The sequence below is a fragment of the Acomys russatus genome, chromosome 5 (assembly GCF_903995435.1).
Source record: "Acomys russatus chromosome 5, mAcoRus1.1, whole genome shotgun sequence".
In the NCBI taxonomy this organism is placed as follows: Eukaryota; Metazoa; Chordata; class Mammalia; order Rodentia; family Muridae; genus Acomys; species Acomys russatus.
Window position 1 is genome coordinate 20,598,125 of NC_067141.1, and position 68,124 is coordinate 20,666,248.

At 49.3% G+C, this 68,124-nt stretch overlaps 6 protein-coding genes across 7 annotated transcripts in view; 3 read left to right on the plus strand and 3 right to left on the minus strand.

The window, feature by feature from the left end:
* Window positions 1-1,386: 1,386 nt before the first annotated feature.
* On the minus strand, window positions 1,387-10,895 carry Caly (calcyon neuron specific vesicular protein). The gene is made up of 5 exons (XM_051145558.1): window positions 10,716-10,895; window positions 5,278-5,437; window positions 4,654-4,767; window positions 3,517-3,630; window positions 1,387-1,731 (listed from the first exon to the last, which is right to left on the minus strand). The coding sequence occupies exons 1-5, from the start codon at window positions 10,847-10,849 to the stop codon at window positions 1,417-1,419; spliced, it is 837 nt and encodes a 278-aa protein (XP_051001515.1). The 5' UTR covers window positions 10,850-10,895; the 3' UTR covers window positions 1,387-1,416.
* A 6,444-nt stretch (window positions 10,896-17,339) lies between these two features.
* Prap1 (proline rich acidic protein 1) lies at window positions 17,340-23,127 on the plus strand. Its single transcript, XM_051145100.1, has 5 exons — window positions 17,340-17,353; window positions 20,897-20,963; window positions 22,074-22,126; window positions 22,608-22,714; window positions 22,823-23,127. The coding sequence occupies exons 1-5, from the start codon at window positions 17,340-17,342 to the stop codon at window positions 23,044-23,046; spliced, it is 465 nt and encodes a 154-aa protein (XP_051001057.1). The 3' UTR covers window positions 23,047-23,127.
* A 1,388-nt stretch (window positions 23,128-24,515) lies between these two features.
* Fuom (fucose mutarotase) lies at window positions 24,516-27,390 on the minus strand. The gene is made up of 6 exons (XM_051145562.1): window positions 27,256-27,390; window positions 26,604-26,672; window positions 26,374-26,444; window positions 26,130-26,228; window positions 25,118-25,191; window positions 24,516-24,936 (listed from the first exon to the last, which is right to left on the minus strand). The coding sequence occupies exons 1-6, from the start codon at window positions 27,338-27,340 to the stop codon at window positions 24,873-24,875; spliced, it is 462 nt and encodes a 153-aa protein (XP_051001519.1). The 5' UTR covers window positions 27,341-27,390; the 3' UTR covers window positions 24,516-24,872.
* Window positions 27,391-31,987: 4,597 nt separating this feature from the next.
* Window positions 31,988-41,473, minus strand: Echs1 (enoyl-CoA hydratase, short chain 1). Its single transcript, XM_051145567.1, has 8 exons — window positions 41,306-41,473; window positions 39,022-39,219; window positions 38,312-38,439; window positions 37,397-37,496; window positions 36,229-36,333; window positions 35,676-35,795; window positions 33,758-33,825; window positions 31,988-32,127 (listed from the first exon to the last, which is right to left on the minus strand). Exons 1-8 carry the CDS (start codon window positions 41,391-41,393, stop codon window positions 32,062-32,064), a joined length of 873 nt encoding a protein of 290 aa, XP_051001524.1. The 5' UTR covers window positions 41,394-41,473; the 3' UTR covers window positions 31,988-32,061.
* Window positions 41,474-49,447: 7,974 nt separating this feature from the next.
* Paox (polyamine oxidase) lies at window positions 49,448-57,766 on the plus strand. Its single transcript, XM_051145563.1, has 7 exons — window positions 49,448-49,662; window positions 50,101-50,587; window positions 51,112-51,311; window positions 52,685-52,937; window positions 55,649-55,761; window positions 56,165-56,322; window positions 57,447-57,766. The coding sequence occupies exons 1-7, from the start codon at window positions 49,506-49,508 to the stop codon at window positions 57,588-57,590; spliced, it is 1,512 nt and encodes a 503-aa protein (XP_051001520.1). The 5' UTR covers window positions 49,448-49,505; the 3' UTR covers window positions 57,591-57,766.
* Window positions 57,767-61,609: 3,843 nt separating this feature from the next.
* Window positions 61,610-68,124, plus strand: part of Mtg1 (mitochondrial ribosome associated GTPase 1) — a 13,627-nt gene continuing 7,112 nt past the window's right edge. Inside the window, exons 1-4 of one of the 2 annotated variants that reach the window (XM_051145565.1) lie at window positions 61,611-61,792; window positions 62,340-62,404; window positions 64,609-64,713; window positions 68,110-68,124. The exon at window positions 68,110-68,124 is cut by the window's right edge and continues 66 nt beyond it. In XM_051145565.1, coding sequence (XP_051001522.1) covers window positions 61,684-61,792; window positions 62,340-62,404; window positions 64,609-64,713; window positions 68,110-68,124 — 294 coding nt within the window. In that variant the 5' untranslated portion in view covers window positions 61,611-61,683. Of the gene's footprint in view, window positions 61,793-62,339; window positions 62,405-64,608; window positions 64,714-68,109 lie in introns of both variants that reach the window. The other variant, XM_051145566.1, reaches the window with a different exon arrangement.

A 68,124-nucleotide genomic window follows, 5' to 3' on the forward strand; every position in this document is an offset into this window, starting at 1 on the left:
GGTGGCTAATAGCCCAAGTGGCCTCTTTACTATCTGTATGACCAGAGCAGTACATACCCTTCCTTAGGCCCTTAAACTAGCCAGTCTCCACAACCCATCACATGTACCCTGAGTTGAATTTTGATGAAATGACAAAGCCAATCTGAATGAAGTTTTCCTTCTCCCTCTTCACAGATCACTGCTTGCCTTGACTCCTGCAGGGACCCCACCCCTACTCCCCACCCCACCCCCCACCTCAAACAAGGGATCCCATCCAAATGCCGTGGGCAACTGAAAGTTCACAGCGTAGCTGCTAAAATCACTGAGGCCTTGTGTTGTGACCTGGAAGGGTCACCCTCACATCACATTCTTTCTAAAATATCCCATCTGGAAGAAGCTGCGGTGCTTCCACTGTAATAGGGTATCCAAATTGTGAGGGTACTGAGCTTCCAGGTGCTACCTATGTGTGAGAGACCTTGAATTGTATGTGGCTAGAGGCCAGTGTTGGGGGGTGTCCTGACTCACACAAAGGGGTGGCCAGCTGCAGGGGTTGCTTACAGGCTGATGTTCTGCCTGCCCTGAACGGGATGGCTTACATAGGTGCTGCCTGTGCCAAGGTTAAGCATGAAGGCCTCATGGTGGGTACTGCTAAACCAGGAGCCCCTCCCAGAGGAGCAGGGCAATTCTACTGCATGGAGAAGGATCCAGAACCAGGTAGGTGATAGCTAGATACAGCAGAGTATAGATCTGGGGCAGCCAGGGGCCACCCCCATTCACCTGAGTGCCTTATTCCATTGTGGCCAGTGGGCCCTAGGCTGGGCTGAAGTGGGGAGGGACGGGACCTGTTCCTCTTCTTTAGAAGCAGGCATCCTCGGGGTGTCCTAGGTTCACCAGCTAATGATAGTCCTCACAAAAGAGAACTCAAGACCCAGGTAGGCGTCAATCTTTACTTAAAGAAAAGCAACAGAGTCAGAGGCCCACCAGGGGAGGGGGGGCTTCAGCGGAGTGCTTTGGGGCAGGAGCACAATCACTGGGTGGAGAAGCATCAGGCGGTCTGCAGGTCAAAGTAGCTGCTGGGAGGATGCTGCGAAGACAGAAGGGTCACAGTGAAAGGAATAGAGAGGACTGGTGCTCTGGGCAGGAAGACAAGCCGTGAGCACGGATCCGGAGGTAGCCTCGAGAGAGGGTGCACATCTGGCTAGGTTTCTGGGCCTGGCAGGAAGTGAGGGAGGTGGGGAAAGGAGGGAAGTCGTGGGGGGGGGGCGTGGGGGGCAGGGACGGGGGACAGGCGGAAAAGGGCAAGAGAAAAAGGCAGGACAGAGCAGGGCAGGGCAGAGCAGAGCAGAGCAAGCCTGTGAGCCTGAGAGCCAGCCATCCTCTGTTTAGGCGGGACACACTTACCCCAGTCACTGGTGGAGTGGGGGTGGGGTACGACAGTCACTGGGGGGCCTGGGATGGCATGCCTTCTGCCTTCTGAGGGTCTTCTTTCTCTCTCATGGCCAAAGGCTTCCCTGACGGATCTGTGGCCGCTGCGGCTGCCGCTGCAGTAGACACAGCCACCGCCGCCGCTGGGGTGGGGCCCTTATGCTCCTCCTTGGAGGCCCGGTAGCTGTTCCCCCAAACGGCGGGCAGCTCAGTGCCATGCTTGCGGCTCAGTGGGTAGGCCCCAATGGCTGCCAGGATGCTGCGGTGGCGCTCGGGGTCCATCTCGGTGTAGTACATCTCCAGGGTCAGCGGGGTGCATATCTTGTGCTGCCGCAGAGGCATATTCGGGACCAGCAGGGGCACCAGGGATCCCAGTGAAAGAAGAAGGGGAGGAAGGGTCCCAATTAAAGGCAGCTTTGGCTTCGGGTCAGAGGGTCAGAGCCCGAGGCTCCTTGGAGAAGGGGGCTGAGGGGGAAGGCCTGCCAGTGAAGAGTTTATTAGAACCATGCTGTGTGGGAAAGGCAGAAAGCACACAGACTGGTGTGGTGGAGCATGGAGGCTAGTAGGGGCTATATAGTGAACTCCAGAACAGCCGAAACTAAAGATGTCTCCTCTCCCCGGGGGTGGGAGTGGGGAAGGCACTCAGGCTTAAGTGACTCTGTGAACTCTATCCCAGAGACCAGAGAATTGAGGGAAAAGAAGATATTACTTCTAAAATATGAAGCACTTTAAAAAGTATTAAATATTATAACCATAGCTGGGCATGGCGGCATACGCCTTTAATTGCAGCATTTGGGAGGCAGAGGCAGGCAGATCCCTGAGTTCGAGGCCAGTCTGGTCTACATAGAGAGTTCCAGGACTGCCAGGGCTACACAGAGAAACCTCGTCTCGCAAAACAACAGCAACAACAAAACAAAAAGCCTCTCACATGGGCCAGTGGTGGTGATACACGCCTTTAATCCCAGTACTTGGGAGGCAAAAGAACTATCTCTGTGACCCTGTTTCAGGGAACAAACAAACAAATCTCTCAAAGTCTAAGGAAAATACAGGAAAGTTCAGTGAAGAAGCTGGAAGGCACCATGGGTCCTTCAATTGTACTAGCACCTCCTATCTTCAGTTTGGATAAAACACCTTCTCTTCTCTCTGTCTCTGTCTCTGTTTATTATGTATACAATGTTTTGCCTGCATATACACCTTCATACCAGAAGAGGGCACCAGCTCTCATTATAGATGGTTGTGAGCCACCATGTGGTTGCTGGGAATTGAACTCAAGACCTTTGAAAGAGCAGCTAGTGCTCTTAACCTCTGAGCCATCTCTCCAGCCCTCTTTTCTGTTTTTTAAGTTTTACTTTGTGTGTCTGTAACTGTGCTTGAGTTGGCCAGAGGAGGGCTTCTTGAGACAGGGTTTCTCACTGATCCTGGAGCAAGCTTCAACAACTGTTCTGTCCCTGTCCTCCCACAGTGCTGGGGTTACAAGCAGTGACATCTGACTTCTTCTTCTTCTTCTTCTTCTTCTTCTTCTTCTTCTTCTTCTTCTTCTTCTTCTTCTTCTTCTTCTTCTTCTTCTTCTTCTTCTTCTTCTTCTCCTTCTCCTTCTCCTTCTCCTTCTCCTCTTCCCCCTCTTCTTCCTCCTCCTCTTCTTCCTCCTCCTCTTCCTCTTCTTCCTCTTCCTCCTCCTCCTCCTCCTTCAAAGGCAGGGTTTCTCTGTGTAGCCTCAGCTATCCTGGAACTCACTCTGTAGACCAGGCTGGCCTCAAACTCACAGAAATCTGCCTAGTACTGTGATTAAAGGGGGTGTGCCACCAATACCTGGCTACAAATGGCTTTTTACCTGTGCTTTTCCCCACTGAGTCATTTCTCTAGCTCTAAAACAATATTTTCTGAGAAATTTTCAAAAGATCAGGATCTTGCTATGTTCTGGGAAGTCAGGGGATCGATCATACATAACAGCCGTGTCATTTAGAAGGAGACCCAGAGGTGGGAGATGGGAAGCGCCCTGGCTTGATGCTGTCACACAGAGAGCCCTCCACATCCTGGCATTGCCTGGAGCTCGTAGGAGGACCATGGTGATCTCTACTGTCCCTGCCCAAGTCCTTGGCCCCTCGGGCTTACCCGAAGCAGGAAGCCATCTGGGCAGGTGAACTGGTCATACCAAATGGCCTTGTACATGATCAGCACACAGCCCAGGAGTGCCATGGCAAAGGCGATCATCCTTGCAGTGGGCAGCTAGCAGAGGAAATGGAACAAAACAGTGAAGATGAAGTAGGCTGGGGTCAGCCTCCCTGAGAGGGTGGCCGGCCCCTCCACACTGGCTCTAAGCATATAACCACTGCCCCTACATCTTGTCTCGTTCCTTGAGGTCAGCTCCAGGGTCAAAGGTCTAGGAACCCTTCCTTGCAGGCCCAGCTTTGCTGGGTTTCTGGAAACATCCATGACCAGGTAAACTGCATTTGACCAGTTAAGTTGCGTGCAGCCAATGGACCCACAAGGTGATATGGGAACTGGTTTGACCTGCCCATGTGGTCCCTACAGATGTTGGTGGGCATCACAGCAGGAGTACTGGGTGCAGGAAGCATTATATGTGTAGTGTGTATGTGTGTGTGCGCGCGCGCATGTGTATGTGGCGTGTGTGTGTGCATGTGTGTATGTGCGTATGTGTGTATGTGTGCATGTGTATGTGCGTGTGCATGTGTTTCTGTGTACGCATGTGTCTGTGTGTGTGTACCTGTGTGTGTGTGTGTGTGTGTGTGTGTGGTCTTCTAATGAGGTAGGTGAATTAGCACCACCCTGGGTGGAACCAAACAAAGAGTAGTAAGGCCTCCGCACCTTTAATGGCCACACCCACTGAAGAAACTATGGGAAAAGGGCAGGGGTTGCTTCTCAAAATGGAAAAGCATTAGAAATAGTCAGCTAAAAACAATTAGTGAAGCCATTACTGACACGGTTAAGGGAGACAAAGAGGGGACATTTGCCGGACAGAAGGTAAAGCTCATCTCCGTTTCACAGAAAGCCTGCAAGGAGATACACAAGGATGAACTGGGAAACAGATGCTTCCCATGGGAAGCATCTCTCAGCTCAGGCTGGGCAAGGACGGATGGCTAGGGGGTCAGCCAGCACTACAGGTGACATCTGAATAGAATCGGTCCCTCTCGTCCTTAGGAGACCTAAGTGGGAGCCAGTCAGGCAAACAAGGCCCGAATTGCTTGTCAATTCTCTCTGCTGCCCCAATTTTTCCATAGTGAGACTTACCCTACGTCCTTCCTCAGTGTGGCTGCAAGCCAGCCTCTGCCCCTCCAAGTCTGCAAACTTCTTTGGCTGGTCTGAGGAGGTAAGTTGATATTCTGTCTGTGTTTTGATGACCACCTAAAGGGAGAGATGGCCGTGACGGTGACATTACCAGACAGCTGGCAGGGACCAGGAGAGCCTTGAGCTCCTCTTTGCTTCTCACTGACTTCTTCTGCATGCCCCATCTCCCCTGGCTACTTGCTCAAGAAGCCCTGTTTTGCGCCCTAGCCTAGAGCCCTGCTCAGGAAAGAAAGGATAGTGTGCTATTGCTGTAATGAAACACCATGATCAAAAGCAAGATGGGGTGGAAAGAGTTTCTTCAGTTTACACTTCCACATTGATGTCTCTCACCGAAGGAAGTCAGGGCAGGAGCTCAAGCACGGCTGGAAGTCGGATGCAGGAGCTGATGCAGATGCCATGGAGGGATGCTGCTTACCGGCTTGCTCAGCCTGCTTTCTTATAGAACCCAGGACCACCATCTACATAAACCTCACCCATACCTCTTTGTCCCTAGGCAAGCCAGAGAAAGCCTCCCCCCCCCCCCAGGCCCCACTCCTCACCGCCCCCACCCCGGCTCAGGCTACTCACCTGCTCAGGGAATGATGGCTGAAGCTGGCTGACATCCAGTGGGCTGATCAGAGGGACACTGTTCATGGCGGCTCCGTCCTGGTCTCCCGTCTCCTTGCCTGGCTTCCCTGAGAAGCTACAGCCTAGCTTCACCATGGTGGATGGTGGGCCTCGTCCCAGCCTAGTAACAGAGATAGTGTCACCACTTACAAGCAAGTCATCCTGTGCACAGCCATAAAGGTTGTTCTGGAGTAAAGACCCAGAATGGTCCCAACACTTCTCATGTAAGATTCAGGGATGGGCTATGGGAGGTCAGCTCAAGGCTTCTCATCCCTTTCTGACCTCTCAGAAGTGTAGGGTGGTGCCTGTGGCCAGAGAATATTTCACAATAGAACTGAGACATCTTCCTCTGGCCAGCCTGCTCTGCTGTGTGCTTTATAGGTACATATTCCACTGGGAGGAAAAGACGCAGGAAGCAGGTGGGGGAGTTGGGCTGCCGGACTCAGGAAGGGAAAAACCAGAGGGCCCAAATCAAAGTGAATGTGTAAACTGTTGATACTTTAAGAAACAAAGCAAGTAGCCAGGCCTGGTAATGCATGCCTTTAACCCCAGCACTTGGGAGTCAGAGGCAGGCAGATCTCTGAGTTCAAGGCCAGCCTGGTCTACATAGTGAGTCCAGGACAGCCAGCCAAAGCTACACAGAGAAACCCTGTCTCGAAAAACAAAAAACAAAAAACCAAACAAAAACAAAAAAGAGAAAGAAACAAAGCAAAACCAAACCAAAACAAACAACAACAACAAACAAAAAGTGTATCCTATGTAATATGGGACATGTCCATATTAATGACCATTATTTATCTATGTGAAATTCAAATGAAAGTGACAAAAACACACAATCCTCATGGTACAGGAAGAGCAGGGTTTTTGGAGAGCTGAGATCCCAGCCTGCCAGTAAAGCAGTCATATCAGCTTAGAGGAAGGTGATTCTGGGTAAATCATGAACAAGCACTTTCAAGGCTGGAGAGATGGTTCCACAGATAAGAGTGTTGCCTGCTCTTGAGGAAGACTTAGGTTTGGTTTCCAGCATCCATGAATGATGGTCCCATGACCTCCTATAACTCTAGTTCCAGGCCATCTGCTGCCTCTTCTGGCCTCCACAGGGTTCTGCATGCACGTAGTGTGCACACACACAGAGACACATAAATGTAAACACAGTAAATAATTTAAATAAATTTTTTTTGAGACAGGGTTTCTCTGCATAGTCTTAGCTGTCCTGGACTCACTTTGTAGACCAGGCTGGCCTTGAACTCATAGAGATCCACCTCCCTCTGCCTCCCAAGTGCTGGGATTAAAGGCGTGTGCCAAAACACCCGGCTTAATAAATAAATATTTTTAAAGGAGTATACACTCTCATCTTGAGGTTGATGTTAGAGGGGGAAAGGACCCTTAAGCTGACAGCTAGAAAACAAAGCATACCATCACTAAAACTCTCTTGAAGCTGTGTGTGGTGGCTCATGCTTTTAATCCTGGCACATAGGAGGCAGAGACTAGCAGATAGTAAACTCCAGGCCAGTTAGTACCGCACAGTGAGACTCTGTCTCAAAAGTAGAATAAAATACCACAAAACAAAATAACCCCCCTCACATAGAACTCCAGTCCCAGGCAACTTCATGCCACTCTAACTCTTTTAAATTTCTTTTGAAAGGAATTATTGTTAATGTGTTGTGAAACTTTCAGAGAAAGGAGAAAGGAGTCCTCATCAGCTCCTGAGGCCAACCCCGCCCTCCCCCCCTCACAGTTCCCAAGCACAGTGGGAGGGAAGACTTACTGGGCAGTCCCACCTATAGACACTAGAGACCCTAAGTGAAACCTGAGCAAAATATAAAAAAATCACCACAGAGACCGTGTATGTTCTGGGTGTGGAGTTTGGAAAGCAATCCCATGGGTGACTCAAAATGGTCTATAAAACCAGTTCTGGGGATCAGACACCAGCCACACAAGTGGTATACATACATACATGCAGGCAAAACATTCATTCTGACACATAAAATAAATATAAATAAAACAAATAAGAAGGGATGGGAGAGATAGCTCAGCAGTTAAAATCACTTGCTGATTTTACAGTGGTTTTACAGTGGGTTTAGTTCCTAGTAGTACCCACACGGTGACTCACAACAATCCCTAACTCCAGTTAGACAGGATCTGATGACTTCTTCTGACTTTCACAAGCATCGGGCATGCATGTGGTATTCAGCCATACATTCAGGCAAAACACCTACACCAATACAATAAAAAATAAAAGTTTTAAAAACTAAGAAAAGCTAGCCAGTGCATGACTATAATCCCAGCACTCAGCAGAAGCAGAGGCAGGCAGATCTCTCTGAGTTTAAGGTCAGCCTGGCCTACAAAGTGAGTTCCAGGACAGCCAGGACTATACAGAGAAACCCTGTCTTGGAAAAAAAAAACTAACTAAAAATAAAAATAAGAAAAGCTAAAAAAGAAAAAAAAAAAAGAAAGAAAGAAAGAAAGAAAAGCTATCTCTAGGCTGGGTGTGGTGGTGCACGCCTTTAATTCCAGCACTCGGGAGGCAGAGGCAGGTGGATCTCTGTGAGTTTGAGGCCAGCCTGGTCTACAAAATGAGTGCAGGACAGTTAAGGCTACACAGAGAAACCCTGTCTAGAAAAACAGAACAAAAACAAAAAAGAAAGAACGAACGAACGAAAGAAAGAAAGAGCTATCTGTGGGCAATTTTAGCTGGAGTTAAAAAGGTATTTGATAAGACTTTATTTGAAACAGTCCTTACAGTTGAAATGGAGTTAGGATGACGTCACACTAGAACAGGGAGGGGCGATTACTCCACCGTGGACATTCTTACAAGAGACTTGGAATAAGAAGAATGCAGACAGTGGCAGGCAGGAGCGATGTAGCCGTTATCCAAAGACTGCTCAGCACAGCGGAGACTGGAAGGCACAAAGGAAGACCCTCTCCTTGCAGTTTTAACAGAAACATGGCCCTGTTGAAATCTGGTTTTGAACTTCTTGCCTCCAGGATGGTAAAAGGCGTGGTTATTTTGAACAGCCACCATCAGAAGGCCAGCGGCCCTCCAGACCTGCAAGTGACCACTGCTTCTCCCTCTCTACTGGCCAGCCACATGGATGTGACAGGCCCCGAGGAACGCAGAGGAGATGGTTTTTCAAAGCTGTCCTGTGTTTAGGGACAGCTGGGTGCAGAACTTCCCAGGACAAGAAAGTAGAGGAGAGGCTGGACGTGGTGGCCTTTAATCCCAGCACTCGAGAGGCAGAGATCGCTGTGAGTTGGAGGCCAGCCTGGTCTACAAAGCAAGTACAGGACAGCCAAGGCTACACAGAGAAACCCTGTCTCAAAACCCGCCCCCCCGCCACCCACCCCACCCCAAAAAAGAAAGAAAGCAGAGGAAGAAGGCTGGAGAGGGAATGAGGGAGGGATGGCTACTAGGAAGAGGGAAGGAAGATCATTTATACACACTTTCTGCCCCATCTCAGGCAGGCCGTCTCGGACCAGGGATCTTTTGCCCTGTTTTATGCAGGTGACCTTGTGCCTGGCCCAGCCTTTAGGCAGATCAAGCAGTGTCAACAAAGGGCTTCTTTACGGGGTGGATTCTGTCCTAGGGAGGGAGGTGGCTCTAGGTTGAGACTGAGCACGTGGGCAATCAAATGATCTGGAGGCAACCTGCTGGGCATTGTGATAGACATGAACCGGAAATTGTAAAGAATATAAACAGCTGGCCACGTAATACAGGGAGGCAAAAGAGCCAGGGAAGAAAGCGGAACCGACAGAAGATGGCGTCCTTCTCAAGCATTCAAGCCTTTACCACCGCTCTGCAAGAGGCCCCTGCCTCCCCACGAGCTCCGCCTCCGGTTGCCTCGGTGACGCAGCTGCTAGGGCTAGTTTACGTCACCTCGGGTTCCCATGGCAACAGAGGCGGGCCTCTAGTTCCCTGTCAAGTTTCTGCTCTTCTGTAGCCAGGCAGAACATCGCAAACCAAGGGCTCCGTATGGACAGCTCGCCCCTCCTTTCAGCACACCAGAAGATTACATTCTGGATTTTGGGGCTCCCGTTGGGAAGATCTCAAGGGTCCTAAAGCTTTAGAATTGGGAAGGCGTCCCAACACCACCCACGGGTCCTTCCCTCTATCCCACTCTATCGTTATGCCTCCTGAGTATTCGCTCCTCCTTCGCAATGCTCTCCGGGACGGGGGGCGGGGGGAGGGCGGGGGTTAATCTCTGGTCATCATCTGGGGATTGTGCACCGACAAGATGTTGACGGACAAATGATGCAGATTCTTTTTTGAAAGGCCATAAAAGCTAGGCTAGAGGTCCAGACTCGCTTTCACAGGCACCCTTTCGTGCTGCGTCACACAGAAGCGCACACTGGTGCCGACTCGTGATTCCTCCCACGGCCCTGCCGCAGCGCCCACCCTGGTTTGCTTGTACCCGTGTCCTTTAAGTAGTGGTTTGCCTCCAGTTTTGAGGGCTGTTGTGCTGTGGGGCCCAAGCGAAGGGGAACGGAGAGGAGGGGTACTGGCTGCTCGTGGCTCCCCACACTCACCAGCCACCTGTGGCCCAGCACCCTGAGCCAAGCCGCGGCAGGTGGTTTGAGACAAGTGGCTGTCCTACCTCCTACCTTCTTTGAACCTTCACCCAGCGACCCCACATCATGTCCTCCCATGCACAAACAGCTAAAGACTCAATGCTCTGGTCAATAGCCCTTCTGCCGACCCCTCTCTCTCCGTCTAGCTGTTTCCTCTTTTTATTCCCCCACCCCCCACAGCAGACAGACCCAAACAGGAGATGTCATTTTTTTGCCCCCCCCACCCCGGGCCACCTTGGGGACGCACAGCTCCCACTGGCTCTCCAAGACCCGCAAAAGTGGAGCCAGCCCACAGGGAGGGGGTCTTCAGTCACCATGGACTGGGCAGACTGAAGTCCAGTTGTCCAGCTGCCCCTGCTACCCTACTATGCCCCAAAACAAGGCATTCCAGCTTCATATGGGGTTTGTGTAGGCTGAGCAGCCATACTTCTTCCTAATGTCCGGGCTGCAACTGGGCTATACCGGTTTCTCGACATATCTCCAGGTCTAGGGACCACTCCATCTCAGGTCGGTAGAGCTGCCTCTAAGTGTCCTGAGAGGACTAATGACCACCCTCCACCGGAGCCAGCAGGGCCAGCCTGTGGAGACCACAGGAAGGAGACGGCTGTGCTCCACCGCTCTGGCAGCCATCGGCTCAGCCAAATTTCTCCCACATAGACTCTCAACCCCTACACCCATATCCTTGCACATACAGCCCACACGCACACACACTCTTGCACCCGCCGCCCCCCTTCCTCGCACATCTCGCATCCCTGCACCCTTACACACCCACGCACACATTCTGGCCCCCTCGTCCCCATTCCAAAAGGAGAAATGTGGAAATGGCTCACAGGCAGTTGCTGCAGGAGGCAGTCGCGGGAGGACAGGGATGCGGTGTGGATGCGGAGGATGCAGTTCCAGACGCTTCACCAGCAGGCGGGGCGGGCGAGGGGCTGGAGCCTGAGAGCAAGGCTGTGGTTGCCATGGAGATGCAGGCTGGAGGAGGGACCACTGTGGCTCAGGTGGCCTCACACCCCCTCCCATGCAGACCTCTGCACTGCCTCTAATCACAGTCACACGCCACACACACACACACACACACACACACACACACACACACACACACACACCCCACACACACACCCCAGGCATGCATTTCACACCCCGGGCATGCATTTCACATAGCTGATACACCCTTCGCTCCTCCCCATCTCACACACTGTTAAGACACACTTCACACACATTTTGCACCCCTGACACACACAGCATGCAAAGCTCTCATATTTCACATAACACTTCACTGCAGGGGGGGAGTCACAAGACCAGAGGAGCCCTGGCTGTTCCTCCAGCCGCACCCTTCCCCTGAGGTCTCACAGTAGAAGCCGGGGTCAAGACAGCTGAGATTGGCCTCTCACCTAGAGGGTATCCCACTAGATGTCAGTTTCTGCATTTCTGGGCTGGAAGCTCTCCGAGGACCAGCCTTGCGTTTCTGGGTCACTACTGTCTGTGTCGTGGCAATGCAGAAGGTACTGGTCAAATGTTTGGTGGAGATTTTTGCCATGCTTCACACAAGCCATCCCTAGTGGGTGTGCTTCTCTGGGTCTTACTTACACTCACCACACTCACCAGTAGTGGTGAACTGTGGCAGCGCTCTGTGCCCATAGCTCTGTCTGTCTTGCTGTTAACCGGAACCTTGCCGCAGTCATGAACCCCGGTTTGTCCACAGACAGGTGTCTGGATTGTTCTTCCTTTGAGTCTGTTGTTTGAAATGCAACAACATTCCCGACTGAGTCTTTGCTAGACACAGGCTTTTATTACTCTTGGGCAGATGCTGGAAAGTGTAACTGTTGGTGAGCCACCGATGTGGGTGCTGGAAACTGAACTCTGGCCCTCTCCAAGAGCATCAAATGCTCTTAATAACTGTGCTATTGCTCCAGGCCCAGCATTTAACTTTTAAAAAACATGCTAAACTGTTTTACCCAAAGTGGCTGCACTTGTCTACATGAGGGGGGTGGGGGTGGGGGCAGGGTGCTAGTTCTCCATGTCCAGTAGCATTTGCTATTATCTTATAGGATTTGTCATTAGCCTGCCAGACTGCCAGACAGTTTGCCACAGACAGTCTTACTATTCTGGAGGCCAAAGCTCTGAGGTCAAGGTGCTGGTCCCGCTGATGCCCTGCTCCTTCATTTCTGTAGACAGTGTCTGTCAGTGTCTTAATTTCTTCTTTTCCCTCCCCCTCCCCCAGACAGGGTTTCTCTGTGTAGCCTTGGCTGTCCTAGACTCGCTTTGTAGACCAGGCTGGCCTCGAACTCACAGCGATCCGCCTGCCTCTGCCTCCCGAGTGCTGGGATCACAGGTGTGCACCACCACGCCTGGCTCCTAATTTATTCTTCTTTTTTTTTTTTTAAATTTATTGGGTCTACGGTGTTTTGCCTGGATGTACACCTGCATGCCAAAAGAGGGCACCAGATCTCATTATAGATGGTTGTGAGCCACCATGTGGTTGCTGGGTATTGAACTCAGGACCTTTGGAAGAGCAAGCAATGCTCTTAACCTCTGAGCCATCTCTCCAGCCCTCCTAATTTATTCTTAAAGGACACTGATCATACTAGATGAAGGCCTACCCCAATGATCCCATCTTAACTGCTCCTTTTCTTCTCCTCCTCCTCCCTCTCCCTCTGCTCCTCCTCCTCCCTCCCCCTTCTGCTCCTCCTCCTCCCTCCCCCTTCTCCTCCTCCTCCCTCCCCCTTCTGCTCCTCCTCCTCCTCCTTGTTTCTCTTCCCCTTCTCTTTCTCCTCTTCCTGCTTGAGACAGCACTAGCCTTGAATTCTCTGTGTAGCCTAGAATATCGATGAATTCCTGGTCCTCTTGACTCCACCTCCTGAGTGCTGGGATTACAGGTGTGTACCGCCATACCCACTTATGTTGTCCTCAGAATGGGACTGGAGGCTCTGTGCATGTTTGGCAAGTTTTCTACCAGGGACAGAACTGATATGTGCACATAAAGGATTTATTAAACTGGCTTAGAGGATGCGATCTGGTTGGTCCAGCAACGAGTGTTGGAGGCTGCAAATCCAGCAATCTTTTTGTCCACGAGGCTGGATGGCTCAGCAATCCCAAGCTGGTTCTGGAGGTCTGAAGGATTCCTGGAGAGCTGCGGATAGCCAGCTATGCTGGAATCCAGACCCGATGCCAAAGCAACAAGATAGATGAACTTGCCAGCGAGAGGGAGGCCAAAGAAGCAAAAGGCAGTTTGATTCCTCCATGTCCTTTCTTCTGGACTGCCACCAAAATTTAGGGTTTTTCTTCTTCTCAGCAGCTTGGGTTTTAATTGCTCCTGGATGAAGTCAAATGGACAACCAAGATTACCCATCACTAGGCTGGAGAGATAGCTCAGTGGTTAAGAGCGCTGTTTGCTCTTCCAGAGGTCCTGAGTTCAAGTCCCACCAATCACAGGGTGGCCCTCAACTGTCTGTAATGTGATCTGATTCCCTCTTCTGGCCTGCAGGTGTACGTGCAGGCAGAGCACTCATTTTTTTTTTTTCAGAGCACTCATATGTTTAAAAAAGGATATTTAAGCTGGATGTGGTGGCACATGTCTGTAATCCCAGCACTCAGGAGGCAGAGGCAGCCGGATCGCTTTGAGTTCGAGGCCAACCTGGTCTACAAAGTGAGTCTAGGACAGCCAAGGCTACACAGAGAAATCCTGTCTCAAAAACAAAAACAACAAAAAAAGTTAAAAAAAAAAAAAAAGATTATTCATCATAATCCTTAACGTTTACCAGCCTCTTAAAAAGATCCTGTCTACAAATATAGTCACATTCTAAATGATCAGAACCTCAATGTAGGACTTTAGGGCAGACGTTCAGCCAGTAGCACCATCCCAGCAGCCATACACGCTGCGCTGCGCAGTTTGCATACACTCTAAGGACCAAAGCCCAGCATCTTTTCACAGGACCATAGTCCTTTGCATGTCTTCTTTAGTGAAAGATCAGCTCTGATGTTCTAAATGTGTTTCAATCAGGCTTTTTATCAGCTTTGTTTGTTTGTTTGTTTTTATAAAACAGTTTTATTGACCACCGTTGGGCTCTGCAAAAATCTAGAAATAATAAATTTTGTACACACACACACACACACACACACACACACACACAATCCCTCCAAGTAAGTAGCAAGTGGGATCATGACAGCAATATTTAAATTTGTTACTTTTTCCATGGTATGAGGTCAGGACCATTTCAAAAGTCCTATCTATTGTCAGGGTAGGTTTTGCTGGCTGCCAAAAATCTTCTGAGCCTTCAGAGTGCCTGGAAGCCTCATGGACACTGGCCACTTTCCAGGTTGTCAAGGAGGGTGTTCTGGCACTCCAGGACTGTGGTCAGCCGCATCCACTCAGCAGTGAAAGCGCTGCCCAGCTCTACGAGTTAGACAGACAACCTGGTAGACAGACAGACAGGGAAAGGGGCATGGCTGGCTCCTTCATTCTTTTGACCTGACACAAAAGCCTGTCAGCTTTCTCTTCCTCCACTAGGCTCCCTGCTGATGGACTGGCTCAACAAGTTCAAGACCCCAGGGCGGGTTAAGTAATAGGTGTGGGCCAATTCACCGCCCTTTCTTTCTTCAAACTAACCAACTCAAAGTTCGGGGAGGGAGATTCTTCAGAGACTCTACAGTTTAAAAATCCCAGCCCTGGACTGGGCAGTGGTGGCTCATGCCTTTAATCCCAGTACTTGGGAGGCAGAGGCAGGCAGATCACTGTGAGTTTGAGGCCAGCCTGGGTCTACAGAGTGAGTTCCAGGACACCCAGAAAGAAAGAAAGAAAAAGCAGGGGGAGGGGGGGCTCAGAGGTTAAGAGCACTGTCTGTTCTTACAAAGGTCCTGAGTTCAATTCCTAGCAACCACATGGTGGCTCGCAACCATCCATAATGAGATCTGGCACACATGTGGGTAGAAATAATATAATACAAATAATTATAAATACAAATAAATAAATCTTAAAAAACAAAAACAAAAATCCCAGCCCTAGAGAAGACACTGGATTTTGTGGCTTCCGGAATCCCCTTGAGTTTGCAGAGGACCTTGTTTTCTGTGTGTCTGCTGCCTGTATGTGTCTCCTTGCCCCCAGTAAACTTTCTTCAACTGCAGGTTCTGTCTGCTAGCATCTGAGATATTTCAGATTTCCCAGATGCTACCTGTTGTGCTCCAAATCTTTCCTAACTTTTAATTCTTTAATTGTCAGATAGTGAACCCAGTGGTCAAAACCTGCGGACTTATCAGTGGTGACAGTCCAGTACAAGGGTCTTCCTGCTTTACTGCCACAGCCATGAAATTAGGAGGTGACTTTTTTTTTCCCCTGAGACACTGGCTGTCTTGTAGACCAGGCTGGCTTCGAACTCATAGAGATCCACCTGCCTCTGCCTCCTCGAAAGCCTTTCTCTCTCTTCAATTTGCAGATAGATATGCTTTGCTTGCAGCAATTTTAACCCCTCCCAGGGCTACAGTATTAAGAAACTAAAGATAAAGATATATTGGGGTGTAATCTTTTTTTTTTTTTTTTTTTTTTAGATTGTTTATTTTGTATGTATTTTGCCTGCCATGTCACCTATACACCAAGAAGAGGGCCCAGATTTTACATAGTGGTGGTTTGTAAGCCACCATGTGGTTTCTGGGAATTGAACTCATGACCTTTGGAAGAACAGGCAGTGCTCTTAACCTCTAAGCCATTTCCCCAGCCCCTGGGGTGTAATCTTATCTCCTTCTGCCTGTGTAGCCCAGGCTAGCCTTGAACTTGTTATTCTCCTTGGCCTAATCTCTTCAGTGCTGATGGTGTTACAAGTATTCTCCACTATGCTCAGCTCTTTTCTTTCTTTTTCTTTTTTCTTTTTTTCTAGACAGGCTTTCTTCGGTGCAACTTTGGCTGGGTTCTGCTTGGCTCTTACTTTGTAGACGGCAATTGCTTTTGCCTCTGCCTCCTGAGCGCTGGTCTTTTTTCTTTCCTTTCCTCCCTTCCTTCCTCCCTTCTTTCTCCCCTTCCTCTTTCCCTTCTTTCCTTCCTTCCTTCTCCTCCTCATCCCTTTCTTACTTCCTTTCCTCTTCTTCCTCCTTCTTTGCTTTCTTTCTTTTTTCTGTACACAGCTGTCCTAGAACTTGCTATGCAGACCAGGCTGGTCTCAAACTCAGATCCACCTGACTCTTCCCAGTGCTGGGATTAAAGGGCATGTCCCACCACAGTTGGCTTTTTTCTCTATTTTAAAATAACTGGTTGGAAGAGGTGAAAATGTAGCTCAGAGGTAGAAAGCTTCTCTAGAAAGCCTCTAACACAATAATAAACAGCTGGCTGATGGCGATTGTATATATTCAAGATATATAGCATTACATGTCACATATGCACATTGTGCAATGACCCCCACAGTCGTGCTAGCTGATGCCTGCATCACTATCCACACTGTTCCTTGACTTCCCCCACCGTGAATTGTTCATCTTTCCACTTGTAGTTAGTGCCCTGTGACAACGCCTTCTACTTTCTGAGTTCAACCTTTTCCATTCCAAATCCAAGCTGAGCTCACGCAGTGTGTGTCCCCCTGCGTCTCTGCTGTCTGAGTTGGCACAGCGTTCCTGAGCTTCGTCGCTGAAGCTCCTGCACATACAGAATGAAGAGAAGGCAGGCGCTCTCCGCTCACTCCCAGTCTAAGAAGAGACCTGTCCGCCTTTCACCACTAAATCTGAGGCTTTCAGCATAGGACATGCGCACCTGTAAGGCCGGTACCCAGGAAGTTAATCAAGGAAGGTCATGAGTCTAAGGCCTGCCTGGGTTACATAGCAAGACACTGTCTCAGCAAGACAAAGCAAAAACAAGTAAGTATATAAGAAAGATGCCTACTGTATGTTTCGTGGGGAAGCCTTTTTTTAAAATCAGGTTTTGAATGTTCTATTCCTAGTCTCTTCACCTTCAGTCCTAAGAAGAATTGAACCTAGCCCTAGTTATTTTTTTCTTTAAAAAATATTTTATATACACACATATATATACACATATACATGTGTGTGTGCATGCATGTTCTCACACACATGTGTAGGTGGCCACGGAGGATAAAAGAGTATCTTAGATCCCCTAAAGCTGCAGTTACTAGGAGTTACAGGGATAGATATAGGAAACTGAATTCTGGTCCTCTGCAACAGCTGTATACCCTCTTAACCACTGAGTCATGCAACAGCCAGATATCTTTTTTTTTTTTTTTTTAACAAAAACATCACTTTATTCAGGCAGTCTCAAACCAAGAAACAGAACGTTTAAGTTTCAGTCTCATTAAACATCCCGGCTTTGGTCGTGTTGACGTCAAGGACAGGAGGTCACGCGGGTGCACGTGACCCAACACCAGCACACAGAGTTTTCATGCTCAGCCAGCGGGCAGCTAATTCACGTGTCATCGTCGATGTCATGGTCTGACTGAAGAGTTTTGCAGATGAAATAAATACCAATGGCCAGCTTCAGGTGAGTCTGAGGACAACGAATTATTACAAAAATAACGACAGAGAAGGACTCCTTCAATTGACCAATAGCATGTGCCAGATATCCTCTTAACCACTGAGTCATGCAACAGCCAGATACCCTCTTAACTGCTGAGTCATGCGACAGCCAGATACCCTCTTAACCTCTGAGTCATGCAACAGCCAGATACCCTCTTAACCGCTGAGTCATGCAACAGCCAGATACCTACCCTCTTAACTGCTGAGCCATAGTTCCACCTCCACCCGTTTTAAGCATAAATAGGTGCTTTTTTTTGGGGGGGGGGTCTATTAAAATATGCATGTGCTCTTTATCCTTCATCTATAGTGGTGGGGAGCATGGCAGCAGGCAGGTATGGTGTGGAGCAGTTGCTGAGAGCTTACATTTTGATCCACACGCATACACACACGCGCGCACACACACACACACACACACATGGGTGGGGGGGAATGAAGGGATGTAGCTAACTGGGAATGGCACGGGCACTGGAAACATCAAAGCCTGCCTGCCCCCAATGACATAGATCCTCTAACAAAGCCATATCTCCTAATTCTTCCCAAACAGTTCTACCAGCCAGGACCAAAGTGTTAAACTATATCAGCCAATGCAGGGGGCAGTCTCATTCAATGGACCACACAAGGCAACCTTGGACTCAGAGAGAGCGTTGGACCATAGTGGGATGGCCTTTGCCTTCCTCCAATGCTGCTGCCTGTCCCCATCACTCTGAGGAGGATTGTTACACTTGTATTTTTGGTACTATGTATTTGAGTAGCTTCTCGGTGTTGTCTCACGTTTTCTCTTTGAATTTCAACAGTCTGAGGCACAGCCAGGCCAGGTAGCTTCCTTATTCTTGGGTTTCCCTGAAGCTCTGGCTATCTGCAGTTACTACCTATCTCCACCAGGGGACACCCAGTCCCTGAGCCTTGACCATAGTTGCCTCTGTGAGGATGATGAGCCCACTTCTCTAGGTTTGGTGGGAGCAGTTCAAGCTGGAGCTATTTCTTGGAATGACAACTGCTCTATCCTAAAGTTCCAAAAAGAAAGAGGTGGGGCTAAGAAGCATTGCAGAGTCTTGTGGGCTTTGTTTGTTTGTTTGTTTGTTTGTTTGGGTTTTTCGAAACAGGGTTTCTTTCTGTAGCCTTGGCTGTCCTGGACTTGCTTTGTAGATCAGGCTAGCCTCAAACTCATAGAGATCCACCTGCTGCTGCCTCCCCGAGTGCTGGTTTGCAGGCGTGCAGCCACCACACCCAGTTTTTATTTGTTTGTTTGTTCGTTTGTTTGTTTTTTCAAGACAGGTCCTCTCTGTGTAGCCTTGGCTGTCCTGGACTTGCTTTGTAGACCAGGCTGGCCTCGAACTCAGAGACCCACCTGCCTCTGCCTCCTGAGTGCTGGGATTAAATGCATGCACCACCACCGCCCAGCTAATCCTCACGTTTTTATGATCTTCACTCTATCTTAGAGAACCTCATCCTGGGCCAGCTCTGGGGACACTCAGCTACAGGGGTACTGTGGCTGGCACTCTGAAGCTTAGCCCCCTTAGGAGGCTGAGGAGCAACATTTGAAAGCACAGAGCTAAGTGCCTACCTATGAGGAGACTTCAGCTGTGGTGGCCAAAGGGAACACAGGAGCTAGTGGTACCATGGTGGGAGGTCTGGTGGCAAAGCGGGCAGGTTAGATCAACAGTTTCCTGGGGGCTCAGTCCGTACTCACTGCTCAAGTTCAATGGTGGGGCAGGGTGGCTTTTGGCCCAGTGATTGCTGGCCCCTGACCTCTGGTCAGACACACCCACATAGGGGAGATAAAGCCCCAAGCAGCCAGTGTTGGGAGGAAGAGGACCAGGCACCTGGACGCTGGGATCTGCAGCTTCTCCACTCTCCTAGAGCTCCTCAGCACCGAGAGGGAGTCCCAGTCATGAAGAGGTGATACCATGGCCTCTGGGCCCTAATTTTTCTACCCATAAAAGCTAGTAGCGGGGCATTGATCAGGGTGGGCCTGGCTGTGGGGTTAGGGACACAGGCTTAGAGGGAGGCCCTGGGAGTTGCTCCATCCCCACTGGAAGCTGAATTCCAGGGGAGAGTCTTAGGTCAGGAGAAGGTGGGAGGGAAAGAAAGACCCCTTTTCTGCAAAACATCCACCCTTGGGGATCTGAGGTTCAGGGCTTACCCCCACGAGCAGCCTGAGTGGCCTTCAGATACACATGGAGGGTGAGTTGTCCCTCAGGGTCTCTGAGCCAGTGAAGCTTTAACTCCTAAGTATACCCTGGGAAGAGGCCACCTTCCAGGCTGTGGTGGCCCCAAAAGCAAGGGGCCTGTGGCAGGGAAGGGGAGGCAGGGGACTATGTAGCCGGACTTTGAAGCTGGCAGGGTAGAGGTAGGGCAGGAATCAGGCAACCTGAGAGATGGTCATTGAGGAGCTGGGGTTTGATTCTGAAAGAGGGCTGGGGTCCCTGCAGGACCTGAATCATCATGGAGGTAGAGGAGAGAGACAGAGAGACAGAGAGACAGAGAGAGAGAGGGAGAGAGAGAGAGAGAGAGAGAGAGAGAGAGAGAGAGAGAGAGAGAGAGGAGAACCAAGGCTAGGATGAGGGTTTCCATGTTCATTTCTCCACCCAGCATAAGAATATGCCTTTAGTCAGGTGTGGTGGCACACGCCTTTAATCCCAGCACTCGGGGAGGCAGAGGCAGGCAGATCTCTGTGAGTTTAAGGCCAGCCTGGTTCAGGGCAGCCAAGCAAGGCTACACAAAGAAACCCTGTTTTGAACCCCCCTTGCCCGAGAAAAAGAATAGGCCTCTGTTTAGTGGTCCTGAGGTGAGTCAGGGTTATGCAACTCTATATGGTTAGGTCCCCACCTGCTGTCCTTTGACCCTATTACAAAGTGCTGAATCATACAGAGGAGAAGTTTCTTTGAGGCTTCAGCATGAGCATGCATGTGCGCGCACACACATGCACACACACACACACACACCATGCACACACATGTACATACATGCATACCATATACCACAAGCACATGCATACCTCACCCACATGCACACCTCTCTGCAACCACATGTTCAAAACCACCTGGAATTCCTTCCATTGGCATGTTGAGGCTGGGACTACTGGCTCTGAAAGCCTGCCAGAGCTTAAGTCCCTATACCATGGGTCATGGCCTCAGGGATACTGTGGCAGGGCATTGGGCGAAGGCCTCCATGTATATCCTTGTGTAGTCTCTGCAGTCCTCAGCACTCAATGCCAGTGCCTTGTTTTAGTAGAGCCTGCCTAGGGCACGAGGATGGAGTTCTCCACAGATGGAGAACTTGGCATTGGGACACAGAGCAGGAGTGTTGTGAGCATCTTACTTACCTATCCTGCCTGTGGGCCCTTTCCTGTGAGATCAGAGTCATGTTGTGCCAATAGATCAGCAGGGACATACCTTGGTCTCTCTGTCTAAGACTCATGCCACCAGCCCCAGTAGGTCTTGGCTGGAGCATCATCAGGAGCTGGGGTGACCCCTCACCACCTCACATTCCCTCTCTGGTTCCCTAGGTTTCTCCTGGCCACCTGTCTGCTGGCTGTGCTGTTGCGGGAGGCATGCGCAATTCCAGCACTCCAGGTATGCAGGGGCCCCTCTAGCTGGCCTCACCGCTGGCTGCCAATCTGTCCTGGTTAGCAGGGAATACTGGATAGGACCTCTTTCTCTCTGCCCCAAGGAGAGGGGAGGCAAGGCAGAGGCTGTGTAGTGAATGTGGTAAGCCCTGAGGAGGGACCTCAGGAAGAGAAGGGTCTGAGTCCTTCTAAGGTGTAGTGGGCAAATCTCCATGGCACTTAGGTTACCAGGTAAGGAAGGATATGGACTTCTATAACACTCAGGTGACCTAAAGGACATGGGTCGCCATCCTACCCATGTTACAACATGGGGGGGGGGGGTGAGCCTCCATGACACCCAGGTGACCCCAGGATGGAGAAACATGGTCATGACAATCAGGTAACTAAGGATGGGAGGATATGGGCTTCATGACAGGTGATTATAGGTGGGGACATGGGTGTCCAAACCACCCAGGAAGACCCTGTGTGAGATGGGCCCTCTCCATCCTTACCTGGGCATGCTTACTTAGGGCATGGACTATAGCCTGATAACAGTAGCCCTGGCTGGAAATGTACTGAGCTTGCCCTGGGCCAAGTCCATTCAGTCTGCACATGTGGCAGCAAAAGAGGATGAGGGAGGCCCACCCTCCACAGCCACCCACAGCCTCTCCTCAGAGCAGGGCACTCCCTCCAGGGCCATCGTGTGCCTCACTTCCTTCTTAGTACACCATCTCATTAAGATATTGAGTTCAGAGGAGCCGACTACCCTCTGGGTCACTAGCCAGGATGGGGCAGGGCAAGCACACCCTTAATTAGTGGAATTAAAAAAAAAAAACCAAACTGGGGTATAGTGAAGGTGCAGAGTTCAAAGTGAGCCGCAGGTAGCTGCGGAAGGGCTCTACTTTCTCCTGAGCTGGCCACCATGTGTTCAGGAAGGCTGCCATTTGGAGACAGGCTGGTGTCCTAAATCCCCTATCTGTATTTCTGCTACCAAGGGGGCCCTTTATCCCCTAGCGTTAAACACAGGTTGAGCCCAAGTCCTACCTGTAGGTGGGCCTGAGAGAGGCCTCTCCCTGGGTGTCCTCCAACCTTGGCCCATTAACTAGCAAAAATCCCCACCTGTGACTCACTTTCCCAGGGCCCTGTCAAGACCAAAGGCAAACATGTGATCCCTGAACAGGAAACAGAGAAGTAAGTGTCCCCAGAAGGCAAGTGTGGGCTGGTGCATTGGGAGGATGGAGAACATGGATGTTAAGAAGCTTCTAGAAGGTGATATTCAAACCCCACAGGGATCCCTCCTTGGGAGTTCTGTCCCAGGAGCAGGCACCAGAGATCCCTGGCCATCCCCCACTCCCCACTCGGTTCTCCCTGCAGCCTCCAATGGACTAGTTTTAGAACAGCATATTACTTCCCTTGCTCTTAAGGACCCTGCCCAGGGAAGGCTCTGACCTTCCTGGACCACATCCCTGCACCTACTGCTTTAGAGATGCTAGGTGCACAAAGCCATGTACTTGTCCCAGGCCTTACAAGGCAATGGATAAAGTGGGTGGGTGTGGAGCAGCTTCCCAGGGCCAGCAGCTGCCTGGAGCAGAGAATGCCTTCTGAAGTGGGGTTGGCCATGTCTAACTCTCTCTACCTTGTGTGTGAGCCTTACTCCTATTCATGCTGGTAGGGCCTTGGGTACCAGAGCCATGGAGCCCCTGGAGAAGGACAACCAGCTGGGGGCACTGTTCCCAGTACCCAAGCAGAAGCTTGCAGCCGATGAGGAAAAGCACCCAGGTCAGAGTGGGACCAAGGCCTCCTCATGGGTTTTTCATTTGGACAGAAGGCTAGATGGGAGGCTCTTGTGAGGGAGATGAGGCCACACCTACTTCTGCCTCTCCCCAGATGCCATGACCTGGGTGGAGACTGATGACATCCTGAGCCGTTTTCGGAACCCCCTTGAGGGTCCAGAACCGGATCTTGACAGCTTGGACCATCCCACGTTTGAGGAGGTCCAGGATGAGGAAGTGCTTCAGATGAGGCCCATGCTGCATCGTCAGGTGCTCCAGGGACCAGAGGAGGACCTTGACCACCTCGCCCACTCTCTGGAGGACTCTGAAGAGGCCTAACCACTCTCCCACCCCTGCCCTGAGGTCCAGGTTGTTGGGACCACTGACTCTCCCCAGCTAGAAAAAATAAACACCTGCAAACTGGTGGAAGCCATGAGTGCCTGTAAGAGCAACAGCTATGGGGCACAGCAGCTGTGTCCAGGAAGGAGAAGGCTCATCAAAACCTTCCCATGGGGCATAAGGGCTAGCTGACCCTCAGCTCATGAACAGTTCCCCTTGGGCCCATCTCTCTACATCAGGTAGCGTTCGGTGTGTTGGTGTGTCAGTCAGTGTGGGGACCACTTCGCAGCCTCAGCCTCAGCAGGCAAATGAAACCTATCCTGGACTTCCCACGGAAAAGTCTGAGAAAGGAAATGAAGGGATGGGAGGTTGCGTGGGAGTCAGGTTGATGGGTGTGTAGGTACCCAGGTACCAGGTACCCAGGTACGGTTTCACATGTACACAGGCACACACATGCACAGATGCATAGCTAAATGTGCAGACACCCGTGAAAAGGTACAGTTACAATGATATACATAGGTGGTGCACATATGTATATTACAAGGCACCTAGGTACAGTGGTGGGCAGGAGCACAGCTTCACATGAACACAGGGATAGAGGCGTGTGGCTGTACATGTGCATGGGGACACAGGCGGATAGATACCTAGTTGGGCAGGTGCTCAGCAGAGTGAGTCAGGACACACACTTTCTGTCCTAGTTTTCTGGGCAGCATCTGGATCTTTCTGGGATGTCTGTCCTTCCACATGGCCTGTCTCAGAGGGCCTAAGCACAACTCATGTGAATTACCTCACACGTGAAATAGGTACTGGGGTGACTACCAATCTCACCCTTGCAGTGGGAGGCACTAGGGGTCACAGAGCCACATACTGTCCAGCTCTAGTAGCTCAGGTAGAACAGACAGTTTAAGAGAGGCCACCAGCTCTCCATGCCAACGCACCTAGACCCCATGTAGCCGTGTGGGCTAGTACAAAGCTGCTGTGAACATTGACCAAGAGTCTGCAGACAAGTGCAGGAGACCCAGTCTAAGTATTCTGTAGGGAAACTGTTTCTGACCCTCCTGATGTTCCTCTCCAATCTTGCTCTTTAGGTCTACACTGAGCCCCCATTGATCCCTTTACCTCCTGGGACAACTGAGGATTCAAAGCTGGGAGCAGCCAGGCTGCATCAGAATTCCAGCACTACCCTCCCTTGCAGCTGAGTAATCATCTCTGAGTGTCAGCATCCTTCCTTCCAAAGTGTGCAGCCCAGCTCTGCCCCCTGCCCTCTGGCTTGGAGCTCAGAGACTGGCCCTAGTTAAGGCACTGTGTGTTGCAACCCAAGTGGGTAACGCAGATGCTCTCACTCCACACAAGTATGCAGGGCAACCTGTTGGGCATCCTACCCAACATCAACTACCCAACTGTTTGCCTAGGCCCAGGCCGGAGCCACAGACCCAGTTCAGTTGCCAGGTTCCTACCCAGGCCTAGCTTCTGCACAGCTCCCAGCTCTCAAAGCAGCCCCAATGCTTCGTTTTCCCATGTGGCTTTTCCACCTGAGGATGTATCAAGAATGGGTAGGGGCTGCTTATCTGGGAGCTGATGGCCTTCCCGGAAATCACCACAAGACAAGCTTACAAGTATAAAACCTTTAAAGATTGACAGTTACTACCATCCCGGACCCCCACCCCAATTTTTATATCAGAGAAGGAGGAATCCCTGTCAGGGTCAGCAGAGTCTCTCAAGATCTGCCAACTTCTTGAACCCCAGGCTGGTGTCCAGGTCTGGGTGCTGCCAAGGGCCTACTGACTGGGTTCAGGCATAGCCGATTCTCGGGCCTGGAGTGGTCTCTATGAGGGTCCGAGATCAAGAGTCCCCTTCTTGAGGATGATGTTCCCATAGAGCGCCGTCTCCCTGTAGGATAGCCAGGGTGCTGAGACTCCAACTTTGCCCCTAGTGGAAGCGACTGCCTTTCTGCCTCTATCTCTCCTGCTCAACACTGTCTGGAGGCTCAGCTGCCCAAATCCCTCCTGTGTCTCTGGGCAAAGCAAAGGTAGAGGCAGCTCCCGGGGACCTGGATGTGGCAGAAACTCACCCGGTTGCAACAACAGCAAATGCCTTTTTTGCACGTTCATAAAATTCAAATCTCTCTATCTTCATCAGGGCTCTCTGGAAGACAAAAGTGGCATGGTTGGAGGGAGCTTGGGTGGACTCCTGAGTTGAGTCCCCACCCCAACCCCCCCAATCAGAAGGTAGCCAGGAGGCAGCAGCAATGGAACCTGCTCTGGTTCTCCTGATGCTGGGGTCTCGGGAACCAGAGACGTAGGGCATCTGTCATATCCCAGTCCGAGCCTGTGATGGACAAGGTGCCAGCTGGGCATGGACTCTGCTCAGCAAGCCTCAAGACCAGTAACTCTCAACCTTCCTGATGTTGTGGCAACACTTTTAATACAGTTCCTCATGCCGAGGTGACCTCCTTTGTAGACCATGCTGGCCTCGACTCACAGCGATCCGCCTGCCTCTGCCTCCCGAGTGCTGGGATTAAAGGCATGCGCCACCACGCCCGGCCATAATATTATTTTTATTATTATTTCATAGCTGCAATTTTGCTAATGTTATGAACTGTAATGTAAATATCCATTTTTTTGGGGGGGGGGGGCTGGTGGTGGTGTCATGATCCACAGGTTGAGAACCACTGCTGTAGACCCTCTAAACTGCCCTGGAAGTCCCCTGCCCAGGACAAGAGTTTTCAAGTAGGTCCTGCTCAGGAGAATAGGTGCGTCTTCTGTCAGGTAGGGCTGTGGGCTGTGTGACACACAGACCTTAGCAAGAACAAAGCGGCAGAGAGCAAGACCTAGAGTGAAGGTGTACGTCTACGGAAGGTCAGAGGGGACCCCCATCACGAAGTCCACAGTCCTCTGGCTCAAATGGGATCGACTCCCAAGGCGGACAGGTCAGGATCTGGTGGGGGGGAGCGGAGGAAGGAAGCCTGGGCAGAGAGGGAGGTGACCATAGGACTCAGATATACTGTTCCCTTTCTGCTCCCATGATTCACTCGTCCCAAGCGGTCAGGAGGCAGAGGGTCCTGGGGTTGGGGCTACACTCACCTCGCAGCCAGCTTGGAGCAGAAGGGTTTCATAGTAGTTCCACACTGGGGTCTGCAGGCCCCTCTCCTTGTCACTGGGCACCAGGTCCATGACAGCAGCCTGGGAAGACACGGGTCAGCTCTGCGGGCCTAGGCCCCTCCCAGGCTCCTCTCAGAGAAAGGACCCTTTGGGGACCTGTGACCCTATGAAGTCTGGCAAAGAGGAAACCGAAGCCCAGATCAGCAGCACAGCCTTTGGTCCTCACCGGGCTTTCCACATAGGTGTCCAGGGGCAGCAACTTCAGCACAGCCTCCAGGAGCTGGGGGATGTCTAGGCCTAAGAGGATAGGGCTGGGCTCAGACTTGTGTTCTCACCAGGACCTGTAACCCCACCTTGTCTAAAACTTCCATTTTGGGGCCACAGTAAGCAACCAGCCAACAACAATGAGGGGCCACAGAACCAGGACCGTTACCGCCCCAGCCCTATGGTGCTCACCATCGGCTCGGATCTCTACAGGCCCGCACTGGCAGATGGAGGAGGTAGGGAAGTTCGCATCTGCAAGAACTGAAAGACCGGGCTCTAATCAGTGCCGTTCTCCCTCCCGGATGGTCACCTCACATAGCCACACATATCTCAAAAGCCACACAGCCCAGCACAGCCCACCATCTGGGACGTCCACATGCCAGACCGGTATATCCCTCCCGCTTCAGTTAGCGTGTCACCCTAACATCCCCTTTAGAGGAGTAGGAAAAAAGAAACTATGAATGAGGCAATGAAACCAGGGTCTGAGAGGAGGAAGCAATAGCTTCGCCCCAGCCTCTGGCTGCCCCACCTTGCCCAAGGGCACCAGGCCAGAGATACAGAAACCAGCAGACCTCAGAGCAGCCTGGGAGGCCATGTGGGAGATCGGGGAATTATCCTGCTACTGAACTTGGAACCCGGTTTGCCCTCCTCGGAGCTCTGGGGCCTGGGCCAATCGGAGGCCTCAGCTCAGTTCTTTCTTGAAGCAGCTGGATGGTTTCCTGCTCCGAAGGGCAGGGTGACTGCAGCAGTGTCCCCAACCTTTCCTGGACACTGTCGGTCAAGGGCTCCATTGTGTATCGCACCCCTGCCAGAGGTCCGCGTTGCAGGCTCCCTACAAGCTCACCAATCTCGTCTCCGTGCCCCATCCGCGCAAGCGCGAACAGCAGCTCAGGGGACAGCACCTTCGGGACGCCCTTGAGCGCAACCATGGCCGCAGAACTGGTAGAGGGCGGGAGTTTTCGGCAGGGAGGTGCCGCGTAGGTTGGTTGGGGAGGGGCCAGGGGAGGGGCCAGAGGAGAGGCGGGACCAACAGCTGGGTGGCTAGCTGTGTTAGGCCCTTGGCTCTGGGGTGACATGCAAGCTCTGAGGCCTGGCAGATTGTGGGAGAGTTCAGAAAATTAAGTCCGTGTGGGAAGGACAAAAAACGCCAGAGAAGCACCGGCGAAAATAAGCCAGGCACGGCCTTGGCCCTAGAACTCTGGTGTCCCAGACCAGATGGTCCTACCCCCCCCCCCCCCCTTATGGCCACTGCTGCCCAACTTGGTGGCAGTGATAGGTGAAGGGTGAAAGGGAGCTCTTTCTGTGTCAGTTTGTGAGTGGCTTCATGGGATTAGGGACGGTCCAGGAGGCAAGCCAGTATAGATGCAAAAAAATAAAAATAAAAAAAATAAAAACCTCCAAATTGTACGCTGGGAACTTTACTAAAGCTTGGGGGAGTCCTTCTTGGGGGCATTCCACATACACCCCATTGTCTTGAACTCTCTAAAGCCAGGGGCCAGCTAGAAGCTGGTGGCTGTGTGTGGCTTCCTATCTAACTAGGGTAGACCTAGCACACACTGGTCTGAGTGTGCTATGCTAGGCCCAGGGTTGAGCTAGAATCTCCCACGGCATTTTAAACACTGTTCCACTTTTCAGAATCAAACGGCTGAGGTTTTTTGCTCAGTGAACACAAGAAAATTAAACCAATGAGGCGCTGGAAAGATGGCTCAGTGGGTAAGAGCACTGGCTGTTCTTCTACATCTGTAAATCTAGTTCCAATGGATCATAGCCTTTTTTGTTTTGTTTTGTTTTGGGCTCTGAGTCACCAAGAACACATGTGGTACACAGACATAAATGCAGGGACAACATTCACACAGATTTTAAAAGTTAAGGATGAAACAAACAAACAACTAATGAACCAATTACCTCAGTTTCAAGTTTTCCCCCCTTGTGTGGCCACCTCCTTTGCTTGTTCATATGGCTCTGTGGGTCGATCAATGGCTGGAAGCTTTTGTAAGTGAACATTGGGGCTGGAGAGGCAGTTCGGTGGCTAAGAGCACCAGCTGCTCTTCCAGAAGACCCAGGTTTGATGCACAGCACCCACACAGTGGCTCACAACTGTCTGTAACTCCAGTGCCAGGGGAGCCAGTGCCCTCTTCTGGGGGAAAGTGGGCTTTTCCAGGAGAAAGGTCCTGAGGCTTGGCTCCCGGGATAGGGAGGTTTTTGTTTGTTTGTTTGTTTGAGTGACGGGACATAGTGACCATACCAGTTACCACGGTCTGGCTGTGTACTAACTTCATAAGAAACTTTAAATATTTGGTTATGATAAGTCTTTTTTATAACTTAAAAGAAATGATTTACTTTTATGTGAACTGGTGTTTTGCCTGCATAGATGTCTGGGTAAGGGTGTCGGATCTCCTGGAATTGGTGCATTCATTCCACATTGGAGCCTTCATGTGGATGTAGGAAGCGAACCTAGGTCCTCTAGAAGAGCAGCCAGTTCTTTTCTTTATTCTTTTTCTGAGACAGGGTTTCTCTGTGTAGCCCTGGCTGTCCTGGACTCACTCTGTAGACCAATTCTGGCCTAGAACTCACAGAGATCTGCTGCACCACCACGACCAGCTTTGCGCAGCCAGTTCTTAACTGCTGAACCCTCTCTCCAGCTCCTGTGATATGTCTTTTGTTTGTTTGTTTGAGACAGGGTTTCTCTGTATAGCCTTGGCTGTCCTGGACTTGCTTTGTAGACTAAGCTGGCCGCAAACTCAGAGGCGCTGATGCCTCTGCCTCCCAAGTGCCGTGCCTAGCTATGATGTGTACCTTAATCTGGAGTTTAGGTAGGCCTCAATCCTCATCCCCCCCATGCCAACCCCCTTGTTTATTTGAGATAGTGTCTTACTATATAGCCTCAGTTGGCGTGAAACTTGCTAATTAGACCAGACTGATCTTGAACTCAAGAGAGCTACTGGCTTCTGCCTCCTGGGAGCTGGGATTAAAGACCTTCTGCAGCACTTGAGAGGCAGAGGCAGGCAGATCCCTGTAAGTTCGAGGCCAGCCTGGTCTACAAAAGTGAGTCCAGGCTACACAGAGAAACCCTGTCTTGAAAAACCAAAACCCAAACCAACCAAACAAAATACCTTTCTCCACTAAATGCATTTTGTGCAGATGGAAACTGGCTAGTCCTGAGGGAGCTGCAGAACAGCCCTGATATACTCCTGCCACAGCAAATGGGCTGTCACTTCCCCACACTGAAGCTCTGGGCATACCACATCGTGGAATCTAGTAACATTCCAGGAAAATGCTAGGGCTATTATAGAAGAGGTCACTGTCCTCCTACCCATTGTAGCCCAGGCAGTGAGACCCTGGGCACTGTTGATATGTGTTACTTGGCTGGGTGGTGGCACACAACTGCAGTCACAGTTATCTGGAAGGCTCAAGCAGGACTGCTTGTCCTTAGGAGCCCATGACAAATACATATTGAGCGATGGCTTCAAAGATAAGTATCTATCACATGGCTGCGAGAATGAATGGCATGTTCCCTGCATAAACATCAGGTTTTAAGCAAATGTACTGCAGTATGAACAAACCCAGAGGATATTTGTCTTAGCTTAGGCTTCTGATGAGCTACAAGTCAACGCTTTACTTGTCACAGCTCCGGGGGCTGGAAGTCAAAGCAAGGTAGATTTGCTATCTGGGGAAGACAGACTTCTTGGCTCATCCCCTTTTCATCCTCATAGGAAAGGGGCTGCAAGAGGTCCCTCGGGGCCTTACAAATTCCCTCGTGAGCCCCACCCAACTTTTAGAATTTTAAGATCATCATGTAAGGGGTAAGAGTTCAACGGAGGAGCTCAGTGAGGGATGTTGTTCATTGCATTGGGCAAGTGAAACAAGAAACACAAAAGGACAAGTACTCTTATAGCTACTCAGGAGGTACCCGAGTCACCCCATTCTTATAGAAAGTAAGAATGAGTCAGTGTCTAATGGAAGATGAAGTTCTAGAGACGAGAGACTCGGAGACAGATGGTGGGTATGGCTGCACACTGATGTGACAGTGCCTGATGGTGTACACTGTAGAGGAATTTTAATTCGGAACATGGCTGCTCTGGCAAGAGATCACATCCAAAGACCTTCTAGGTCTGTGTGATCCAGCTGGAATGCAGGCATGCTGGGTGGTGGCGGCACATGCCTTTAATCCCAGGAGACAGAGGCAAGCAGATCCCTGAGTTCAAGGCCAGCTGGTATAGAGCAAGTTTCAGGTAAAGAAAAACTTAGGTCGTGGTGGTGCACGCCTTTAATCCCAGCATTTGGGAGGCAGAGACAGGTGGATCCCTGTAAGTTTCAGGCCAGCCTGGTCTACAAAGTGAGTCAAGGACAGCCAGGAATACACACAGAGAAACCCTGTCTTGAAAAACAAAAACAAACAAACAAACAAAAAACAACAACAACAAAAAAGCTTAGGTCCAGGTATGGTGGTACACATCTTTAATCCTAAACAATGAAGGTAGGTTTGTAGAAGGAAGTACCCATGTCTAATTGATTGGCGGAAAAAGTGATGAATCAGAGAGAGATTTGACAGAATATTATGCCCAACTCTCACGGGAAGAAAGGAAGGGGAAGCTATAGTTAAGGGAGCAACACAGTCAATGAGAAAAGGGGCAGTTTTACAGAAAGAGGCTGAAGAAAGAGGCAGAGGACGAGGAGCCAGAAGATTAGAACAGATTGCTAGATTTAGTTTGAAGCCAAGCAGAACAATTCAGAGAAGCCGTTTTGAATCAGTCAACTTGGAGAGGAGTTTGAGCCAGGACAGCTGAGTTGAACCAGCCAGCCCAGAGCTCAGTAAGAACAAGAAAGGGTGAGCTTATTTATTCAGCAGTTAAGTCTCAGGGGCTGGAAACATTCTAGGCCTAGATTAGATTGTATGGAGGCTAGAAGCTTCCAGGATTAGGCGTGTAGGCCAGCAGGCAAATAAAAGCTACTTTTACAGTATGTGGTAAAGATGAAGTTAAAAACACAAATAGACCTGGTGTGGTAGCATATACCTTTAATCCCAACACTCGGGAGGCAGAGGCAGGCTGATCTCTGTGAGCTCAAGGCCAGCCTGGTCTATATAGCAAGTTCCAGGGCAGCCAGGGCTACACAGTGAAACCATAAGAAAATAATAGAAACAATTAAAAAACACACTTATTCTCTAGAGACAACTGCAGGTGAGTGGAAACCAAATGGAAGCAGTCACTTTCATTGAATTATCGTGCTTAGAATTAGCAGCTGGTGGCTGCACACTGATGTGAGAGTGCTTGATCGTGTACACCGTAGAGGGATTTTAATTCCTCTTGAAGCCACATCCTGAGCTGCCAATAGTGCAAAGGGAAGTGGCTGGACCAAATGTGCACCTGCCCTTAAAGAGGAAAAAATTAAAAATTAAAAAAAAAAAAAAAAAAATCAAGACACCTTGAAAGCTTCCTAGATTTCTGATTTAGAAGACTGTGCCAGACTGACTTCCAACAACTGGTGACGGTTGCAGGCCACATCACAAGTACCTGAGCTGTAACCACAGCCCAAAACCTTCAGTAGGAACTCTGGCCTACGCTACTACCCCTTCGGATGATTTATTTGCCTCTCAATCGACAGGCTGAGCTTTCCTCTCCAGGGCGGCGCAAGGCCTAGGTGCCAGCTCTCAGTGGTCTTTGAAGTCGGCCTTCCTTTTCTCCACAAACGCAGCCATGCCTTCTCTCCGGTCATTCTGGCAGGAAAAGGAAGAAGAGAGGTGAAGTGTGTATCTTCCTGTTGAGCCCCTCAGCTGCCTGCCTGCATCTCTGAGGTGTTCTTGTGTCTTCCCCCTTGCCTGTTCTTCGAGCTCATCATCAGGACAGTGGTGATTCTGCAGTGGGCCCACCTGCAGCCCATGAAAGATGAGATTCCCCACAAACAGTGCTAAGCTTGGGGACAGGGGACTGTCTACCACCTAGGACACACTTGACCAGGATCTATGACATAAGCACTGGTGAACTCCTCCTGCTCATAGCCCCTCCAGATCTGGCAGGGTCATATTGGGAATCTCTCACCGAACTGTGGGGCAGCAACAGAATTCTGCTTTACACTCGCCCCTTCCTTAGCTAGTGGACACACTATGTGCAAAAAATCTTCACTTCTTCCTTAGGAACCCAAACCACTTAGAATATTTTTTATTTTTAAGTGTGTGTGTGTGTGTGTGTGTGTGTGTGTGTACGTGAGCATGTATGAGTATGTGTGTGTGCATGTGTGTATATGTAAGTGTGTGTGCACACATGTGTGTGTACATGAGCACATTTGAGTGTATGTGTGTGTACGTGAGCATGTATAAGTATGCATGTGTGTATATGTGTGTGTGCATATATGTGTGTGTGTACATGAGCACGTATGTGTGTATGTGTATGCATGTGTGTATGTGTATGCATGTGTGTGTGTTGTGTGTACAGGAGTATGTATGTGTGCATGTGTGTATATGTAAGTGTGTGTGTGTGCATGTGTGCATGTGTGTAAAGATATGTGCAGCTTCAGCACAGAGATCAGAGGTATGATATTGTTCTGGATGTGGAGTTGCAGGTGATTGTGAGCCATGTGATGTGGGTCCTGGGACGTGAACTCAGGTCCTCTGGAATAGTAGTAGATGCTGAGCCATCTCCCCAGCTCCTTAAATGTTTCCTTTATATAAAACACTCAGCGCTGGGCCAGTGGTGCAATGGGTAATGCATCTGACAATCAGAAGATTCTTTGAAACACCTGGACATGATAAGTGGTGAACTGCAGCCAAGCATGGTGGCATACTCCTTGCATCCAGGAAGCTGGGGCAGGTATATCTCTGTAAGTTTAAGGCCAACCTGGTCTACATAGTGAGTTCCAGGCCAGCCAGGGGTACGTAATAGAGACCTTGTCTCAGATAGATAGAGAGATAGAGTAAAACTTTTATATTAGGTGGTGGTGGTTAGAGATGACTCGGTGTTTGGTTTCTAACACTTAAATGGTGGTTTACAACAGTCTGTAACTTCATTTCCAAGGTACGCAGTGCCCCTTCCCAGTCTCCGTAGCACAAGACACACCTACAGTGTATTTACACACATGCAAACAAAACATTTATGCATAGAGGATAAATAATATTTAGAGATCGGTTTTCTGTGTTGCACAAGCTGATCTCAAACTCCTGAGCTCAAGCAATTCTCCTTGGCCCCAGGCTCCCAAGTTCTGGGACTACTGTGCCCAGGTACAAATTCCACTTTAAATATAGGGGCTGCTGCTCGGGGGTGAAATTCACGGGGCCTTTTGTGGTAGGAAATCCCTAGGAGCTTCTGCAGTAGAAGCCGACTTGAACCCCAAGCAGAATGCTTTGTACTCACAGTGGCAAAGGTGGAATAGAAGAGTTTCTTCTCCAGCTTATTTCCTTCTGCTAAGGTCATTTCAAAGGCTGAAAGAGAAACCCTGGGGGTCACAAGCTGACGTGCCGAACGTGGGGTACCCACATCGAGCTAACTTGTGACCCACAGAAAGGGCTGCAGGCTGTGTGTGTGGCCTCCATGCTTGCTCAGCTCTCCTCACAAGGGCACATGAACACACTGCCTTCCTAGGCCTCCCAAACACCTTGGTGGTGGTCCAGGGCCGTCAGAAGGGAAAACTGAATGGAGGGTAAATAGCAGAATCTGTCCAGCCAAGAGGACCTGGGGTGGCTGCTAAAACTGAATGCAGAAGCACGGCAAAGGATGAGAAGCAGGAGAGAAGGGCGAGGCAGCAGGATCAGCATCTGCTGGGGTCTTCCTTTCCGGTGGAGAACACTGTCCAACAGAGCACTGCCAGGGAAGACCTGCGCTTGACCCCCTACTGCTGTGACCTCGCCAGAATCCTGCGTGCTTCCACACACAGCTGGCTCTTCAGACATCAACACATCTGATCACGGCCAGCAAGCAACCCTGAAGGACTGGTGTCCCCTCCGGAGGTGGCAACGGACTTTCTGGGTCACATCTTTTGCCCCCAAGCTGACTCTGCATGTGACACTGAGCAGAAACACAGTGCCATTCCAAACACTGAGATAAACGATTGCATTAAGACTCTATTCCTGGCACGGGAGAAGCGATTCAATGGTTAAGAGCACTTGTGTTCTTGCAGAGAGCCTGGGTTCCCTTCCCAGGACCCACAGGTAGGCTCACAACTGTCAGTAACTCCAGTTCTGAGGGGTCCAGTGTCCTCCACTGCACCATGCACACACGTGATATACATATGCACAGGCTGCCAAACACCTATACACACAAAAATAAAAATTTTAAAACAACCACAAAAATCTCCATTCAGGTCTTAACACTCACTTAACAAGCTAAGTGTCCCACAAATCCTTGTGACTTCAGCTCTGAGAGATCTGATGGCCACTGTTGGCCTCCACATATAAAAAGGCACAAATACCACTACACACACACACACACACACAGACACACACACACACACACACACACACACACACGCACATGCATATAAATTCACATATATGGTGATAAGTAACATACATAGATTAAGAAAAGAGAAACCCACGCTGGATGTGGTGGCACACGCCTACAATCCTAGCAACTGAGGCAGGTGGGTCCAGAGTTTGAGGGCAGATTCAGGTATAGAGTGAGACCTTGTTTCAAAATTCAAACAACAGGGCCATCCAGATGGCTCAGTGGATAAAGGCCCATGTCGTCCAGCCCAACGACAATGGGAATCTAATCTCTCTGGAACCCAGAAGGAGACAACTGACCCCCCAAATTATTCTCTGACCTCCACATGTGCACCATGAGAACCAACTCAATAAATTAAAATGTGACCTAAAGAAATGAGTAGATTTAAAGAGACGAAGGAAGAAAAGGCTGGGGCAGCTCTGAGGAAGGCAAGTCAGAGCAGCTTCACGAGCTGAGGGAGCTGGTGAAGAAAACTCAGATGAGCTGTGTCGCACGGGCTGAGGAGGGAACCATTCACTCCAGGTCCCCAGAGACAGCTTTCCCGTGAGAGACAGCTTTCCCATGAACCACAGACCTCTGTCTTCAGGGGCTGTGGCTCTATTCTTGGACTTCCCTCTGTGCCTGACACTGCATTGCCATCATGTTGCAGGCCTGCCCAGTCTAGGCTCCTGGGATAATGAGACCGTCAGAATATCTTACCAGACCTTAGAGTTGACCAAAACCTGAAAGCCTATGGCAAACTCCAATGCCGAGAACTGTCTCACTGCTGCCTGGGAACCTCACAAGGTCACCTATGCAGTCCTGTGGCCTCTCCCCAGTGGAGCCCTACCTGCATTCACAGATTCTTTCGCCATGGCAACTATAATTTTGGAATTGCTGGCAATTTTTTCTGCACACCGGATGGCCTCATCTACCAGTGTTTCAACAGGAAAAATCTTGCTTACGAGACCTAAAATAGAAAAAGTATGAACAGCATGCAGAAAGAGCATTGCCCGCTTCCTCTGGAACCCAGTGCCACCGAGAGGCCAGCTCTCTGGGTCCTAAACAAGGGATGGTTGTCCTCGGCAGTGGGTGACTCTGTGCTCTCCACTGCCAGGCTCCAGTCACTTCTAAGTTGCCCAGACCATCAAATGGAACAGAGGACCCAAGGACTATGGTCACCACCAAAGGCAGGGAAAGGGCTGGCCTTTAAGGTCTTCAAAGGGCAATAGGAAGAGATGTTGTTATTGTTTCTAACCCTGAACATACGTTGCCACTCTCTTGTGCATATTTCAAGATATATATAACCCAAACCCAGACTCTTAGGGCTCCAATGCCGGTTACCTCCTGGGAGGCCTGACATAGCCCGAGCCTCCCCCCAGCTCACACATCAGACATCCTACCTGCTTGCTTTGCATCCTGGGCTGAAATGCGGTCACCCGTGAGGACCATCTCCATTGCTAGGGACTTGCCGACTGCACGAGTGAGTCGCTGTGTACCCCCTGAACCTACATGGGAGAGATTTGTGGTCTCAGCTGGCCCTTCGTCAGGTGACACTGCGAAGAAACCCTGCGCCGGGATGCAGCGCAGTACAAGAAGAAAGCTTAGCATGCATGAGGCCCTGGGTTCCTTCTCAGCATTAAAAAGAAAGAAAAATCAGATTGGCTCCTTTTCCACCATCCTGGAAGGTCCCCCTGGAAGCACGCCTAAGAGCAGTGGAGGCCTCCTCCGAGCGTGGTCTCTTCCCTGAGGGCTCAAGTCCTTTCTCTGTGAGTGTTCATCTCCTCCTGCCAGGTCTAACAGGTGGCCCCCAGAGGGCAATGGTATTACCTTCTAACATCTCAGGGCTTTTCCAGGCAGTGGGGAGTGAGAATGCCACAGTCTGATGTGCTGAACTCAGGGAGGCCACCTGACACGCTATGCCAGTGGCACAAGAGTGGGCAGAGCCAGACTCACAAGTGACAGAGTTTTGATGCAAACCCTAGGTCATGAGTCTTTCTTCCAAGCTTCTGGTGTACAAAGCTTTTTTTTTTTTTTTTTTTTTTTTTAAATCGAGACAGGGTTTCTGGGTCTGATGCTCTTTTCTGGTGGACATGAAGACAGTGTGCTCATATACATAAAATAAATAAATCTTTTTATTTTGATTTTTTTTTCAAGACAGGATTTCTCTATGCTATCTTGGCTGCCCTGGACTCGTTTTGTAGACCAGGCTGGCCTTGAATTCATATCAATCCACCTGCCTTTGCCTCCCAAGTGCTGGGATTAAAGGCGTGTGCTACCACACCCAGCTCAAAATAAATAAATCTTAAAAGGAAAAAAAAAAAAAAAAAAAAAAAGGTATATGGATCACGAGCAGGAAACAACCACTGTGGCTAAAAGCCAGCATTTAAGATCTGTACACTTGGGCATGGCCTGAGGCTCCCAGACTGTGCTGAGCTTCATCTGCTCTGTCTTTCAGGTGAGGGCTGGCAGAGAGAAAGCTGAACAGGCAAGAGCTGTCCATTATGGTCAGTGGTTAGAAGCAAGCTATGGGGCTGACACCCAGGCGTTACAGCTTACACATTCTCTTACCTGGGATGGTCCCCAGTAGGATTTCTGGCTGTCCAAACTGGGCTTTCTCACCGGCATAGATGATATCACACATCATAGCAAGTTCGCAACCCCCACCGAGCTGGGGGCGAAAAAAAAAACTATAAGCAGGTGGATTTTACCAGAGAAGCCCAGGCAGAAAACCACTTTATTTGCTTAGAGAACTTTTCTGAAACCATGAGACAGCAAATATTAACTTAGCAGAACAAAACTAGATTTACGTGGTGGGGTAAATATAAAGGTAATGTTGCTTAATAGGGACTTGCAGACTTTTATGCAAAGGGTCAGGCAATAAATGTTTTTGGTTGAATAACTCAGCCTGGCATAGCAGCTCAAATCCAGCTGCAGAGGACAAGGGCAGGAAGGTATGCGGCTGGCCGCTCCACTTGGGATGGATTTTATTAAATCCATGTTTTCCCCTCTCCCATGGGCTAAACCAGCCCTACATTTTTCAATAGCCTAGTGAGGCAGGGACATGCAGACAGTGTCCTCATAGCCTTCACACATGTAGCAAAGCCAGTAATAAAACAGAAGCAGAAAAGCTTATTAATGCATCTTGGAACAGGCCGAGGAGCCTCCATCGAAGAAGTTATCAAAGCCGGCTGTGGTGGCGCACACCTTTAATCCCAGCACTCGGGAGGCAGAGGCAGGCAGATTACTGTGAGTTCGAGGCCAGCCTGGTCTACAAAGCAAGTCCAGGACATCCAGGGCTACACAGAGAAACCCTGTCTTGGAAAAACAAAAACAAAAACAAACCAAACCAAACCAAATAAAAAACTCAGAAGTTATCAAAAGACAACATTGGCCATTTAAACACACACAGATCCTTGCTCTACTTAATTTGCACACGCACAGTTCCTTCTTCCCACCCAGGAGACCTCTAGGGCTGACACTTACAGCATAGCCATTGACAGCTGCAATAATCGGCTTCTTGATCTGGGTGATCTGGTCCCAGTGGCTCAGGAATTTGTCAGAGTAACAGTCCTGGAATGTCCGGTTCTGCATCTCCTTGATGTCGGCTCCAGCTGGAGGGTCGAAGTGAGGTTTCAATGACCAGACATCAGAGACCTTCTCAGTCCTGTGTCCCCGTGCTCGGGACCTGGGGGCACTTCCCACAACAGTGGGACCAGCTGATACACAGACCAACAACTCACCAAGCTGTTTGTTATAAGAAGGTAATGCTGCAGGTTGTGGCTGGCAAGGATGACAAATACACTCAGAGGAGGTCAGGCTTATACCAGTTATTTCACCTGACCAGTAAGGAACTGAACATACCTGAATGTTCAAATCACACCTTGATCTTCCACACAACTTCTCTCTTTTTTTTTTGTTTTCGTTTTTCAAGACAGGGTTTCTCTGTGTAGCCTTGGCTGTCCTGGACTCACTTTGTACACCAGGCTGGCCTCGAACTCACAGGGATCCGCCTGCCTCTGCCTCCCGAGTGCTGGGACTAAAGGCACGTGCCACCACACCCGGCTCACACAACTTTCCTTACATGTTACTATATCCTAAGCCACCCCTCCCATCGTGGGGAAACTGGTTCATTTTGCTGCTTCCCACCGGCCATAGCACCCCCTACCGTCTATTGCTATGGCTGCCCAGCACACCTGCAAACGCCTTCTCCCCACCAGTGAGCACAATGGCCCCCACAGCAGGATCTTGCTGAAAGGTCTCCAGTGCTTGGTTGAGCTCCTCGATCAGGCCATTGCAGAGAGCGTTGAGTGCTTTGGGGCGGTTCAACTGGATCAGCCCCACACTGTTATTCTTTCCTTTCTTTTCTGTGACGATGTACTGAAAGTTAGCACCTGGGGCAAGAGGACAAAAGGGGATTGTCACCATAAAGATATTAAAGGCTCTGTGGTGCTGATCTTGGTTGTCAACTGATTCCACATCTGGGATCAACTAAAGCCCAAGCAGCTGGCCTCACCTGTAGGGGATTTTCTTATAATGGATCTTTGGAGGTGAGATGACCTAGCCCTAAGTCTGGGCCATGCCTTCTGGTGGCAGCCTACTTAAAAGAACACGGAAGGAGGAAGCTTCTGCTTCTTGCCTTCTTGCCCTCACTTCAGATGGCAAGTTCATCGAATCTATTCTCCCTGTCCACCCTCCTGCCCTCCACGACAAGACGGGGTTTCTCTGGCTGTCCTAGATCTCACTCTGTAGACCAGGCTGGCCTCAAACTCAGAGATCCACCTGCCTCTGCCTCCCCAGTGCTGGGAATAAAGGTGCACACTGCCACTACCAGGCATCTGTTCTATCCTTAAGGCATTTTTCTGGTGTTTGAATCAATTTCTTCAGGATTGTAATACACATGGAAGACTCTCACCGCTTTAGCCCTTCTCTGGGCCCCAAAACCAAATGGAGAGTGCTAAGACATTCAGTCTCTTAGCTGAACCACCGAGTTCTTGGCCTTTCTATCAGGAGACATCCTTTGCTGGACTACTCAGACCACAGCCTGTAAGCCACTCTAGTAACCTCCCTTTAATATATACGCATGTTATATATTATCAAATATTATACACACAAATATATATTATATATATATATATTCTATCAGTTCTGCATGGAAACAGGCACAGACAGAGAACTCTGTACCATCCTTACCACTTTAGCTTGCAGCTGTGGCTGCAATCTACCCAGGCATGGTCTTTAATCTTAGCACTCATGAGAGAGACAGATGCAGGTGTATCTTTGTGAGTTCCAGGCTAGCCTGGTGTAGTTCCAGGTCAGCCAGAGCTATATAGTAAGATGCTGTCTCAAAAGCATCAACATAAAAGAAGACTCTAGCACAGAACACAGTCACCCTCCTCTCATATGCCAGCACTTTCCAGACCATGACACCAGGTGAGAGCAGGACAGAGCCCAGGCCCTGCTGGAGCAGTTAGCGGAGGGACACAGGCAGCTGTAATGCACTAGTTTGTTCTAGGTGACCTGGAGGGCTGGCCAACTCAGACCTGTGGGGAGGAAGATAAGCCTGAAAGTGAGGGTCTGTGTTCTGGTGTTTCAGTCCTTAGCACAGTGCTTGTCTTGTGGATTCAGAGTGACTAACTTTAAGTGGGAGGTGCACTACTGAACACTAGGATGCCTGCCATACAGGACAGCCAATCCAGAGCGGGATTCAGGAGAAGCCCTAGCCCTGGGGCAGGGTCAAAATTCTTGATAACACTGGAGCATTAGATGGCTGCAGGGGAGTCCAGCCAAGGAGTGGAAAGGGGGGGACTATCCAGCAGTCTAGGGAGGAAAGTGGGTGTGTCAGTATGGGCGGCGCTGATTGGACAGGCTGAAGGACAAGGTTCAGAGGAGGCAGTGGACACAGGAGAGACTGGACAGGAGGCACTATAGACAAGCCTTTCCCAATATTCAGGCTGTCTTGCTTAACCTACCTTCACAATCTCCTACACAACCAACGTGCACGCTCCCAGCTGGCCAGAGGTCCTGGCATTTACTAAAGTTCTAGAGTTGAAACGCTGCCAGTACACCCAGGGCCCTCCCATTAGACAGGGTTTCTAGGTGCTAGGATCTGGCTGGTCTTGTAAAGTGAGACTGAGGTCAGATTGAAGGGGTGGGCGGGGCGGTAAGGAATTGGCTAGGGGTCAGGCGAGCGGTGGAGGTGGGGGCTCCGAAGATGGAATAGTGTAGAACTTCAAGCTAGAATCGGTAGTCACTTGTAGGAAATCTGGGTTTAGGTGTGGGCATGAGTACTCGAATCCAGGGTCCAAGTACTTCAGAGTCAAGCTTTGGGAGTGCAGGCTGGTGGAAGAGGGGGTCAAGAGAGAAAGTCCAGGACCAAGTGAGGGTGCGTGCAGGCCGGGGTTTAGGGACCAGCCGGAGGTTGTGAGTAGAGAGTCCACCCAACGTGGGGTGACGGACACCACCGGTGTCCGCACTCACCCGAGGCGAAGCGCCGGAGTTCTGGGCAGCGGACAGAGGACAACAGCGAGCTGCGGGCTCGGGGAAGCAGAGCACGCAAGGCAGCCATGGCGGAGAGACGACTTGCCCCGCCCACAGAATCGCCCCGCCTGCAGAATCGCTCCGCCCAGGCTAGGCGAAGACGGAAGCAGAAGGGGACGGTCTAGTCTAGTGACCGAGGCCGGGAGGTTGAGTGGGCAGGGTAGGGAGGAGGGTAGGCTGTGCTGGGCTGCAGTTCTTTGAGCAATCCTTCAATTGCACCACGTAAGTGGCGTGCCCTTGGCGGGTGCCCAGCCCCCTGGGCCAGGCTAGGAGACTCGGCTTTGCTCCCCCCTCCCACCGGGTTGGCTGTGTGCTGTTGGTCTTGACCCCTGGAAAGAGCAATTGCAGATGTAGTCATGGAGGGTAAAGCTGTGAAATGCAAGGCGTGTTTTGTGTCAGGGTCTCACTGCACAGCCATGGCTAGCCTGGAACCCTCCATGTGGACTAGGCTGTTTCCTAGTCTCGCAGACATCCATCTGCCTCTGTCTTCCAGGGTTGAGATTAAATACTCTGTGTGAGAGGCATTCCTTACGTGGCAGATGACTAGCTTCATAACACCAGGCTAGGAATAGCTGTGTTTTTACAAGATGAGAAGATTCAGATTACATTTAATAAAGAAAGCTGATGTTTTGTTGACGTAAATTACCTTGAATTATAACTTTAAAATGTTTAGCAAGTATTATAAGACCTTTATTTGTATTCTTGGCCCTGGTCCTGCAAAAGCTAGGATAAAGGATAGACCCTACAGACAAAAAAGCAAAATTGATAATTTAAAGAAAGCAATTCAAACCAGACTTGAACAGCCAGCAAACTTTATTTCAAGCTAAGGTAGAATATAAACAGAAAAAATGACCAATAAACCTTTGCTGAGGGTCTCTTTATTAGCATAGGCTAAGCTACCATGACAGTAGGTCCAAAATGAGACATCTCGAACACATTTTATAGCAACCCAGGGCTGGAGTTGAGGTCAGGTGGCTACTGTTCTCTGAGCTTCGGGGCAAAGGAAGAGACAACTAAAGACTGGGGGTATTGCATTTGTCATGGTTCTCTAAAGGAACAGCACTGATAGAATGAGAGAGGGAGGGGCTGGAGAGATGGCTCAGAGGTTAAGAGCACTGACTGCTCTTCCAGAGATCCTGAGTTCAACTCCCAGCAACTACATGGTGGCTCACAACCATCTATAATGTGATCTGATGCCCTCTTCTGGTGTGCAAGAAGACAGTGTACTCATATACAGAAAATAAATAAATAAGTGGAAAAAAAAAAAAAAAGAATGGGAGGGGGCGGAGAGAAAGAGAGAGAGGGTGTACAATTAGAGTGGTCCAGTTGGTCCAATAGCGGCTACGTCCTGACAGAAAGAAAGTTCAAGAATCCAGTAGTTTGTTCAGTCCACAAGGCTGAAGGGCTTGGCTGGTTTTCAGCACAGTCAGAATCCGGAAGTGGGCTCTAATACCAATGAGAGAGTCCTCGGGAGCACGATGTCTGAACTGGCCTGAGAAGGAGGATGAGCTGACAAAAAGCAAAAGCTTCTTTCTGTTTATACCCTTTGTATAGGCTGCATGAGAGGGCGTGGCTCAGATTTAGGGTGATCTTCCTACCTCAAATGAGCCAATCAAGAAAAATCCCCTACAGATGGGCCCTGTGATATAGTCACATTGGCAACCAATAGCCATCATGCCAAGTGATGGTGGTGCATGCTTTTGGCCCTAGCACTCAGGAGGCAGGGGCAGGCTGATACCTGTGAGTTGAAGGCTGTAGGCCCAATTTTCTTATCATATTTTAGTGTGAACTTATTAAACGAGCCTGCCTCCCTAACAATCTGACTAACTCAAACAATCAGGAAAGGATATTAAAGACCACTACAATGAAACCTGAAGGGTATCAGTCCCTGGTGTAGTCAGCAGGATCTCAGCAGATCAGCAATTCCACCAAAGTTGTTGCTGGAACCTGGAGCAGCAGCTGGAACCTCAACCCTCAGCTGGAGTCGGAAGCCTTGAAGCTTTCCCTGCAGCAGTTCTCTTTAGGAGCCTCTTGAAGAGCAGAGATGAGCAGCCAAAAACCAAGTCCCAACCAAAAGCCTCTTCACCTGTTTTTTGGGCTGTTAAAGGGTGTTTTTCACCAAGCTTCCCCATGAAGTAGTTCGACTTCTAAGTGAAAAAACATCCTTCTTTCTCACATCTAAGTGGTAAACATCCTGCCCTCTTCTCCAGCGCACACTTGAGATCAAAACAAAAACAGGTTTATCTCCCCTTCACAAGGCCAGCCTGAGTCTACAGAGCAAGTTCCAGGAGAGCCAAGGCTACACAGAGAAACCCTGCCTTGAAAAAGAAAAAAAAAAAAAAGTCAAAAGTGAGTGCAGGAAAATACATAGGAAGCTGGAGCCTTCGGCATGGGTGGAGTTTGGGAACATTTCTGGAATAAGCACTCTGACACTAATGAGAGTGGAAGAGGGGGGATGTCACTGGTGAGGCGAAGCAGCTCCCAAAAGGCTTGGATGCTGCATCTAGTTTGTACTTTCATCTATTCTTTTCTTCTTTTTTTTTTTTAAAGATTTATTTGTTTATATATGTATACAGTGCTCAGTATGCACGTACACCTGCAGGCCAGAAGAGGGTATCAGATAACATTACAGATGGTTGTGAGCCACCATGTGGTTGCTGGGAATTGAACTCAGGACCTTTGGAAGAGCAGTCAGTGCTCTTAACCTCTAAGCCATCTCTCCAGCCCTGTACTTTCATCTTATATTCCAAAACCACAAGGTGGGGTGGGCGAGCAAGATTTTACAGAATCAGATTGTTAAGGCAGTGACCCATTGTTTCTGCTATTTTTCCAGGTCATTCTGTTTCAGATAGCAATTGAAGTTGTGCCTGGCAGACAGGCAGTACAAGCAATGCTTTCAGCAATTCACCAAATACATCAACACAACAGTATCTAACAGTTGGTCTTTCCTTCCTGATTCTACTTCAGTGGTGAGAGTACAAAATGGTGTGGCCACTTTGCCATTGTGAGGTGCATGTACATATTCCTGGAGACTGAACTCTGGCCTTACACTTATGTAGTCACCACCCCCAGCCCTAAGATTGGCCACTTTGGAAAACGGCCTGCCATTGTCTCAAAAGTGAAAAGAGCAAACCACCTCCTAGGTGCATACCCAAGAGAAATGAAAACATGGCCCCTCACAGCTTGTAGGTACATCGCAGCATTAATCACAAAGACCAAAAAGTGAAAATAGCCTAAATGTCCATCAAACATTCTATATTTGTATAATGAACACCTTACATTTTTTTTTTTTCTAAACGAGGTCTTCTATACAATCCATACTGGACTGGAATCTACCTATCTTTGCCTCACAAATGCTGGTATTAAATTAGGCAAGGGGTACCATATTTGAATTGATACTTTTGAATATGTTACAATGTACTGTGGAGACTGGAGCTGTAGCTCAGTGTAGCGCTGTTGCCCAGCATGCACAAAGCCTTGAATTCCACCCCTAATATGACATAGATATGATGAAAAGCAGTAAGTACTGATACACAGTGTATGTGGAAAAGCCTTGAGAGCATGCCTCACCCTGTCTAACTCTGTACATGAATCATGCAGAATAGGGTGATGAAAAAATATTTTGAACTTGGTTGTGGTGATGGCTGTACAACTCTGTTAATATACAGAAAGCCACTGGCTTGAGCACGTCAAGTGGGCGAAGTGCATGCAAATTCTATATTGATACAGCTGTTTTTTTTTGTTTTTGTTTTTGTTTTTTTTTAGTTAAGTCACGTGGGAGGTATCATCTGTGGTGTCTAACAGGGCTCTCCTACCTTCGGACAAACATGTCACAGCATCTGTATAGCCTCCAGTGGTCTGTTGATGAGCACGTGACTACCCCAGCTGCAGAGCAGCCTTTTCATTCAGACTGGTGCACTACATCCAAGGGACAAGAAACACTGCTGTCTGCCAGGGGCCAACCCTGGCCTGCTGACAGGGTTGCCTGAAGGAGATAAGGAGTTGGTGAGGGAAGAGTGAGTCAGCTGCAGTGGTCAGCGGAATCTTGCAGCCTTGACTGACAGCAATCAGATTCCTTCTTATTTATAGTTTTACAGAACAAAGACAGACCAATGATTGTCCAAGAAGTATAGATTATATCATTTTGTCTTTAGACATGTGTTTGATTTTTATATTGCATGTCTGGGGATACAAGTTTGGTTACAATTAGAAAGTACAAATAGAACAGAGTGGCGTCTGTTTTATTATTATTATTATTATTATTATTATTATTATTATTATTTATTAGCCCTATAACTCCAATTCAAAAAATCTCCGCTAAAGCAAACACATTTGTTATATGACAGCCTACTTTTAGGCTCACAGTATTTGCAGTTTTTAAAGCACTCTAGACAAGCCATGCATGGTGGCACACGTCTGTAATTCCAGCACTCTGGGAGGCAGAGGCAAGGAGATCTCTGTGAGTTTGAGGCTAGCCTGGTCTACAAAGTGAGTCCAGGACAGCCTAAGCTACACAGAGAAACCCTGTCTTGTGGGGGGTTGAGGGGGGGGAAGGCACTCTTGACAAACAGAAAAATATCTGAACTGGCCTTTTTATGAACGGCAAATACTAACACCTAACTCCATTTACTCTATGGTTTCATCATCTGCTATAAAGTAGGGAAAGATTATTTTAGTGAATGTATCTGATTTATTGGGTTCTATTCTTCCAGGGGTGTACCTTGTATGACTCCTATCTTTAAACTACATTTTCAGAGAACATATTGTAAAAAGCGGCTTACAATCTGTTACTACCTCTCCTGGCCAGCCAGGGTTTGTCCATTATTTCTGTTTACCTAGCACAGACTATATTGTTTGAGTTTGCTTGGTGGCAGATATCCCAAGAAGATTCCTGGAGTCATTTAGAAATTCCTAGCTTTTGCTTAACTGAGCTTATCACAATCCCCAGGGCATAAGGAAGACTTCTGAATAGTGGCCAGCTAAGGTTATTTTTCCTAAAAGAGGAAGGAAGTTTAAGACTTTCCTAAAAAAAAGACTCAGACATAACTTTCTTGGGAAAAAACACACAATGCACCATAATGCAGAAAGTCTACAAGAATGCAACACGCGGAGACCAAAACCTAAAAGTGAGAGACAGAATGACGGCAATTGCAGCATTCACCTTAGCTTTGCTGGGACTGTGTCAATGACTTTTGCCATTTCTTGTAGACATGGCTGTCCCAACTGTCCCTGCCCTGTACTTCTGGAGGCCCAAGGTGTTCTAGGCACTTCATTCAAAGTGTCCACCTCAAATTTCCTGTATCCCGCAAAAGTTAAAATAGAAATTGGTAATTGAAAGTGGATATACTTAATGCACGGCTGAAAACTCTGGTTTTCCTATGGCAGTGTCACAACTGTACAGGACAGGACAGCCTGTGCTAATTGATACCCCACTTTTTATTAGCCCTCCCAAACATAAAACCAATTTCATAGCAAGGATGAAAGAGAAGCCAGGAAAGATACACATTAATTGAGACAGGGTAATGTCTGGTAACTTATCCAGTCTTTTTTTTTTTTTTAAAGGGAAAGGTACTTGAGTTCCAGGCTGCTCCCTGCTAACAGAGTTTTTAAAGATTTTTAAAAAAATTTATTTTGTAGCAGTTTCACATATGTAAATGGTGTAGTTTGATGACATGGATCCCTGACTCTCTTTCCCACTCCTGCAAGCACTTCAGCATATCCCCTCCCCCTTCACGGTCCCCCCTCCTTTTTGTAAGCCACTGAGCCCAACTAGCACTGCCTGTTAGAACACTGCTCTTTTGTAGGTCATCACTGTTGCAGCATTGTTCATGAGCATGGGGGGGGGTGGGAGTGGGGCGTGGGGGGGTGGGGGGTGCAGGATGGGGGGGGGCACGCTCTGTCCAGAAGACGGCATCTCATAGCACTCCCCTCAATCCTCTGGTTGTTACATTTTTCTTTTTTAATTAAAAAAATTATTAGTTTTTAGTTGGTATGTGTGTACCATGTATGTATGCACGGGTGCCCATAGAGGCTAGAAGGGAAGTTGGATTCCAGGTGCTTGTGAATCACTTGATGTGGGTGCTGCGCTGGGAACTGAACTCCAGTCCTCTGGGATAGAGCAACACGTGGTCTCTCCCACCCCATGCCTCTTACACGCTTTTCCTTCCCTCTCCTTGATGTTCCCTGAGCCTTGGGGGTGGGGGTGGGGAGGCTGATACAGATCCTCCATTTAATGCTGTGCACTGGATTAGTTGTGAGTCTCTGTGTAACTGCTGCCCACTGCAGAAGCAGCATCTTTGGCCCAGGCCGACTGAGAGCAGCATTTAAGCAGTCCGACAACACGATCAATTAGCAAAACATCAGTAGGCACACTGCAACCCAACTCCATGGCCTAAGACCTCCTAAGCTTTAGACCTGGTTTACTGTAACATGCATGAATTCCCTCATTTGGAGCAGGTCTCAAGTCTAATGCAAAAGCAGTTTGTTATCGTCATAACTTTTTTTTTGTTTGTTTGTTTGTATGTTTTTTGTTTTTTGAGACAGGGTTTCTCTGTGTAGTCCTGGCTGATCTGGACTCGCTTTGTAGGCCAGGCTGGCCTCGAACTTATAGCAATCCGCCTGCCTCTGCCTCCATAAATGCTGGGATTAAAGGCGTGCGCCACCACCGCCTGGCAATTGTCATAACCTTTATGCTACGCTCTTCCCTGGCGGGTCACTATTGTAGCTGGTGGGAATCGACAGTGAGCAAATGGGACAATGACTTTTCTCCCACAGCACCCTGCATGGTGACTTTTGACACTAATGAAAACTAGCCAGCAGGAGGAGGGAAGTTTTCATGTCAGTTTCAACTTGATTTTCTATGTCCGGTGAAACCAAGTTGTTAGCGTAAGTTCTAAGACCGGGTAGAGGAAAATGGTGGGTATTAAAAGCTGGCATTTTGACTGAAGCAGGCCTGGCAGTGTTCTTTGTGTCTAGGTCTTTTTTTTTTTTTTTTTTGGTATAGATGTAGGGATGTCTTTGGTATCTTTTCTTTTTCTTTTTTCTTTTTGGGGGGGGGTGCTCCAGACAGGGTTTCTCTGGGTAGCCTTGGCTGTCCTGGACTCACTTTGTACACCAGGCTGGCCTCGAACTCAGCGATCCGCCTGCCTCTGCCTCCCGAGTGCTGGGATTAAAGGCGTGCGCCACCACTGCCCAGCTGGTATCTTTTCTTTGGAGGTCAAGTGTCAGCTCCCAACTCCCAGGTCCCTGTTAAACACACTAACTTTGCAAAGTAACAAGAGTGATGTTTAAATAGCTGAGGGGAGGGCACATGCCTCCTGCTCTTCAGTAGACACACTCTCCAGACTGGGATCCATGCCCAGGATCATGTTTCCCATCCTTGCCAAAGCCATGGCCCCCTCCCCATAGCATACAACCAGCGCATTTTATACCACTTCCACTAGCTCTGAGGGAGGGGTGGGGATCGAGTGTGTGCAGCAAGAGCATTTTTGTCCCTCAGTCTGCAAGGGCTGCTCTAACAGCCCTTGGCCAAGCAGTGTTCTCAGCTTCCAGGGTCCTTGTCTTCATTCTTTGGGTCCGCACGGGGATCCAGGACTGAACTTATCTCGTAAGCAGGTTCTACTGTGAGTCGATACTCCCGTAGGAGACGAAAGCTTTGGCGTACTCTCTGCTTATAGGAGCCAGCAAGGATATCTCCCAAGAAAGATGCCTCCAGAAGACCACTTACCTCTGTGGGAATCCTAGCTCACACGGCCAAGTAGCAGCCAAAGCCACACCCCGCTTAAGGCGACACTGTGGGCAGGCCCAAACAGGAAGGGCGCGGCTCAGGGCGCCTGGAGCTTGAGCGCATCCAGGAACTGCGAGCCTACTTGGAGGGCACAGTGCAGCCAAGGGACATACACCTCCCACTTCTTCGGCCCAGTTCGCACTGTTCTTCAAGGCAGCCCCGACTTGACTGCTTTCCGCTTCGCTCCTCGGACTCCCCTTAGGCCCCGCCCCTCGTCCCATCTCCAGTCCCCACGCACACTCACTTGCTCCTTTCCCACGTAGCACCACCTTTTCCCCCGCCTCTGGCCCCGCCCCGCCCACTTACGCCCGGGCGGCCTAGGGCCACCGGTCTCTGGAGGACCCAGAACAAGCCATGGCGTCCGGCGGGCCGAGGGTGCTGGTAGTGGGCGGCGGGATCGCGGGGCTGGGCGCTGCGCAGAGGCTCTGCCGCCACCCGGCTGCTCCACACCTGCGGGTCCTGGAGGCCACCGCCCGCGCCGGGGGCCGCATCCGCTCGGAACGCTGCTTCGGTAACCGCCCCTTGGTCGACCCCAGACCTTATCGGGTTCTAACTGAGCCAAGATACTTTATGGGCTCCCCGAGTAAAGGAGCATACACCCGCGTTCACTGGGCCCGGAAAGTCAACTGCCCAAAGTTAGGAGAGGACTCTTCGGGGAAAGGCAACCTAGGGCCCAGCCGTTGCCTTCCTCAGCTCTGGGGCTGCCTCTCGGTTCATCTTAAGTGTCCCCCAGAGCCTGTACAGGCCTAATTGCCCATCCTCAGGCGTTCCCTCAGCCTGCTCTGACCAAGTCTTGCCTTTGGGAACCACTTGACCCTGAGGGACAGGTCCTGGTATTCAAGAAGACCATGTGACTCTCAAGATGTTCTTAAGAGTATGCTTGGGGAAGGGTGGGGCTGATTTTTCTGGGAGAGGGGGCTTCCAGGTGGCATTTCCTGTACCCTCCTAGGTGGTGTAGTGGAGCTGGGTGCACACTGGATCCATGGGCCCTCCCAGGGCAATCCTGTCTTCCAGCTGGCTGCGGAGATCGGGCTCCTGGGGGAGAAAGAATTATCAGAGGAAAACCAGCTGATGGAGACAGCAGGGCACGTGGTCCTGCCCTCCATGAGCTGTACCAGCTCTGGAAAAAGTGTGAGCCTGGAGCTGGTGATGGAGATGGCCAGCCTGTTTTATGGACTCATAGACCGGACCCGAGAGTTTCTGAATGCACCTGAGACCCCAGTGGCCAGCGTTGGAGAGTTCCTCAAGACGGAGCTAAGTCAGCAGGTGGCTGACTGGACTGAGGACGAGGGCACCAAGAAGCTCAAGCTGGCTATCCTGAACACCTTCTTCAACGTAGAGTGTTGTGTGAGCGGCACCCACAGCATGGACCTGGTGGCTCTTGCGCCGTTCGGGGAGTATACAGTGTTGCCGGGGCTGGATTGCACCTTGGCTGGGTATGGGCCACAGCCCTGCCAGCTCCTGTTTAAGCGAAAATGTTTCTGGGAAATTGACAAGGAAATGTCTTGAATGCGCATTTCTTCTGATGTTCTGGGGCTTCTCCTGTGCCAGGTGTTACGCAAGGGGCGCCAGGTGCAGAGGAGCCAGGCAGGTTCTTCCCCTGTGCCAGGCAGGGTTGTGCATGCTGCCAGGGACAAAGACACTAGGTAGGACTATCCTGTCCCTGCGTCCTCCTTCCTCCCCAATTCCCCCCAAACCCCCCTCCTCCAGTCCCCAGGAGACAGACATCTGTGACTCAGGCAGGTGCATAGACCCTGGCTGGTGTAGTGGGGAGCTCTGGTTCTCAGGTGACCTGTCAGCTGTGTGCTAATTGACTCACTTGACCCTCATTAGCCAGGAGGTAGATGTTAATGAATGGGTTTGCTTCTCATTCTGGCTCTGAGTGATGCTTCCCTCAAGGCTTGGTGGCATCTTCAATGGAGGGCCTGGCTCACTACACATCAACTTCTGTCTCTCCTAGTGGCTACCAAGGACTTACCAACCACATACTGGCGTCCTTGCCCGAGGATTCGATGGTTTTTGACAAGCCGGTGAAGACCATTCACTGGAATGGGTCCTTCCAGGAAGCTGCTTTCTCAGGGGAGACCTTCCCCGTGTTGGTGGAGTGTGAAGATGGTACCCGTCTGCCTGCCCATCATGTCATCGTCACAGTGCCCTTAGGTAGAACTCTCCTTTTTCTGATCAGGTTTCCCATCTATGTCCCTATCCCAGGTGTCACAGGCCTCTGGTTTTTCCCGTCCTTTGGCTCTGGGTGTTTGCTGAGCTGTAATGTTCATGTTTTCATTCTAAGGATTTTTCAGGTGGGTGAAAAGTACTCTGTGTTTTTTTGTTTTAAATTAACTATTTAATTTATTCACTTTACATCATTCTGTCATATTTTATAGCAGTTGTCACCCTCCTGCCTTGGCCTCCTGTGTGCTGGAGTCACCATACTGCCATGCCTGGCTAATATTTTCTTATATAGAGATGTTGTTATAAATACTGGTGGAAGTTTGGTAGTCCTCACTTCCTGTTTCACATGGTGTTGACCTGCAAATTTCAAAGTGCTTTTGCAGCTGCATCTTCGTAGACGGCAGGGGTGGTTTGTTCCTCAAGATCTAGAATGGACTCTGCCTCTCCACCCTTGCCCCCGGTGTATGGGGAAATTGTCCCTGTCATGTGCCTGGTTATGGCCTTGCAGACTTCCTCTTGTGCTGATTTTTTTTCCCCTTCCTCTTTTAAGCTTTAATTTTTATTTTGAGACAGGGTCTCACCCTGTAGCTCTGCATGGCTTGGAACTCGCTGGTGTCGAACTCAGAGATGCGGCTGCTTATGCCTCCCAAGTGCTGGGACTGAGGGCCTGCCTTGTCCTTCCTTTCTTACAGGCTTCAGGAAAACGTTCTCTTCTCTGGTTTGACTTTGTTGTTTGTCTGACTGTGGGCTATTCCCCCCTTCCCCCGCACCCCCAATTTAAACTCATCTAAGTGTATTCAGTGACAAGAGTGTTGACATGTGTGAGACCCTGGGTTCAATTTCTAGCCCAGTAAAAGGCAAAACAAGCCTTCTGGTAAATTCTGTGTGGTGACGATCACGGACTGACCCTGAGTAGTATGACTGGCAGTTAGAGATAGAAGGTCAGGAGTGAGCTGTCCCTACAGAGTCCCACTTAACTGTCCCTCTGTGACCAGGGAGGTTGTAGTATTCCTCCAGTATGGTAGCAGGACCCGGAGTCCTGATGGCCAGGCCCAGCCTCTGGAATTTGTTCTCAGGTACCTGAATGAATGTATGGATCTATGAGCCGTTAGAAGCCCTCTGTATAATCAGGACGGATTCCTGTTGATGTAGATTCTAGTTAAAACCTAACCTATTTATTTATTTATTTTGTTTATAAGCAGGGCCTCACCCACGTGGCTCTTGCTGTCCTGGACTCACTATGTAGACCAGGCTGGCTTTGAACTCACAGAGATCCATGCCTGTCTCTGTCTCCCGACTGCTAGGATTAAAGACATGCACCACAAGACCTGTCTTAAACTTCATACAATTCTGAATTGCAGGTTTTCTCAAAGAACATCAAGAGACCTTCTTTGAGCCACCACTGCCTGCCAAAAAGGCAGAAGCCATCAGAAAACTCGGCTTTGGTACCAACAACAAAATCTTCTTGGAGTTCGAGGAGCCCTTCTGGGAGCCCGGCTGCCAGTTCATCCAGGTGGTATGGGAGGACTCATCACCGCTACAGGACACAGCCCTCTCGCTGCAGGACACCTGGTTCAAGAAGCTCATTGGCTTTTTGGTCCTGCCTCCTTTCGAGTATGTATGAATTCAGGGGCTCCGGGGACACAGTTCGCCTGCTCGCCACTCTTAGTCTGTTGGAGGACCCCGCTGTGCGTGGTTCACTGTCAGGTGTTTCTGAGCATTTAATTGGAGGAGGGGCATCACTCCTGGTGTATTGGTTACAGATATCCTCTGTCTGGCTCCCTGAGAGACAAATGGAGGCCAGGAATGTACTCTTGGACTCCAGGAATGTCACATATACACACACACATATACATATATACACACACATATACATATATATATGTTCCATAATTGAAGTATGAATCTGTTTGTACCTGGAGAAATAGTACTTAAGTTGGAACGAAATAGCCTTCTACATAACGGACGCAGAGACTCACAGTTGGCCAGGCCTAATGATACACTCCTGGAATCCTAACACTAGGGAAGCTGAGGGAGGAAGAACATGAGTGTGAATATAGTGAGACCCTATCTAGAAAAGACAGACAGACAGACAGACAGACAAGACCCACAGATGAAGGGCTCAACTTATGGCTCAGCCATCCTATGTAGCAGTGTACTTTTTCCAGGTACTAACTCAGGAAGTAGCACCATGCATAGTCTAGGATGGGGTCTCCGTTTAGAGACCCGGCAGGAGAGGGCCCTGTTCTTAGCCTAAAACACTAGGATGATTGCAGGGCAGCTGCACAGCTCACAGCTGCAGAGCAGCCGTCCACCTGGGAGGGAGGGAGTTATTTTCACCCAGGTGCAACTGACTTTCAAGGAGTATGGAAACAGACATGGCTACAGCTGTCTGTTCCTCAATAGAGACTTAGGTTCTGTGTCCCACTAGCATTGGAAAACTACACTTTCTGAAAAATTACATGAATATTATTTCCTTTTTTTCCGTGTGTGTGTAAGTGTGTAAGATTTGTTACCTTGTGTGGATGTTTTCTCTGCACCACATGCATGCAGAGCTTGAGGCCAACAAGGGACATGGGCATCAGATCCTCTGGAATTGGAGTCAGAGATGGTTGTTAGCCACCATTGCCAGTTCTGGGAATTGAAGCCTGGTTATCTGGAAGAGAAGCCAGTGCTCCTTTACCACAGAGTTTTCTCTTCTGCTTCATTACTTGCTTTTTCTAACTCATATCTGTATAAAGATCAATATAAATGAATGCAGACGAAGCTGGGACTCCTGTGTCTTCTATTAGGCCAGATATCAATGAGAATTGTAGATGAGCAAAATTCTGCCGTGTGTGTGTGTGTGTGTGTGTGTGTGTGTGTGTGTGTGTGTGTGTTGGAGACAGGGTTTCTCTGTGTAGCCCTTTGGCTGCCCTGGAATCACTTTGTAGACTAGGTTGGCCTCAAACAGAGATCTACCTGCCTCTGCTTCCTAAGTACTGGGACCACAGGCATGCACCACCATTGAGAAAATATGCCTGTCCCCTTCCATCTCTGCATATGTATGTGTATGTGTGTGTTTACTGACTGTTTGGAGGCCAGAGGTTGACATCACGGGTCTTCCTCTATCATTCTCCACCCTGTTTTTTTGAGACAAGGTCTCTCACTGAACCTGTAGCTCATTCATTTACTCCACAATTTGAGTCATTCAGAAAAATGTTGGTTCATGCAGTTATGTCAAAAGTTAAATTTATCGGGGCTGGAGAGATGGCTCAGTGGTTAAGAGCAGTGTCTGCTCTTCCAAAGGTCCTGAGTTCAATTCCCAGCAACAACATGGTGGCTCACAACCATCTATAATGTGATCTGATGCCCTCTTCTGGCATGCAGGCGTACATGCAGGCAGAGCACTGTATGCATAATAATAAATAAATCATTAAATTTGTCAGTATCACCCCGGATGTAGGAAAGCTTCAGTAGCGTGAAGCTGCTACACTGTTGGTAACATACACAATTTTGCTGAAATTCTGGTTTTTGCTTGAGAGCTTAAATTTCGTTGCTATCAATACCTTCTTGCTATCATGGTTGGATGGGTAAATACAGGGAACTTGCCAGAGACTCTGGTTCAGTTGGCCCATGACTCACAGACAGCCCACCAAAAATCTTTTTTTGATTGTTTTGTTTTTGTTTTTTTGAGACAGGGTTTCTCTGCGTAACCTTGGCTGTCCTGGGCTCACAGAGATCCACCTGCCTCTGCATCCTTGAGTGCTAGGATTACAGGTATGTGCCATCACACCTGGCTTTTTCAAAAGATCATTTAATAAAATATGTGTGAGAGCTCTATGCGCATGCACACCTGCAGGCCAGAAGAGGGCATCAGATCCCAGTATAGATGGTTGTGAGCCACCGCGTGGTTCCTGGGAATTGAACTCAGGACCCTCTGGAAGAGAAGACAGTGCTCTTAACCGCTGAGCCATCTCTCCAGACTCCCCAAATCTTTTATACTTCTTCCCATTCACACAGACATAGATGGCCAAAATTGAATAAAATCAATAGCTTTGACTATTTCATTAAGGGTGAAATCCGCACCCTTCCCCCAGCCCAGGGGTGGTGAAGAACATGAACCCTATGGTACGGTGTGTCGATACCTCCACTCTCTGAGGCTCAGTTTACCTCTTCTGCTCCTGCACACTTGGCACAACTGATGCAGCACGTGTTGCCTTACCCAGACACTTTGAAAGCTGAAAGCCTGGGAGAGCTCCAGGAGACTGTTCTGGGTGGGGGTCGCGCTGGCCTCGCGTGGGCCAGGGCTAGCAGACCCATCTCTCATCTTTCTCTGTATGCAGGTCTTCACATGTGCTGTGTGGGTTCATTGCTGGGCTCGAGTCAGAGTTTATGGAGACTCTGTCGGATGAGGAAGTGCTTCTGTCTCTAACCCAAGTGCTCCGGAGAGTGACAGGTACCCCCCAGTCATATGTTCTTACTAGCCAATCACTAAAGAGGAAGTAACCTCGGAGCAGAGAAGAGTGCGTTGTGCTCTGCACATCTCCTGACAGCCTTCCTCCCGGGCAGTTGGCTCCTCACGCCTTGCAGATACTTCCTAGTCTTATTTTAGAAAACCTTCCACCCAAAGTAAATGTCGCCGTCCCTAGTCAGGTGCTTTCAGGTAAGGAAACTGAGGCTCAGAAGGGTGTGGTGTGCCATTACAGGAGGCATCTCACGGTGCTGCTCAGTGGCTCCAGCTCTCCCTGTGTCCTGCTGGCAGAGCAGCTGAGCCAGGGTCCCTCTTAGGAGAACAGGCACTGGCTTGGTTTTCTTTCAGGTTAGTGAGAATTCTGAGCTAATGTTCCTTTGTGCTTCAGGAAATCCACAACTGCCAGTGGCCAAGAGTGTGCTGAGGTCTCGTTGGCACAGCGCTCCATATACCCGAGGCTCCTACAGCTATGTGGCCGTGGGCAGCACGGGCGAAGACTTAGATGTGATGGCTCAGCCCCTCCCTGCTGATGGAACTGGCGCCCAGGTTTGTGGCCTGCCTTGTGGTGGGGGCACCGGGGATCCTGCTTCGAAGCAAGGCCTAAAGGTGACTTGGTGTGAGTGTGGGTGGGCAGGGATCTCAAAGACACAGAGCCGCTTTCTTTTTGGAAGTAAGAGTAACTTAAAGTCAAATGTGCTGACATACACTCATAATCTCAGCACTCAGGAGGCGGGAGAGGACTGTTTCAAGTCCATAGTCAGCCTGGTCTATAGACCAAGTTACCAGACAACCAAGGTTAGTAAGACTATGTCTCAACAAACTCAAACCCACCTAAAAAACTTAAAAGGTGTTATATGTGTCAGAATTACACATACCCATGGCTTAAGGAATTTTACAATGCTGGCTACAGCAATAAAATGAAACAAAAATAGTGGTAGGAACACCTGCCTTTTCCCTCACACTATGCTTCCAGCTGTTTTATTTCTTTTTCTTTTGTGTTGAGGATGAAGCCATGAGCATGCCAGGCAAGCGCTCTACCATTTCTTGATACACCCCCGCCCCCCCCCCCCAGCTCTCTTCATTCAATTCTAATATTAAAAGCACATTTAAGTGGGCGTAGGTGGCCCGTGCTTCTGCAATCCCAGTTAGAAAGCTCACTACATAGTCTAGGCCAGCCTGGTACACAAAGCGAGATTCGGGCCAGCCAGAGGCACAGAGTGAGACTGTTTGAAAACATTTAAATTATAGAAACCATCAAAGCAGGTAGAGCAGTGGGCACCCCCCGACCCCCGACCCCCAATCAGGCTCTACCCACTGCTCTTATTGAGTCTACACAGATATTTTAGTGCGTATCTCTAAGACACTCAGTAGCACCTGGTGTACCCTTCAGGCCCTGTCAGCTTGCCTATAGTTTGTAGGCGGTGTTCTCACCATTGCATGGCATATTAGGTTTAGCCACCCTCTCTCATGGTAGTTCAGCAGCTCTTCTGAGCATGGTTTCGAGCCGTGTCATCTGAGCGTAATCTTAGTGTTCACACCTGCATGGGACGGGCGGTGATAGTTTCTGCCCATTCGTAAATGCGAGTGCACGGGAAGGGGCTCTGTGTTCCGTGCATCTCTCCACAGCTGTCCCACTCGCATCCTTGTTGTAATTTGGCATCTTTCTGCAGCTCCAGGTACTCTTTGCTGGGGAAGCCACACATCGGACGTTTTATTCCACCACGCACGGGGCTCTCCTGTCTGGCCGGAGGGAAGCTGATCGCCTCATTGGTCTGTGGGACTCACAGGTGCAGCGGTCCCGGCCCAGGCTGTGAGTGCCTGCTGCTCGACTCTACCACGCGGGATGACCAAGCCCCTCTGTCTGTGTCTGTTCCGTACGTGATTTTCAGTTTGGCTTGAAGCTTTGGGATCTTGCTGGGAGCTTTAATTTTGGGAACGTGGTCTCGTTTCTCCTCTCTGTTGTTGGAATGTGACTCGGTCTGATCATGGATGCCCCACCGTGTTGTTGTGCACATAAAGCAGCTAACAGTGTCTGTGTCTGGAGTCCTCCTTATGATGCATCCAGTGTTCATCCTGCTACCACCCAGGTTCAGGTCCCGTCTCCTCCCTGTCTATCCCTAGTTCATGGCTTTCCCCTCTGGGTTCTTTGGGCGAGTGGTTGGTGGTTGCCCATTGTCCTGTTTTTGAAGGGGTTCTTGGGGTTCCCGATGCTATTGTCCGGGGCCACAGTATGCCTAATGAATCGTCCTTTGATCACTGAAGGATTTATGTCAGGTACCCCAGACTGGCGTGATGGATGATCACATAGAACTGAGGAGACTGGGGGCGGGAGTGGGTGGGCAAGGAGACCTGGCTTGGGGTTTTTGGCAGGTGAAGAAAAAAAAAAGGCTTAAAGATTACTGGGGAGCAGGATGCCCAAATCCAGGGAGAGTATTGGGGAATGAGAGAATATGGAGGAAGGGTGCTGGGGAGCCAGGTGTGTTGGGGAATGAGGCAATGTTGGGTAGGTCTCTTGGATATTTAGCAGTCTGGTCTCACTGCATCCTCACAGCGGCTCCAGAGGACAGGTCTATTCTGCTTACAGAGGAGCCAGAACATGTAGCCTTGCTAACGTCCCTGGGTTGCAGCTGCCACAAGAGTCTACACATCCCTGCATGGCTGAGGCTGGAGCAGTTGGTGCAGCCACGGGATGGTGCTCAGAGGGAGCTAGAGGGACTTGCAGAGTCCCCTGTCCCACTATTGCACAACATGGTACTGTCGCTAGCCTCAGGCTCTGGAAGGGCTTAGGGCAACCCCTCCCGCTTGTATCAATTAGGCGTACACTTCCAAAACAGCTCTAGGCTTGCCTGTTGACTCACAGTCCAGTCCAATCCTCTCTGCTCGTCTCCTTGTCCTTCAGGGCTTAAAGGTTTGCTCTCCGTGCATCCCTCCAGTCTGTCACGAAGCATGTGGTGTCATCAAGAACATGTACTGCTTTATGTCACCAGGCTCCCCTGCGCCGCCACCATGGGAGAAAGCCAAACCCCGGCAGGTTTTTATTGTAGTCTGTAGCCTGAGGACTATGAAAGAATACAGATCTTGCTGGGTGTGGTGGCGCACACCTTTAATCCCAGCACTCGGGAGGCAGAGGCAGGGGGATCGCTGTGAGTTCGAGGCCAGCCTGATCTACAACGTGAGTCTAGGACAGCCAAGGCTCCACAGAGAAACCCTGTCTCAAAAAACCAAAAAAAAAAAAAAAAAAAAAAAAAAAAAAAAAAAAAAAAAGGAATATAGATCTCTCAAGGGCAAACATCTTTGTTGTTGACACTCGGGGAGGCATTTCAGTTTTCAGAGATGGAGAGATGGACCCACGTGACCTCAGGGAGGGAAGGCAGGAGATCTGAGTTGTTAAGGATGGGGATGGGGCTCCTCCATGGTGCAGAATTGGTCTGACACACCTAGGACTTTAAACTTAAAATATGGGCACATACCGCAACCTCCCCCCCCCCCTCATTTCCCTTTTGAGACATCATCTCATTCTGTAGCCTAGGCTGCTTTGAACTTTCTATTTTGCCTCAATGTCACAAGTGCTGGAGTTAAAGTGTGTGTGTGTGTGTGTGTGTGTGTGTGTGTGTGTGTGTGTGTGTGTAACTGGCGATCAAACCCAGGCTCCCTTCATTTGAGGTGGCAGTTATGACATTGAATTGCATGTCAGCTCTTTTAGTTTTGAGATGGGGTCGCTTAGAGTGGCTTGCCAGCTTCTCCCACCCTTAGCTGGTGTCACAGGCCTCTTCCACCAGGAGCAGCTGCATTTACATTTAGTCTTACAATTATGAAGAACACTTTAGTTTCATTGTATTAATGGGATTGTACTTAGAACAGTTACATTGAAATATGTCACAGTTGAAAAGAAAGGCCCAAGAACTGATAGGGGAACAACTAAATTTCATTACATTGGTTCCCCCCCCCCGCCTCCTCAAGACAGAGTTTCTCCTGTAGTCCTGGCTATTCTGGACTCACTTTATAGGCCAGGCTGTCCTTAAACACAAAGAGATTCCCCCTGCCTTTGCCTCCCAAGTGCTGGGATTAAAGGCATGTGCTACCAAGCCTGGTTTCATTACATTGATTTTATGAGGGAAAAATAGGACTTTATTTTTTCAGATAGTGTCTCATGTAGCCCAGGCTGACCTTGAACTCCTGACCTTCTTTCCTCCATCTCTCATCTACTAGAATCACTGCTGTATGCTATCACACCTGGCTGAGACTTTCTGTTTGTTTGAGACAAGGTTTCTCTGTGCAGCCTTGGCTGTCCTGGAACCCAGAGATCCACCGGCCTCTGCCTCCCAGAGTGCTGGAATTAAAGGTGTGCACTACCACCGCCCAGCGAGATTTCTCATTTAAGATTTTCTTTTCAGTTTTTGTAGAGCAGGCTACAAAGTAACATATTGTCTCAAAAGGGAAAGAATGTGCCTAGATTTGAAGTTTAAATTTCCAGGCTTCTCAGGCCAATTCTGCACCATGGAGGAGCCAGCCACATCTCCACCAGCAGCATTGGAGATGGCCTCTGGCCTCTCCACAAATATCTAGAATTTTTGGGCATGCTGGGCAAGCTGTTACCCTCCACGCTGTATCCTCAAACCTGAAATATTTGGGATGTAGTGAGGAGTCCCCAGACTGGGCCTGGAGATGGCTTGGAGGTTCAGGACTGAAGTTTGGTTCCCAACACACAGTCAGGGAACTCAGAAGCACCCGTAATTCAGGTCCCGAGGATCCACTGTCATCTGGTCTTGGGGAGTATCCACATACACATGCCATGCACAGATACTTCAAACAAAAATACAAATAAATAAAGTTGTGTCTTAAATTATGTCTTCTTGCTGGGCATAGTGGAGCATGCCTTTAATCTCAGCACTCAGGAGGCAGAGGCTGGCAGAGCGCTGGGAGTTCGAGGCCAGACTGGTCTACAAAGTGAGTTCACGACAGCCAAGGCTACACAGAGAAACCCTGTCTTGAAAAATAAAACAAAACAAATTATGTGTAGACCATGCTGATCTCAAAAACACAGAGAGCCACTTGACTGCCTCTGCCCCTGGGGTTGCGTAGGGGGCTAGGATAAAAGATATGCGCCACTACAATCCACATAAAAAGAAATATCAAAAAACCTAATAAGGTCTCTCTGTCTCTCGTTCTACGATTAAAGGCCTGCACCACCACTGCCCAGGTCAATCAGGTTTCTGGACTCATTTTTTAGACCAGGCTCAGGCTGGCCTCAAACTCACAGAGATCTGCCGGCCTCTTGAGTGTTGGGATTAAAGGCATGAGCCACCACGTTCAGCTATTAGTTTTTTTTGTTGTTGTTGTTGTTGTTGTTTTTGAGACAGGATTTCTCTGTTTGTCCTGGATTCGCGTTGTAGACCAGGCTGGCCTTGAACTCAGATATCCATCTGCCTTTGCCTCCCGAGTGCTGGGATGAAAGGCATTGGGTACCACACCTGTCTTCTTTTTATTTTTATTTTAATTAATTAATTTATTTGTTGTTGTTGTTGTTTTTCGAGACAGGGTTTCTCTGTGTAGCCTTGGCTGTCCTAGTCTCACTTTGTAGACCAAGCTGGCCTCGAACTCACAGCGATCCGCTTGCCTCTGCCTCCCGAGTGCTGGGATTAAAGGCGTGCGCCACCACGCCCGGCTACATGGTTTCTTTTTAAAATAATAATACTTCAAACTAAAAGAAGCTCACATAACCTCAAGAATACTGAGAACAGTACGGAGTCCGCATGTAGACAGTCCGGTACCGCCTACGCTGAGAGACTCTGAGGTAAGCGCATGCGCAGTTGCGCACGGGGAACTCAGGCTGCCCGGAACCCTGTGAACAGATCCAGGTGTCCTCGCGGAAGCAGTCCGTCAGCGCGCGCTACCGACAGCGGCACCATGAGGCTATGGCCGCAGGCATGGGGTGCCGTAGGGGCCGCTTGGCGCGAGTGTTTCCCTCTGCAAGGTCACGACGTAGCACGCTGGTTCCCCGGCCACATGGCCAAGGGTGAGGCTCAGCCGGGCACGGGCGCCGGCTCTGGCGGCCCCTTCTTTCGCCTTCCAGGCCTCGGGATGGAGAGCTGTTCCGTCCTTGATACTTTTGAGTCGCCCCGAGTGGTCCCTTGAAGGCCCCTGCAAGCCATTAGACCTGAGTAATGTCTGAGTTTATAGGTCACAACTTGGTCCCAGGCAGACATCTGGCACGGTGCGGCCCTGAGCTGCTGGTTGCTGTGTTTTGCTGCCGCTCCATGAGAGGTGGTAGTGTGTCGGGAAGGCGCCTGGAGTATGAGCGGGGCGGGTGGCAGTTGCGGGGGTGGAGCCTCCATGGTTTTGTGTGTTGAGGTCATTAAGTCAGCACTGAATCAAGAACTTACAGATCAAGACTCTCATATGTCAAATGTTCCGCCCAGAATCATCCAGGGCACCCCGGAACTTGGCTCAGCATGCTGCCTCCTTTACCCCCGTGTGCCCTGATATGTTCTCAGGTGTATTCCCTCAGGACGATTTAAATCTAGCCCCTTGGGTTGTTCCTTTAGTGCCCTTCTACCTTTCAGGTCTAAAGAAGATGCAGAGCAGTCTGAAGCTGGTGGATTGTGTCATCGAGGTTCATGACGCCCGGATATCCTTTCATGCTGTAGGAGAGCACCTCTGCTAGGCTGTAGATGAAACAGCAGGATGCTTTCCTGGTCTCTTTCCATCTTCTAGTCTGTTCTGCCTCTGGTACGGTCATTGTGTGTACAGCTGCCGGCAGTTTCTTTTGTAATTGCCGGGACATAAAGCAGTGCTCTCCATCTCTCATCACACATCAAGAGTTACTGGGAGGACTTTACACCAACACCTAGCCCCGTTTTAGATCAGAATCTCTGGGGTGGGGTCCATACTGGGTATTTTTATTTATTTATTTATCTTGGTGTTTTTCGAGACAAGATTTCTCTGTGTGGCTTGGCTGGCCTTGGACTCGCTGTGTAGACTAAGTTGGCCTCGAACTCACAGCGATCCGCCTGCCTCTGCCTCCCAGTTGCTGGGATTAAAGGTGTGTGCCACCACGCCCCAGCAGGTATTTTTATTTTTAAGTGCCCATCTGATACGTTATTTGTCTCAGCCTTTGTCTGGTTTCCTTTGATATTTTTAGGGATAAATTATCAAACCTGAGGTTAAATGGTCCTGACAGGAAAACGTGGATTTTCCTCTTGTCCTTAAGTGAAGTATTGGCAAGTCATAATCATGTCCACTGACTCGGGCTTCTCAGGCCACGTTTTTGTTTTTGTTTTTTGTTTGCATTTAAGCTGTGTTTGGTTTCTGTTGGCATGTGAGTTCTTCATCCTGCCTACTTAGCCCTCAAAGAGCGTAGGGATGTGTGCCAGACCAAGAGGCCCAGGCCTTTGGAACAGCTTGTGGTGGCTGTGGGGACCTGCTGCCACTTGTGGGAGTCTCTGGAAATAGTCATGGTGAATGAGGAACTATTTCAACTTTCAGAATTAGAACTTTAGCAATAATACATCTGGTGTATTTATTGGTTTTAGGCTGTAAATGTCTGTTAGTCTAATATCACATGCTGCCAGATGTGATGACATCATCATCATCATCATCAGTGAGACAGAATCTTGCAGTGTAGCCTTGACTGACCTAGAGCTTACTGTGTAGACCAGGATGGCCTGGAACTCACTCACATTGATATGCCTTCTGGAATTAAAGGCATGCACTACCATCCATTCCTTTATTTGATTAGCATGGTGGCACACGCTTGCAATCCCAGCACTTGTGAGGCAGAGGCAGGCGGGTCGTCGTGAGTTCAAGGCCAGCCTCGTCTATAAAGTGAGTTCAGGAAAACCAAGGCTACACAGAGAAACCCTGTCTCAAAAAACCAAAAAAAAAAAAAAAGAAAAAAAGAAAAAAAGAAAAGAAAAGAAAAAAGAAAGTAAAACATGGTTATTTTTTCAGCATATATAATGAGATGACTGGTCCCCTTTAGTCTCTGGAACACTCAACTGCATCTAGGATGTGGCAGCAGGTCTGTGCTGGATAGTGGTTTCCGTAGCATTGTAAGAGAGGAGCCTGGAGACTTGGCTTTGTGAGTGGGTTGGCCAGCTGTAGGAGAAGGGCCACCTGGAGATAGCAGCTCAGCCGGGTGCCCGGATGGGCAGGCAGAGGCCTTCGCACTTTTGTACTAGATCCTACTGGGAGGGCGGAAGGGGCAGAATGTAGAGATGAGACCTCTCACCTGCCTTTGTTAGTGTTACATGAAGGAGCCCCACAGCAGGCCTGGGTAGTTGAGGACAGCTGTAAGGAAGTAGCGTCTCCAGCGAGGATGGGTGGTGCCAGAGGTAATTTGGTTAAGATTTCATAAGAGTCACTTTTTCTTTCTTTCTTCCTTTTTTTTTTTTTTTTTTTTTAATCTCAATACAGGGTTTCTCTATAGCCTTGACTCTCCTGGACTCACTTTGTACACCAGGCTGGCCTCGAACTCAGAGTGATCTGCCTGCCTCTGCCTCCCGAGTGCTGGGATCAAAGGTGTGTGCAACCACGTCTGGCCTGAGTCACTTTTTCTTTTTAAACTTTAATTCCTTGGCATTCAAACAGTGGCTTCCCGTTGTACTTTGGTTTTATGCCTTCTGCCATCTGTTTGGGAACTTAAGTGACAAAGCCTTGCCTGTCTCCAACTTTCACAAGCCTCAACATTAGGGTTGGCCTCACAAGTCTGGGTGGAGGAACACGGGTTGCGTAGTCTCACTTGTCTGGAGATGGGCCTCTTGCATTGCCTTTAGCTCCTGCCTGAAGAACTGGTAAAGCTCTGTAGAGATTTCGCCTTAACATCATCAGCACATCCCACTTTCAGGTCGAAACCCTCTGTTCCAAGAGCTACTTGGTCTGAAGCCTCACTTGCTTGTCCTTAACAAGATGGACTTGGCAGATCTCACAGAGCAGCAGGTGAGTGCCTGTTCACAGACGCCAGCAGCAGTGTGACAGAGCCACTGACAAGGGAGTTCTCTTATGCCCCTGGGTAGGGTATACTTTAAAACAAATCCTGGCCTTGCAACCACAGCTTTTCCCCTCAATGTGAACTTATGTCCCAAATGATCAAGACGGTTACACCTCCTGTGGGAAGTGGACTGGTGTGCTACGGGAGTCCTGATGACCATTGTAGCCACTTTGCACCTTGGGCCTTTCTGATTTCTGATGGATGCTCTGTCCACAATGTCTCATGTGGTACTTTGGGCACACGTGACCACTGAAGCAAAGGGACGGATTACATTTTCCTTAGCTTTAACTAACTGGGAGATTCACAAGGCTAATGCTTGTAGCCCTAGTCCTCTTTGGTGCAGCCAGAGTTCACTTGTGGTGGCTGCAGTGTCTCCAGCTGACTATGTACCTAGCCTGACCCCAGATTTTCGGCTGCTAGTTGCTTTCTGTACACCCCAGTATCCAGAAACCGGAAGGGCTGGGAGGGGGACTGGGATATAAGGGCCCCAAGCACCTAACAGTCTCCAGAGCAGTGATCTCAACCTTCCCAGTGCTGTGATCCTTTAATACAGTTTGTGCAGTGGTGACTCACACCATAAAAATTGTTTTTGCTGCAACTTCGTAACTGATTTTGCTACTGTTATGAAGTGGAATGTAAATATTTGTCTTCCAATAATCTTAGGCGACACTTGTGAAATAGCCCTTTGACCCTCAAAGGGATTGTGACCCACAGGATGGAAACTGTTGCTCTAAATCCAGGCAAAATTAGGTCCCAGGGCAGTGTATTTTCTACATGGCCTAGAGTAATAAATACTGGCAGGAAATTATATTTGAAGTCTTAACTCTACTTTTTTCCCCTCTTGGTTTTTTGAGACAGGGTTTCTCTGTATAACAGTCTTGGCTGTCCTAGACTCACTTTGTAGACCAGGCTGGCCTTGAACTCACAGCGATCCGCTTGCGTCTGCCTCCCAAGTGCTGGGATTAAAGGTGTGCGCCACAACGCCTGGCTGTTTGACTTCACTTTTTATGGTGCGGTTGTGAAATTCTTTGGAAAGAGGGATGTCAAGGTCTTCAATTGAAGCCAGTTTTTAAGAAGTTGTTAATGATGCTGAGATTTTTCTTTAGCTAAGAGCAGTAGAGGTTGGGAGGATATCCAGGGCCGGTCCCAGTGGCAGCACCTGCTGCGAGGCCTAGGGAACTTATCACGGGCTCCACTTGTGCAAGCTTCTGGGTTTCCGCCTGGTTCGGTTGTTTATCTTCAAGTGCCTTCCTCTGTTTTTATTAGTTGAGACTTGAGCGGCTAGCAGTTGGTTAAGCGCCTCAAATGCTAGTCTTTACAAACTGGTGGACACTGCCCTCTACTGGCCAGACATAGGAGGTGAGCAGAGTACCGGGCTTCTGAAGGACCTAGGCTCCACTCTCATGGTCTGTATAGAGGGACATCTGAATAAATGGAGTAAACTGAGACCAGAGATCAGTAGTCTCTGTCATGGATAGTACCTTTTATGTTTTTTTATGTTTATGAGCGTTTTGCCTGTATGTATGTATGTATGTACTATGCATGTATGCATGTGTGTATGTGCAATACGTGTGTGCCTGGTGTTCACAGGGCCCAGAAGAGGGTAGAGGGTATTGGATTCCTTGGGATTGGAATTGTGAGTTGTGTGGGTGCTGGGAACCAAACTTGGAAGAGCAGCAAGTGCCCGTTACCTTTCAGCAATATGTCAGGCCTCCAAGGCAAGTGTCTTACTTATAGCATATGTAACAAATAACTGCAAGAACTAAAAGTGACTGCACTAATGAATTACTTTTTGTTTATTTAAACATTGACTATATTTTATGGCTAGTAACAACCAAACACAATACTGATTTTCAACATGCGTTAATAGATATGAACATACGGCAAATACGTATACTGAGTATAGTGAATATTAAGTGTGATGACTTTATTGTCAACTTTACTTTACTTTTGGGCTTATAGCACTACTTATTCTCTGTCACCAAGGCGGGTTCAATGCCATTTCGGTTTAAAATGAAGTTGCATGCTGGCCGTGGTGCCACACTCCTTTTATGCTAAAACATGGGAGGCAGAGGCGGGCAGAGCTCTATGAGTTTGGCGACAGCTTGGTCTACATCGTGAATTCCAGGCCAGCCAAGGCTACATAGTGAAAGCCTGTCTCAATTTCGCCTCCTCTCCCCAAGGGAGTCTTAGAGAGCACATGAAAGTGATGGGGTTCCTCAGAGAAGCCAGCACCTGTGCACTGTGATGAAGAGGCTTCAGAGCGACTTGGCTTAGCCCTGTTTTATCCCCAGAAGTGCTGAAGTCCCCGTGGTCAGGCTGTGTCCCCTGATCCTCAGCCTGGCAGAGCCCGAGGTGCACAGCACAGCTGTGTGTGCCCTAGGGCTCTTCCCTCCTGTTCTCTGGGGGGGCTCTTCTTCAGAGCCCCTTGTCCTCAGAGCCGAGGCTCTTCATTGTGTTTGTCGGCATTGCCTAGCTCCTAGAGTTTAAGTTGACTCTGAGCAGACTGCAAGCTTAGGTTCCTACTTAATTTCTTACTTATTTATTTATTTATTTATTTATTTATTTATTTTTGGTTTTTCGAGACAGGGTTTCTCTGTGTAGCCTTGACCATCCTGGACTCACTTTGTAGACCAGGCTGGCCTCGAACTCACAGCGATCCGCCTGCCTCTGCCTCCTGAGAGCTGGGATTAAAGGCGTGCGCCACCACGCCCGGCTTACTTACTTATTTTTGAGACAGGATCTCACTCTATAGTCCTTGCTGGCCTAGAACTTGTTGTGCTGGGACAAGTTCAAACTTAAAGAGATCCACATATCCCAAGCTCAGAGATCCCACTGGTCCCAAGTTCAGATTGAGTTTTATAGTATCACACCATATATATATATTGTGTGTGTGTGTGTGTGTGTGTGTGTGTGTGTGTGTGTGTGTGTGTAGTATGTTTACTTATTGTTTTGTTATCCTTTCATTTTTTGTAAATGGGTGTTTAGCCTGCATGTGTGTCTGTGCACCACACTTCTGCAGTGCCTGTGGAAGCCAGAAGAGGGCATTGAATCCCCTGGGACTGGAGTTACAGACTACTGTTAGCTGCCAAAAGGGTTCTAGGAATCAAACTTGGTCCTCTGTAAGAGTAGCCAGTCCTCTTAACTGCTGAACCATCTCTTCTGACTTGATACACACACACACACACACACACACACACACACACACACACACTTACATATTTTAAAAATTTATTTTAGACAGGATCTTTCTGTGTAGTACTGGGATTAAAGGTGTGTACCACCATGCTTGGCATACCATTCATATTTTAATTTAATGTTTAAAATAGAAATGTGTCTTTCAGAAAATTGTCCGGCAC

What these genes read in the sequence shown, in the direction of transcription:
- Echs1 (XM_051145567.1), bottom strand. Translation starts at nt 41,393, where the DNA reads ATGGCTGCCTTGCGTGCTCTGCTTCCCCGAGCCCGCAGCTCGCTGTTG. An exon ending in TGGGGAGAAGGCGTTTGCAG is followed by an intron (nt 38,440 to 39,021) that starts GTGTGCTGGGCA and finishes TCGACCCTCCAG; the next exon opens with CTGGAGCCGACATCAAGGAG. An exon ending in TCTATTCCACCTTTGCCACT is followed by an intron (nt 32,128 to 33,757) that starts GTGAGTACAAAG and finishes TTTTCCTGCCAG; the next exon opens with AATGACCGGAGAGAAGGCAT.
- Caly (XM_051145558.1), bottom strand. Translation starts at nt 10,849, where the DNA reads ATGGCAACCACAGCCTTGCTCTCAGGCTCCAGCCCCTCGCCCGCCCCG. An exon ending in AGCCATCATTCCCTGAGCAG is followed by an intron (nt 4,768 to 5,277) that starts GTGAGTAGCCTG and finishes CTCTCCCTTTAG; the next exon opens with GTGGTCATCAAAACACAGAC. An exon ending in CAGATGGCTTCCTGCTTCGG is followed by an intron (nt 1,732 to 3,516) that starts GTAAGCCCGAGG and finishes CCTCTGCGGCAG; the next exon opens with CACAAGATATGCACCCCGCT.
- Prap1 (XM_051145100.1), top strand. An exon ending in CCTGAACAGGAAACAGAGAA is followed by an intron (nt 22,127 to 22,607) that starts GTAAGTGTCCCC and finishes TCATGCTGGTAG; the next exon opens with GGCCTTGGGTACCAGAGCCA. An exon ending in CGATGAGGAAAAGCACCCAG is followed by an intron (nt 22,715 to 22,822) that starts GTCAGAGTGGGA and finishes GCCTCTCCCCAG; the next exon opens with ATGCCATGACCTGGGTGGAG.
- Paox (XM_051145563.1), top strand. Translation starts at nt 49,506, where the DNA reads ATGGCGTCCGGCGGGCCGAGGGTGCTGGTAGTGGGCGGCGGGATCGCG. An exon ending in CTGGATTGCACCTTGGCTGG is followed by an intron (nt 50,588 to 51,111) that starts GTATGGGCCACA and finishes TGTCTCTCCTAG; the next exon opens with TGGCTACCAAGGACTTACCA. An exon ending in CTGATGGAACTGGCGCCCAG is followed by an intron (nt 56,323 to 57,446) that starts GTTTGTGGCCTG and finishes ATCTTTCTGCAG; the next exon opens with CTCCAGGTACTCTTTGCTGG.
- Fuom (XM_051145562.1), bottom strand. Translation starts at nt 27,340, where the DNA reads ATGGTTGCGCTCAAGGGCGTCCCGAAGGTGCTGTCCCCTGAGCTGCTG. An exon ending in ACACCTATGTGGAAAGCCCG is followed by an intron (nt 26,229 to 26,373) that starts GTGAGGACCAAA and finishes GTGTCTTCCCAG; the next exon opens with GCTGCTGTCATGGACCTGGT. An exon ending in TTTGCTGTTGTTGCAACCGG is followed by an intron (nt 24,937 to 25,117) that starts GTGAGTTTCTGC and finishes GCTATCCTACAG; the next exon opens with GGAGACGGCGCTCTATGGGA.